The sequence below is a fragment of the Engystomops pustulosus genome, chromosome 8, assembly GCF_040894005.1.
Source record: "Engystomops pustulosus chromosome 8, aEngPut4.maternal, whole genome shotgun sequence".
Lineage (NCBI taxonomy): Eukaryota > Metazoa > Chordata > Amphibia > Anura > Leptodactylidae > Engystomops > Engystomops pustulosus.
In genome coordinates this window covers 6,308,039-6,380,127 of record NC_092418.1, presented here as the reverse complement: position 1 = coordinate 6,380,127, position 72,089 = coordinate 6,308,039, and the positions used below count along the sequence as shown (strand labels likewise).

The following is a 72,089-nucleotide window of genomic DNA, read 5'->3' as shown; positions in this document are numbered from 1 at the left end:
ATGATCTGTACTCAGAGATATCACTGTGTTATCTGTGCTGTTACATAGGACTGCAGGTCACATCTACTACATGATCTGTACTCAGAGATATCACTGTGTTATCTGTGGTGTTACATAGGACTGCAGGACACATCTACTACATGATCTGTACTCAGAGATATCACTGTGTTATCTGTGGTGTTACATAGGACTGCAGGACACATCTACTACATGATCTGTACTCAGAGATATCACTGTGTTATCTGTGGTGTTACATAGGACTGCAGGACACATCTACTACATGATCTGTACTCAGAGATATCACTGTATTATCTGTGGTGTTACATAGGACTGCAGGGCACATCTACTACATGATCTGTACTCAGAGATATCACTGTGTTATCTGTGGTGTTACATAGGACTGCAGGTCACATCTACTACATGCTATGTACTCAGAGATATCACTGTGTTATCTGTGTGTTACATAGGACTGCAGGACACGTCTACTACATGATCTGTACTCAGAGATATCACTGTGTTATCTGTGGTGTTACATAGGACTGCAGGACACATCTACTACATGATCTGTACTCAGAGATATCACTGCGTTATCTGTGGTGTTACATAGGACTGCAGGACACATCTACATGATCTGTACTCAGAGATATCACTGTGTTATCTGTGGTGTTACATAGGACTGCAGGACACATCTACTACATGATCTGTACTCAGAGATATCACTGTGTTATCTGTGGTATTACATAGGACTGCAGGATACATCTACTACATGATCTGTACTCAGAGATATCACTGTGTTATCTGTGGTGTTACATAGGACTGCAGGACACATCTACTACATGATCTGTACTCAGAGATATCACTGTGTTATCTGTGGTGTTACATAGGACTGCAGGACACATCTACTACATGATCTGTACTCAGAGATATCACTGTGTTATCTGTGGTGTTACATAGGACTGCATGACACATCTACTACATGATCTGTACTCAGAGATATCACTGTGTTATCTGTGGTGTTACATGGGACTGCAGGACACATCTACTACATGATCTGTACTCAGAGATATCACTGTGTTATCTGTGGTGTTACATAGGACTGCAGGACACATCTACTACATGATCTGTACTCAGAGATATCACTGTGTTATCTGTGGTGTTACATGGGACTGCAGGTCACATCTACTACATGATCTGTACTCAGAGATATCACTGTGTTATCTGTGGTGTTACATAGGACTGCAGGACACTCCTACTACATGATCTGTACTCAGAGATATCACTGTGTTATCTGTGGTGTTACATAGGACTGCAGGACACATCTACTACATGATCTGTACTCAGAGAGATATCACTGTGTTATCTGTGGTGTTACATAGGACTGCAGGACACATCTACTACATGATCTGTACTCAGAGATATCACTGTGTTATCTGTGGTGTTACATGGGACTGCAGGACACATCTACTACATGATCTGTACTCGGAGATATCACTGTGTTATCTGTGGTGTTACATAGAACTGCAGGACACATCTACTACATGATCTGTACTCAGAGATATCACTGTGTTATCTGTGGTGTTACATAGGACTGCAGGACACATCTACTACATGATCTGTACTCAGAGAGATATCACTGTGTTATCTGTGGTGTTACATAGGACTGCAGGACACATCTACTACATGATCTGTACTCAGAGATATCACTGTGTTATCTGTGGTGTTACATAGGACTGCGGGACACATCTACTACATGCCCTGTACTCAGAGATATCACTGTGTTATCTGTGGTGTTACATAGGACTGCAGGACACATCTACTACATGATCTGTACTCAGAGATATCACTGTGTTATCTGTGGTGTTACATAGGACTGCAGGACACATCTACTACATGATCTGTACTCAGAGATATCACTGTGTTATCTGTGGTGTTACATAGGACTGCAGGACACATCTACTACATGATCTGTACTCAGAGATATCACTGTGTTATCTGTGGTGTTACATAGGACTGCAGGTCACATCTACTACATGATCTGTACTCAGAGATATCACTGTGTTATCTGTGGTGTTACATGGGACTGCAGGACACATCTACTACATGATCTGTACTCAGAGATATCTCTGTGTTATCTGTGGTGTTACATAGGACTGCAGGACACATCTACTACATGATCTGTACTCAGATATATCACTGTGTTATCTGTGGTGTTACATGGGACTGCAGGTCACATCTACTACATGATCTGTACTCAGAGATATCACTGTGTTATCTGTGGTGTTACATAGGACTGCAGGACACATCTACTACATGATCTGTACTCAGAGATATCACTGTGTTATCTGTGGTGTTACATAGGACTGCAGGACACATCTACTACATGATCTGTACTCAGAGATATCACTGTGTTATCTGTGGTGTTACATAGGACTGCAGGACACATCTACTACATGATCTGTACTCAGAGATATCACTGTGTTATCTGTGGTGTTACATGGGACTGCAGGACACATCTACTACATGATCTGTACTCAGAGATATCACTGTGTTATCTGTGCTGTTACATAGGACTGCAGGACACATCTACTACACGATCTGTACTCAGAGATATCACTGTGTTATCTGTGGTGTTACATAGGACTGCAGGACACATCTACTACATGATCTGTACTCAGAGATATCACTGTGTTATCTGTGGTGTTACATAGGACTGCAGGACACATCTACTACATGATCTGTACTCCGAGATATCACTGTGTTATCTGTGGTGTTACATGGGACTGCAGGTCACATCTACTACATGATCTGTACTCAGATATATCACTGTGTTATCTGTGGTGTTACATGGGACTGCAGGTCACATCTACTACATGATCTGTACTCAGAGATATCACTGTGTTATCTGTGGTGTTACATAGGACTGCAGGACACATCTACTACATGATCTGTACTCAGAGATATCACTGTGTTATCTGTGGTGTTACATAGGACTGCAGGACACATCTACTACATGATCTGTACTCAGAGATATCACTGTGTTATCTGTGGTGTTACATAGGACTGCAGGACACATCTACTACATGATCTGTACTCAGAGATATCACTGTGTTATCTGTGGTGTTACATGGGACTGCAGGACACATCTACTACATGATCTGTACTCAGAGATATCACTGTGTTATCTGTGCTGTTACATAGGACTGCAGGACACATCTACTACACGATCTGTACTCAGAGATATCACTGTGTTATCTGTGGTGTTACATAGGACTGCAGGACACATCTACTACATGATCTGTACTCAGAGATATCACTGTGTTATCTGTGGTGTTACATAGGACTGCAGGACACATCTACTACATGATCTGTACTCCGAGATATCACTGTGTTATCTGTGGTGTTACATAGGACTGCAGGACACATCTACTACATGATCTGTACTCAGAGATATCACTGTGTTATCTGTGGTGTTACATAGGACTGCAGGTCACATCTACTACATGATCTGTACTCAGAGATATCACTGTGTTATCTGTGCTGTTACATAGGACTGCAGGACACATCTACTACATGATCTGTACTCAGAGATATCACTGTGTTATCTGTGGTGTTACATAGGACTGCAGGAGACATCTACTACATGATCTGTACTCAGAGATATCACTGTGTTATCTGTGGTGTTACATAGGACTGCAGGACACATCCACTACATGATCTGTACTCAGAGATATCACTGTGTTATCTGTGGTGTTACATAGGACTGCAGGATACATCTACTACATGATCTGTACTCAGAGATATCACTGTGTTATCTGTGGTGTTACATAGGACTGCAGGAGACATCTACTACATGATCTGTACTCAGAGATATCACTGTGTTATCTGTGGTGTTACATAGGACTGCAGGACACATCCACTACATGATCTGTACTCAGAGATATCACTGTGTTATCTGTGGTGTTACATGGGACTGCAGGACACATCCACTACATGATCTGTACTCAGAGATATCACTGTGTTATCTGTGGTGTTACATAGGACTGCAGGATACATCTACTACATGATCTGTACTCAGAGATATCACTGTGTTATCTGTGGTGTTACATGGGACTGCAGGACACATCTACTACATGATCTGTACTCAGAGATATCACTGTGTTATCTGTGGTGTTACATGGGACTGCAGGTGACATCTACTACATGATCTGTACTCAGAGATATCACTGTGTTATCTGTGGTGTTGCATAGGACTGCAGGACACATCTACTACATGATCTGTACTCAGAGATATCACTGTGTTATCTGTGGTGTTACATGGGACTGCAGGTCACATCTACTACATGATCTGTACTCAGAGATATCACTGTGTTATCTGTGGTGTTACATGGGACTGCAGGACACATCTACTACATGATCTGTACTCAGAGATATCACTGTGTTATCTGTGGTGTTACATAGAACTGCAGGTCACATCTACTACATGATCTGTACTCAGAGATATCACTGTGTTATCTGTGGTGTTACATGGGACTGCAGGACACATCTACTACATGATCTGTACTCAGAGATATCACTGTGTTATCTGTGGTGTTACATAGGACTGCAGGACACATCTACTACATGATCTGTACTCAGAGATATCACTGTGTTATCTGTGGTGTTACATAGGACTGCAGGACACATCTACTACATGATCTGTACTCAGAGATATCACTGTGTTATCTGTGGTGTTACATAGGACTGCAGGACACATCTACTACATGATCTGTACTCAGAGATATCACTGTGTTATCTGTGGTGTTACATAGGACTGCAGGACACATCTACTACATGATCTGTACTCAGAGATATCACTGTGTTATCTGTGGTGTTACATAGGACTGCAGGTCACATCTACTACATGATCTGTACTCAGAGATATCACTGTGTTATCTGTGGTGTTACATAGGACTGCAGGACACATCTACTACATGATCTGTACTCAGAGAGATATCACTGTGTTATCTGTGGTGTTACATAGGACTGCAGGTCACATCTACTACATGATCTGTACTCAGAGATATCACTGTGTTATCTGTGGTGTTACATGGGACTGCAGGACACATCTACTACATGATCTGTACTCAGAGATATCACTGTGTTATCTGTGGTGTTACATAGGACTGCAGGACACATCTACTACATGATCTGTACTCAGAGATATCACTGTGTTATCTGTGGTGTTACATGGGACTGCAGGGCACATCTACTACATGATCTGTACTCAGAGATATCACTGTGTTATCTGTGCTGTTACATAGGACTGCAGGACACATCTACTACATGATCTGTACTCAGATATATCACTGTGTTACCTGTGGTGTTACATAGGACTGCAGGACACATCTACTACATGATCTGTACTCAGAGATATCACTGTGTTATCTGTGGTGTTACATAGGACTGCAGGTCACATCTACTACATGATCTGTACTCAGAGATATCACTGTGTTATCTGTGGTGTTACATAGGACTGCAGGACACATCTACTACATGATCTGTACTCAGAGATATCACTGTGTTATCTGTGGTGTTACATAGGACTGCAGGAGACATCTACTACATGATCTGTACTCAGAGATATCACTGTGTTATCTGTGGTGTTACATAGGACTGCAGGACACATCTACTACATGATCTGTACTCAGAGATATCACTGTGTTATCTGTGGTGTTACATAGGACTGCAGGACACATGTACTACATGATCTGTACTCAGAGATATCACTGTGTTATCTGTGGTGTTACATAGGACTGCAGGACACATCTACTACATGATCTGTACTCAGAGATATCACTGTGTTATCTGTGGTGTTACATAGGACTGCAGGACACATCTACTACATGATCTGTACTCAGAGATATCACTGTGTTATCTGTGGTGTTACATAGGACTGCAGGACACATCTACTACATGATCTGTACTCAGAGATATCACTGTGTTATCTGTGGTGTTACATAGGACTGCAGGTCACATCTACTACATGATCTGTACTCAGAGATATCACTGTGTTATCTGTGGTGTTACATGGGACTGCAGGACACATCTACTACATGATCTGTACTCAAAGATATCACTGTGTTATCTGTGGTGTTACATAGGACTGCAGGACACATCTACTACATGATCTGTACTCAGAGATATCACTGTGTTATCTGTGGTGTTACATAGGACTGCAGGACACATCTACTACATGATCTGTACTCAGAGAGATATCACTGTGTTATCTGTGGTGTTACATAGGACTGCAGGACACATCTACTACATGATCTGTACTCAGAGATATCACTGTGTTATCTGTGGTGTTACATAGGACTGCAGGACACATCTACTACATGATCTGTACTCAGAGATATCACTGTGTTATCTGTGCTGTTACATAGGACTGCAGGGCATATCTACTACATGATCTGTACTCAGAGATATCACTGTGTTATCTGTGGTGTTACATAGGACTGCAGGACACATCTACTACATGATCTGTACTCAGAGATATCACTGTGTTATCTGTGGTGTTACATAGGACTGCAGGTCACATCTACTACATGATCTGTACTCAGAGATATCACTGTGTTATCTGTGGTGTTACATAGGACTGCAGGACACATCTACTACATGATCTGTACTCAGAGATATCACTGTGTTATCTGTGGTGTTACATAGGACTGCAGGACACATCTACTACATGATCTGTACTCCGAGATATCACTGTGTTATCTGTGCTGTTACATGGGACTGCAGGACACATCCACTACATGATCTGTACTCAGAGATATCACTGTGTTATCTGTGGTGTTACATAGGACTGCAGGATACATCTACTACATGATCTGTACTCAGAGATATCACTGTGTTATCTGTGGTGTTACATGGGACTGCAGGACACATCTACTACATGATCTGTACTCAGAGATATCACTGTGTTATCTGTGGTGTTACATGGGACTGCAGGTGACATCTACTACATGATCTGTACTCAGAGATATCACTGTGTTATCTGTGGTGTTGCATAGGACTGCAGGACACATCTACTACATGATCTGTACTCAGAGATATCACTGTGTTATCTGTGGTGTTACATGGGACTGCAGGTCACATCTACTACATGATCTGTACTCAGAGATATCACTGTGTTATCTGTGGTGTTACATGGGACTGCAGGACACATCTACTACATGATCTGTACTCAGAGATATCACTGTGTTATCTGTGGTGTTACATAGAACTGCAGGTCACATCTACTACATGATCTGTACTCAGAGATATCACTGTGTTATCTGTGGTGTTACATGGGACTGCAGGACACATCTACTACATGATCTGTACTCAGAGATATCACTGTGTTATCTGTGGTGTTACATAGGACTGCAGGACACATCTACTACATGATCTGTACTCAGAGATATCACTGTGTTATCTGTGGTGTTACATAGGACTGCAGGTCACATCTACTACATGATCTGTACTCAGAGATATCACTGTGTTATCTGTGGTGTTACATAGGACTGCAGGACACATCTACTACATGATCTGTACTCAGAGATATCACTGTGTTATCTGTGGTGTTACATAGGACTGCAGGACACATCTACTACATGATCTGTACTCAGAGATATCACTGTGTTATCTGTGGTGTTACATAGGACTGCAGGACACATCTACTACATGATCTGTACTCAGAGATATCACTGTGTTATCTGTGGTGTTACATAGGACTGCAGGACACATCTACTACATGATCTGTACTCAGAGATATCACTGTGTTATCTGTGGTGTTACATAGGACTGCAGGTCACATCTACTACATGATCTGTACTCAGAGATATCACTGTGTTATCTGTGGTGTTACATAGGACTGCAGGACACATCTACTACATGATCTGTACTCAGAGAGATATCACTGTGTTATCTGTGGTGTTACATAGGACTGCAGGACACATCTACTACATGATCTGTACTCAGAGATATCACTGTGTTATCTGTGGTGTTACATAGGACTGCAGGTCACATCTACTACATGATCTGTACTCAGAGATATCACTGTGTTATCTGTGGTGTTACATAGGACTGCAGGACACATCTACTACATGATCTGTACTCAGAGAGATATCACTGTGTTATCTGTGGTGTTACATAGGACTGCAGGACACATCTACTACATGATCTGTACTCAGAGATATCACTGTGTTATCTGTGGTGTTACATAGGACTGCAGGTCACATCTACTACATGATCTGTACTCAGAGATATCACTGTGTTATCTGTGGTGTTACATGGGACTGCAGGACACATCTACTACATGATCTGTACTCAGAGATATCACTGTGTTATCTGTGGTGTTACATAGGACTGCAGGACACATCTACTACATGATCTGTACTCAGAGATATCACTGTGTTATCTGTGGTGTTACATAGGACTGCAGGACACATCTACTACATGATCTGTACTCAGAGATATCACTGTGTTATCTGTGGTGTTACATAGGACTGCAGGACACATCTACTACATGATCTGTACTCAGAGATATCACTGTGTTATCTGTGGTGTTACATAGGACTGCAGGTCACATCTACTACATGATCTGTACTCAGAGATATCACTGTGTTATCTGTGGTGTTACATGGGACTGCAGGACACATCTACTACATGATCTGTACTCAAAGATATCACTGTGTTATCTGTGGTGTTACATAGGACTGCAGGACACATCTACTACATGATCTGTACTCAGAGATATCACTGTGTTATCTGTGCTGTTACATAGGACTGCAGGGCATATCTACTACATGATCTGTACTCAGAGATATCACTGTTTTATCTGTGGTGTTACATAGGACTGCAGGACACATCTACTACATGATCTGTACTCAGAGATATCACTGTGTTATCTGTGGTGTTACATAGGACTGCAGGACACATCTACTACATGATCTGTACTCAGAGATATCACTGTGTTATCTGTGGTGTTACATGGGACTGCAGGTCACATCTACTACATGATCTGTACTCAGAGATATCACTGTGTTATCTGTGGTGTTACATAGGACTGCAGGACACATCTACTACATGATCTGTACTCAGAGATATCACTGTGTTATCTGTGGTGTTACATAGGACTGCAGGACACATCTACTACATGATCTGTACTCAGAGATATCACTGTGTTATCTGTGGTGTTACATGGGACTGCAGGACACATCTACTACATGATCTGCACTCGGAGATATCACTGTGTTATCTGTGGTGTTACATAGGACTGCAGGACACATCTACTACATGATCTGTACTCAGAGATATCACTGTGTTATCTGTGGTGTTACATAGGACTGCAGGACACATCTACTACATGATCTGTACTCAGAGATATCACTGTGTTATCTGTGGTGTTACATAGGACTGCAGGACACATCTACTACATGATCTGTACTCAGAGATATCACTGTGTTATCTGTGGTGTTACATAGGACTGCAGGTCACATCTACTACATGATCTGTACTCAGAGATATCACTGTGTTATCTGTGGTGTTGCATAGGACTGCAGGACACATCTACTACATGATCTGTACTCAGAGATATCACTGTGTTATCTGTGGTGTTACATGGGACTGCAGGTCACATCTACTACATGATCTGTACTCAGAGATATCACTGTGTTATCTGTGGTGTTACATGGGACTGCAGGACACATCTACTACATGATCTGTACTCAGAGATATCACTGTGTTATCTGTGGTGTTACATAGAACTGCAGGTCACATCTACTACATGATCTGTACTCAGAGATATCACTGTGTTATCTGTGGTGTTACATGGGACTGCAGGACACATCTACTACATGATCTGTACTCAGAGATATCACTGTGTTATCTGTGGTGTTACATAGGACTGCAGGACACATCTACTACATGATCTGTACTCAGAGATATCACTGTGTTATCTGTGGTGTTACATAGGACTGCAGGACACATCTACTACATGATCTGTACTCAGAGATATCACTGTGTTATCTGTGGTGTTACATAGGACTGCAGGACACATCTACTACATGATCTGTACTCAGAGATATCACTGTGTTATCTGTGGTGTTACATAGGACTGCAGGACACATCTACTACATGATCTGTACTCAGAGATATCACTGTGTTATCTGTGGTGTTACATAGGACTGCAGGTCACATCTACTACATGATCTGTACTCAGAGATATCACTGTGTTATCTGTGGTGTTACATAGGACTGCAGGACACATCTACTACATGATCTGTACTCAGAGAGATATCACTGTGTTATCTGTGGTGTTACATAGGACTGCAGGTCACATCTACTACATGATCTGTACTCAGAGATATCACTGTGTTATCTGTGGTGTTACATGGGACTGCAGGACACATCTACTACATGATCTGTACTCAGAGATATCACTGTGTTATCTGTGGTGTTACATAGGACTGCAGGACACATCTACTACATGATCTGTACTCAGAGATATCACTGTGTTATCTGTGGTGTTACATAGGACTGCAGGACACATCTACTACATGATCTGTACTCAGAGATATCACTGTGTTATCTGTGGTGTTACATAGGACTGCAGGACACATCTACTACATGATCTGTACTCAGAGATATCACTGTGTTATCTGTGGTGTTACATAGGACTGCAGGTCACATCTACTACATGATCTGTACTCAGAGATATCACTGTGTTATCTGTGGTGTTACATGGGACTGCAGGACACATCTACTACATGATCTGTACTCAAAGATATCACTGTGTTATCTGTGGTGTTACATAGGACTGCAGGACACATCTACTACATGATCTGTACTCAGAGATATCACTGTGTTATCTGTGCTGTTACATAGGACTGCAGGGCATATCTACTACATGATCTGTACTCAGAGATATCACTGTGTTATCTGTGGTGTTACATAGGACTGCAGGACACATCTACTACATGATCTGTACTCAGAGATATCACTGTGTTATCTGTGGTGTTACATAGGACTGCAGGACACATCTACTACATGATCTGTACTCAGAGATATCACTGTGTTATCTGTGGTGTTACATGGGACTGCAGGTCACATCTACTACATGATCTGTACTCAGAGATATCACTGTGTTATCTGTGGTGTTACATAGGACTGCAGGACACATCTACTACATGATCTGTACTCAGAGATATCACTGTGTTATCTGTGGTGTTACATAGGACTGCAGGACACATCTACTACATGATCTGTACTCAGAGATATCACTGTGTTATCTGTGGTGTTACATGGGACTGCAGGACACATCTACTACATGATCTGCACTCGGAGATATCACTGTGTTATCTGTGGTGTTACATAGGACTGCAGGACACATCTACTACATGATCTGTACTCAGAGATATCACTGTGTTATCTGTGGTGTTACATAGGACTGCAGGACACATCTACTACATGATCTGTACTCAGAGATATCACTGTGTTATCTGTGGTGTTACATAGGACTGCAGGACACATCTACTACATGATCTGTACTCAGAGATATCACTGTGTTATCTGTGGTGTTACATAGGACTGCAGGGCATATCTACTACATGATCTGTACTCAGAGATATCACTGTGTTATCTGTGCTGTTACATAGGACTGCAGGACACATCTACTACATGATATATACTTCCCATGTCTTTTCTCTGCTGCTCCTCCTCGGGGTCCCGTTCCCTACTTCTCCTCTTCTGGGTTTGGTTTCCTGCTTCTCCTCTTCTGGGTCCGGCTCCCTGCTGCTCTTCTTCTGGGTCAGGCTCCCTGTTGCTCCTATTCTGGGTCTGGCTGTCTGCTGTTCCTCTTCTCGGTCCGGCTCCCTGCTGCTCCTCTTCTGGGTCTGGCTCCCTGTTGCTCCTCTTCTGGGTCTGGCTCCCTGTTGCTCCTCTTCTGGGTCCGGCTCCCTGCTGCTCCTCTCCTGGGTCTGGCTCCCTGTTGCTCCTCTTCTGGGTCCGGCTCCCTGTTGCTCCTATTCTGGGTCCGGTTCCCTGCTGCTCCTCTTCTGGGTCTGGCTCCCTGCTTCTCCTCTTCTGGGTCTGGCTCCCTGTTGCTCCTCTTCTGGGTCTGGATCCCTGCTGCTCCTCTTCTGGGTCCGGCTTCCTGCTTCTCCTCTTCTGGGTCTGGCTCCCTGTTGCTCCTCTTCTGGGTCTGGCTCCCTGCTGCTCCTCTTCTGGGTCTGGCTCCCTGTTGCTCCTATTCTGGGTCCGGCTCCCTGCTGCTTCTCTTCTGGGTCTGGCTCCCTGTTGCTCCTCTTCTGGGTCTGGCTCCCTGTTGCTCCTCCTCGGGGGCCCGCTCCCTACTTCTCCTCTTCTGGGTCCGGCTTCCTGCTTCTCCTCTTCTGGGTCCGGCTTCCTGCTTCTCCTCTTCTGGGTCCGGCTCCCTGCTGCTCCTCTTCTGGGTCTGGCTTCCTGCTTCTCCTCTTCTGGGTCTGGACTCCTGCTGCTCCATCCTGGGCCCCACTCCCTACTGGTCCTCTTCTGGGTCTGGCTCCCTGCTGCACCTCTTATGGGTCCTGCTTCCTGCCACTCCTCTTCTGGGTCTGGCCTCCTGCTGCTCCATCCTGGGCCCCGCTCCCTACTGGTCCTCTTCTGGGTCTGGCTCCCTGTTGCTCCTCTTCTGGATCCGGCTTCGTTCCACTCCTCTTCTGGGTCTGGCTCCCTGCTGCTCCTCTTCTAGATCCGGCTTCCTTCCACTCCACTACTGGGTCTGGCCTCCTGCTGCTCCATCCTGGGCCCTGCTCCCTACTGGTCTTCTTCTGGGTCCGGCTCCCTGCTGCTCCTCTTCTGGGTCCAGCTCCCTGCTGCTCCTTCCCTGGGTCTGGCTCCTTGCTTCTTCTCTTCGGGGGGCCTGAACCCCTGCTCCTCCTCTTCTGGGCCAAGATCCTTGCTCCTCCTCCTCTGGGCCTGGATCCTTGCCCCTCCTCCTCCGGGCCTGGATTCTTGTTCCTCCTCTGGGGCTGGATCCTTGCTCCTCCTCCTCTGGGCCTGTTTCCTTGCTCCTCCTCCTCTGGGCCTGGATCCTTGCTCCTCCTACTCTGGGCGTGGATCCTTGCTGCTTCTCCTCTGGGTCTGGATCCTTGCTCCTCCTCTGGGACTGGATCCTTGCTCCTCCTCCTCTGGGCCCGCATCCTTGCTCCTCTTCCTCCGTTTGGATACTTGCTCCTCCTCTTCTGGGCATGGATCCTTGCTCCTCCTCCTATGGGCCTGGATCCTTGCCCCTCCTCCTCCGGGATCGGATTCTTCCTCCTCTTCTGGGCCTGGATCCTTGCTCCTCCTCTGGGCGTGGATCCTTGCTCCTCCTTCTCTGGGCCTGGATCCTTGCACCTCCTCCTCTGGGTCTGGATCCTTGCTCCTCCTCCTCTGGGTCTGGATCCTTGCTCCTCCACTGGGCCTGGATCCTTGCTCCTCCTCCTTTGGGCCTGCATCCTTGCTCCTCTTCCTCCGGCTGGATACTTGCTCCTCCACTTCTGGGCATGGATCCTTGCTCCTCCTCCCCTGGGCCTGGATCCTTGCCCCTCCTCCTCCGGGCCCGAATTCTTGCTCCTCCTTTGGGCCTGGATCCATGCTCCTCCTCCTCTGGACCTGGTTCCTTGCTCCTCCTCCTTTGGGCGTGGATCCTTGCTCCTCCTTCTCTGGGCCTGGTTCTTGCTCCTCCCCCTTTTAGCCTGGATCCTTGCTCCTCCTCTGGGCATGGATCCTTGCTCCTCCTTCTCTTGGCCTAGATCCTTGCTCCTCCTCTGGGCCTGGATCTTGCTCCACCTCTGGGCATGGATCCTTGCTCTTCCTCCTCTGGCCCCGGATCCTTGCTCCTCCTCCTCTGGGCCTGGATCCTTGCTCCTTCTCTGGGCCTGGATCCTTGCTCCTCCTCCTTTGGGACTGGATCCTTGCTCCTCCTCTGGGCGTGGATCCTTGCTCCTCCTCCTCTGGCTCGGATCCTTGACCCTCCTCTTCCGGGCCTGGATCCTTGCTCCTCTGCTGGGCCTGGATCCTTGCTCCTCTTCTGGGCCTGGATCCTTGCTACTCCTCCTCTGGGCCCGGATCCTCTTCTTGCTCCTCCTCTGGGCCTGGTTCCTTGCTCCTCCTCCTCTGGGCGTGGATCCTTGATCCTTCTTCTCTGGGCCTGGATCCTTGCACCTCCTCCACTGGGCCTGGATCCTTGCTCCTCTGCTGGGCCTGGATCCTTGCTTCTCCTCTGGGCCTGGATCCTTGCTACTCCTCCTCTGGGCCCGGATCCTTTCTCCTCCTCCTCTGGGCCGGGATTCCTGCTCCTCCTCCTTTCAGCCTGGATCCTTGCTCCTCCTCTGGGCCTGGATCGTTGCTCCACCTTTGGGCATGGATCCTTGATCCACTTTCTCTGGGCCTGGATCCTTGCTCCTCTTCCTCTGGGACTGGATCCTTGCTCCTCTTCTGGGCCTGGATCCTTGCTACTCCTTCTCTGGGCCTGGATCCTTGCTCCTCCTTCTCTGGGCCTGGATCCTTGCTCCTCCTCTGTGCCTGGATCCTTGCTCCTACTCCTCTGGGTCCGGATCCTTGCTCCTCCTCTGGGCCTGGATGCTTGCTCCTCCTCCTCTGGGTCCGGATCCTTGCTCCTCCTCCTCTCGGCCTGGATCCTTGCTCCTCCTCTGGGCCTGGATCCTTGTTCCTCCTGCTCTGGGAATGGATCCTTGTTCCTCCTCCTCTGGGCGTGGACCCTTGCTCCTCCTCCTCAGGGCCTGGATCCCTGCTCCTCCTCTTTTCAGCCTGGATCCTTGCTCCACCTCTGGGTACGTTTCCTTGCTCCTCCGCCTCTGGGCCTGGATCCTTGCTCCTTCTCTGGGCCTGGATCCTTGCTCCTCCTCCTCTGGGACTGGATCCTTGCTCCTTCTCTGGGCCTGGATCCTTGCTCCTCCTCCTCTGGGACTGGATCCTTGCTCCTCCTCTGGGCGTGGATCCTTAATCCTCCACCTCTGGCTCGGATCCTTGCTCCTCCACTGGCCCTGGATCCTTGCTCCTTCTCTGAGCCTGGATCCTTACTCCTCCTCCTCTGGGACTGGATCCTTGCTCCTCCCACTTTCTGCCTGGATCCTTGCTCCTCCTCTGGGCCTGGATCCTTGCTCCCCAACTGGCCCCGGATCCTTGCTCCTTCTCTGAGCCTGGATCCTTACTCCTCCTCCTCTGGGACTGGATCCTTGCTCCTCCCACTTTCTTCCTGGATCCTTGCTCCTTCTCTGGGCCTGGATCCTTGCTCCTCCTCTGGCCCCGGATCCTTGCTCCTTCTCTGAGCCTGGATCCTTACTCCTCCTCCTCTGGGGCTGGATCCTTGCTCCTCCCACTTTCTGCCTGGATCCTTGCTCCTTCTCTGGGCCTGGATCCTTGCTTCTCCTCTGGGCCTGGATCCTTGCTCCTCCTCTGGCCCCGGATCCTTGCTCCTTCTCTGAGCCTGGATCCTTACTTCTCCTCCTCTGGGACTGGATCCTTGCTCCTCCCACTTTCTGCCTGGATCCTTGCTCCTTCTCTGGCCCCGGATCCTTGCTTCTTCTCTGAGCCTGGATCCTTACTTCTCCTCCTCTGGGACTGGATCCTTGCTCCTCCCACTTTCTGCCTGGATCCTTGCTCCTCCTCTGGGCCTGGATCCTTGCTCCCCCTCCTCTGGGCTTGGACCTTGATACTCCTCCTCTCGGCCTGGATCCTTGCTTCTCCTCTCGGCCTGGATCATTGCTCCTCCTTATATCTCACCTCTGATATCTTGCCTCGTACTTGTTTTCTCTCTTGGTTGCTCCTTGGAGACACGGTGGAGCAGCAGCTGCTCAGTAATCATAGCTCATGGCAGTGCGCCCAGGGACACCCAGAAAGCCTCAGCAGTGAAGGAGTTAAAGTGACTGTACAGCGACGAGCTCCCCGGGTCTGTAGTCAGGGGTTCAGGTTCTGCTCTGATTAAAGGGAGTCCTTTGCATTTCTGTAAAGAATCCCACAACCTTTGTGTGTATTTCTGGTTTTTCATCCTAATCTCTGCTTGCTGTCAGTGGATGACAACTTTCTAACTATGTAACCCTGTACATAGTGGGGCACATTTATTAAGAACAGTGCGGTGTGTACTATGTGCAGGGTGTACTATGTGCAGGGTGTACTATGTGCAGGGTGTACTATGTGCACTGTGTACTATGTGCAGTGTGTACTATGTGCAGGGGGTGTACTATGTGCAGGGTGTACTATGTGCAGTGTGTACTATGTGCAGGGTGGGTGTACTATGTGCAGGTGTGTTCTATGTGCAGGGGGTGTACTATGTGCAGGGTGTACTATGTGCAGTGTGTACTATGTATAGTGTGTACTATGTGCAGTGTGTACTGTGTATAGTGTGTGTACTATGTGCAGGGCCTGTGTACTATGTGCAGGGTGTACTATGTGCAGGGAGTGTTCTATGTGCAGGGTGTGTACTATGTAAAGTGTGTACGATGCACAGAGTGTGTATTATGTGCAGGGTGTACTATGTGCAGGGTGTACTATGTGCAGGGTGTGTACTATGTGCAGGGTGTGTACTATGTGCAGGGTGTGTACTATGTGCAGTGTGTACTATGTGCAGGGTGTACTATGTGCAGGTGTGTTCTATGTGCAGGGTGTGTACTGTGTGCAGGATGTGTACTGTGTGCAGGGTGTGTACTGTGTGCAGGGTGTACTATGTGCAGGGTGTGTACTATGTGCAGTGTGTGCAGGGGGTGTACTATGTGCAGGGTGTGTACTATGAGCAGCTTCCTCTGTACTATTTGCAGTGTGTGTACTGTGTGCAGGGTGTGTACTATGTGCAGTGTGTACTATGTGCAGCGTCCTGTGTAATATGTGCAGTGTGTACTATGTGCAGGGTGTGTACTACGTGCAGGGTGTGTACTATGTGCAGTGTGTACTGTTTACAGGGTGTTTACTATGACAGTGTGTACTATGTGCAGGGGGTGTACTATGTGCAGGGGGTGTACTATGTGCAGGGGGTGTACTACGTGCAGGGGGTGTACTACGTGCAGGGGGGTGTACTATGTGCAGAGTGTGTACTGTGTGCAGGGTGTACTATGTGCAGTGTGTGTACTGTGTGCAGGGTGTGTACTATGAGCAGCGTCCTGTGTACTATTTGCAGTGTGTGTACTGTGTGCAGGGTGTACTGTGTGCAGGGTGTACTGTGTGCAGGGTGTACTGTGTGCAGGGTGTACTATGTGCAGTGTGTGTACTGTGTGCAGGGTGTGTACTATGTGCAGTGTGTACTATGTGCAGCGTCCTGTGTACTATGTGCAGGGTGTACTATGTGCAGTGTGTGTACTGTGTGCAGGGTGTGTACTATGTGCAGGGTGTGTACTATGTGCAGGTTGTGTACTATGTGCAGTGTCCTGTGTACTATGTGCAGTGTGTGTACTGTGTGCAGGGTGTGTACTATGTGCTGTGTGTGTACTGTGTGCAGGGTGTGTACTCTGTGCAGTGTGTTCTATGTGCAGCGTCCTGTGTACTATGTGCAGTGTGTACTATGTGCAGGGGGTGTGTACTGTATGCAGGGGGTGTACTATGTGCAGGGTGTGTACTGTGTGCAGGGGGTGTACTATGTGCAGGGTGTGTACTGTGTGCAGGGTGTGTACTATGTTCAGGGTTTGTACTATGTGCAGTGTGTACTATGAGCAGCGCCCTGTGTACTATTTGCAGGGTGTGTACTATGTGCAGTGTGTACTATGTGCAGTGTGTACTATGTGCAGTGTGTACTATGTGCAGTGTGTACTATGTGCAGCGTCCTGTGTACTATGTGCAGTGTGTGTACTGTGTGCAGGGTGTGTACTATGTGCAGTGTGTGTACTGTGTGCAGGGTGTGTACTATGTGCAGTGTGTACTATGTGCAGTGTGTGTACTATGTGCAGTGTGTACTGTGTGCAGGGTGTGTACTATGTGCAGTGTGTACTATGTGCCGTGTGTACTATGTGCACTGGTGTACTACGTTTAGGGGGTGTACTATGTGCAGTGTGTGTACTGTGTGCAGGGTGTGTACTATGAGCAGCGTCCTGTGTACTATTTGCAGTGTGTTCTATGTGCAGCGTCCTGTGTACTATGTGCAGTGTGTACTATGTGCAGGGGGTGTGTACTGTGTGCAGGGGGTGTACTATGTGCAGGGTGTGTACTGTGTGCAGGGTGTGTACTATGTTCAGGGTTTGTACTATGTGCAGTGTGTACTATGAGCAGCGCCCTGTGTACTATTTGCAGTGTGTGTACTGTGTGCAGGGTGTACTGTGTGCAGGGTGTGTACTATGTGCAGTGTGTACTATGTGCAGTGTGTACTATGTGCAGCGTCCTGTGTACTATGTGCAGTGTGTGTACTGTGTGCAGGGTGTGTACTATGTGCAGTGTGTACTATGTGCAGCGTCCTGTGTACTATGTGCAGTATGTACTATGTGCAGTATGTACTATGTGCAGTGTGTACTGTGTGCAGGGTGTGTACTATGTGCAGTGTGTACTATGTGCAGTGTGTACTATGTGCAGTGTGTACTATGTGCAGTGTGTACTATGTGCACTGGTGTACTACGTGCAGGGGGTGTACTATGTGCAGGGTGTGTACTACGTGCAGGGGGTGTACTATGTGCAGGGTGTGTACTGTGTGCAGGGTGTACTATGTGCAGTGTGTGTACTGTGTGCAGGGTGTGTACTATGAGCAGCGTCCTGTGTACTATTTGCAGTGTGTGTACTGTGTGCAGGGTGTACTGTGTGCAGGGTGTACTATGTGCAGTGTGTGTACTATGTGCAGTGCAGGGTGTGTACTATGTTCAGGGTGTGTACTATGTGCAGTGTGTACTATGTGCAGCGTCCTGTGTACTATGTGCAGGGTGTACTATGTGCAGTGTGTGTACTGTGTGCAGGGTGTGTACTATGTGCAGGGTGTGTACTATGTGCAGTGTGTTTACTATGTGCAGGGTGTACTATGTGCAGTGTGTGTACTGTGTTCAGGGTGTGTACTATGTACAGGGTGTGTACTATGTGCAGGGTGTGTACTATGTGCAGGGTGTATACTATGTGAAGTGTGTACTATGTGCAGAGTGTGTACTATGTGCAGGTGTGTTCTATGTGCAGGGGGTGTACTATGTGCAGGGTGTACTATGTACAGTGTGTACTATGTGCAGGGTGTGTACTGTGTGCAGTTTGTACTATGTGCAGTGTGTGTACTGTGTGCAGGGTGTGTACTATGTGCAGGGTGTGCAGTGTGTACTATGTGCAGTGTCCTGTGTACTATGTGCAGTGTGTGTACTGTGTGCAGGGTGTGTACTATGTGCAGTGTGTACTATGTGCAGCGTGTGTACTGTGTGCAGGGTGTGTACTATGTGCAGTGTGTACTATGTGCAGCGTCCTGTGTACTATGTACAGTGTGTGTACTATGTGCAGGGGGTGTACTATGTGCAGGGGGTGTACTATGTGCAGGGGGTGTACTATGTGCAGTGTGTACTATGTTCAGGGGTGTACTATGTGCAGTGTGTGTACTGTGTGCAGTGTGTGTACTATGTGCAGTGTGTGTATTATGTGTAGTGTGTACTATGTATAGTGTGTACTATGTGCAGGGGGTGTACTATGTGCAGTGGGTGTACTATGTGCAGTGTGTACTATGTGCAGGGGGTGTACTATGTGCAGTGTGTGTACTATGTGCAGTGTGTACTATGTGCAGGGGGTGTAGTATGTGCAGTGTGTACTATGTGCAGGGGGTGTATTATGTGTAGTGTGTACTATGTATAGTGTGTACTATGTGCAGTGGGTGTACTATGTGCAGTGTGTACTATGTGCAGGGGGTGTACTATGTGCAGTGTGTGTACTGTGTGCAGGGTGTGTACTATGTGCAGTGTGTACTATGTGCAGGGGGTGTACATATTGTAGAAATATGAGAACAGGAAGTTTATGTACACAATTTGCAACTGCTGAATACAATTGTTTCCAGCCCAGATAATGTAGAACCCTGTGCATAGCTGGTCCTGCTCTCAGCTGAGGGTCTGTTACAGTGACATCCATGCTGGACAATGCTCTGGAGGGTGCCCCCAACTGTATAGGGAGGGTGCCCACGGACTGGGGGTGGCAAGGGGTTATCATTGGGTGTTAGTTATCTCTCTCCTTCCTTCCACTCCTCCCCTAGGGTAGCCATTATTAGGCTCGGCGCTGAGTGGGCACTTCGTCTTGCCCGCACTCTTTGAGCTGCCTGCAGCGTTTGGTGAGTGGTATTTGCCTTGTGCCCTGGTACCCCTTATTGAGGTGCTTTGCGCCCCCATACAGAGTGAAGCAGAGGGATGGCTCTCGCAGCTCCGCTTTAGTTCACAGCCTCCTGCTGCCCCCCTCCCTCGTCATTGCTGTCAGTGGAGGGTCGGCAGTCCTTCCGTGTGTCGCGGCCGCCGGCGCTTAAGCCCCTTTGCAGTGTCCCCAGTGGCTGTACACCTGGCATGTGTGCGCTCTGTGCGGGGGTCACGTGCCCGCACTGCGAGAAGAAGCAGAGGGATTGCTGCCGTGGGAGTGACACCCCCTCTCACTGCTCCCTCTCCCATCTGTCCTCGAGGACAGTCCCCTCTAAGCACTCTCACACTGCTCCCTTTCCTATCTGTTCTCGAGGACAGTCCCTTCTCAGCACCCTCACACTGCTCCCTTTCCTATCTGTTCTCGAGGACAGTCCCCTCTCAGCACTCTCACACTGCTCCCTTTCCTATCTGTTCTCGAGGACAGTCCCTTCTCAGCACCCTCACACTGCTCCCTTTCCTATCTGTTCTCGAGGACAGTCCCCTCTCAGCACTCTCACACTGCTCCCTTTCCTATCTGTTCTCGAGGACAGTCCCTTCTCAGCACCCTCACACTGCTCCCTTTCCTATCTGTTCTCGAGGACAGTCCCCTCTCAGCACTCACACTGCTCCCTTTCCTATCTGTTCTCGAGGACAGTCCCCTCTAAGCACTCTCACACTGCTCCCTTTCCTATCTGTTCTCGAGGACAGTCCCTTCTCAGCACCCTCACACTGCTCCCTTTCCTATCTGTTCTCGAGGACAGTCCCTTCTCAGCACCCTCACACTGCTCCCTTTCCTATCTGTTCTCGAGGACAGTCCCCTCTCAGCACTCTCACACTGCTCCCTTTCCTATCTGTTCTCGAGGACAGTCCCTTCTCAGCACCCTCACACTGCTCCCTTTCCTATCTGTTCTCGAGGACAGTCCCCTCTCAGCACTTTCACACTGCTCCCTTTCCTATCTGTTCTCGAGGACAGTCCCCTCTCAGCACTCTCACACTGCTCCCTTTCCTATCTGTTCTCGAGGACAGTCCCCTCTCAGCACTCTCACACTGCTCCCTTTCCTATCTGTTCTCGAGGACAGTCCCTTCTCAGCACCCTCACACTGCTCCCTTTCCTATCTGTTCTCAAGGACAGTCCCTTCTCAGCACTCTCACACTGCTCCCTTTCCTATCTGTTCTCGAGGACAGTCCCCTCTCAGCACTCTCACACTGCTCCCTTTCCTATCTGTTCTCGAGGACAGTCCCTTCTCAGCACCCTCACACTGCTCCCTTTCCTATCTGTTCTCAAGGACAGTCCCTTCTCAGCACTCTCACACTGCTCCCTTTCCTATCTGTTCTCGAGGACAGTCCCCTCTCAGCACTCTCACACTGCTCCCTTTCCTATCTGTTCTCGAGGACAGTCCCCTCTCAGCACTTTCACAGAGCTCCCTTTTCAATCAGACATGGAGGACAGTCTCCTCTCAGCACTCTGACATTGTTCCCTTTCCTATCTGCCCTCAGGGACAGTCTCCTCTCAGCACTCTCACATTGCTCCCTCTCCTATCTGCCCTCAGGGACAGTCTCCTCTCAGCACTCTTACATTGCTTCCTCTCCTATCTGTCCTCGAGGACAGTCCCCTCTCAGCACTCTCACATTGCTCCCTCTCATATCTGTCCTCCAGGACAGTCCCCTCTTAGTGCTTTTACACTGCTCCGCTCCCATCTGACATTGGGGACAGACTGCTCACCTCCCATTTGACACCGGGAACTGTCTCCTCTGGGCAAAGGATGAGGGGGGGCGGGGCAGTGTGAGTGTTGAGGAGAGACTGTCCCCATGGTTAGAAGGCAGGGGGAGCAGTGTGTGATTGCTTAGAGAATAGTCATGTTTTAACCTTAGATTGAACCTGTCACCAGGTATGTGAGTTTTTGCTGGTGACAGGTTCCAATAGCCCCGGCTTTGCCGATTATCAAAATGTCAGCATTCTGAATCATTTCAGTACTTTATAATAGTTTATTTTTACAGCAGTGAGTCCCGGGGGAGGGGCAGCTGCAGCCTGTGTGCGCCTGTGTCAGTCTCCTCTCCTCCACACTCATCCAGCTCCCTCCCCCCATGTGCACTGAACAGGCTGTAGGTTATCAGTATAAAGCTTTGGAGTAGTGGTGACCGCAGAACGGGACTAGACAGGGGCTCCAGACACAAAACGGTAGCACTTCATTTTTCTTTGTGCAGTCTGCTTGAAATTTTGCTTTATTTGTTTAATTTGATGCGTAAGAGACAGAAATTGTTACAAAATGTAACAATATTTTTTGCACTAATCTACACACGGCTTCAGAAGATAAGACTCCATAATCCTGAGGGGAATTAGTGGATTTAGGATCTTTTGTGGGGTTAGGGGTAATCTCACTTTATTTAAGGACCTCTGCCACCAGGACTGTAAACCCAGGACACTGACATACTGGTGTGCGCCCCCTCTGGCAGGATCCGCTCTTCTTTTCGATTCTTTAGATTGGTTTTTATAAAAAAAAGATTTCAGAATTATGAAAATGAGCCTGAGGGGTTCTAGGAGAGTCGGGAGATCCTCAGGATCATTTGCATCATTTTTATAGCCCTATTTTCTTCAAAACAAGGGCATAGAAAGCTTAAAAAAGAGCGGATCTTGCCAGAGGGGGTGCACACCAGTATGTCAGTGTGCTGGGTATCCTGGTGGTAGATGTCCTGTAATGCGAGTTCTTGTTGTCAGGACTCGCGGTCAGTGAACCCCCTGGACCACCAGGGGAGATGGTACTAGCCAACTCCTGGGACCGGAGTCTAAGTGGCACCTGGTCTTCACCAGAGCCCGCCACAAGGCGGGATGGACTTGCCACCAGGCCGTTCCACAGGTGCGACTAGCCCGCGGTGGCAGCCAAGGTCGCAGCACAGAATCGGAGTCCGGGCTCGTGGTCAGATACAGGCAGGTCGTCAGGACAGGCGGCAGAGATGCAGAACCAGGGTCAAGTCCGAGGTCACAACGGGAGAGCAGAACAGGAACGCAGGAGGGAAGCTTTCTCAATGGCATGAAGCTCAAAGATCCAGCGGGGACTGAAGGGAGCCGCGGGTCTTTATGGGAAACCCGGAAGTGCAGACGCCAATCCGTGGTGCGCTGACCCTTTAAATCTGTGAGTGCTGGCGCTTGTACGCCCTAGGGAGTGGGGACGCACGCTCGGCCTAGTCTGGACGGGGGCAGGAGAGTGGTGAGGCAAGTGTAGGCCGGGGGACGGGGTAGCGCCACCACGGAGAGGGGCACGGGTGTGCTTGTGATCCGCAGCATGGATGGCAGGGACACCTGTGACACTCGTGCTTCTTCAGGATTTATTGCTGCTCTTGAATTCTCTCCATTTTCGTATCGCTTTAGTCTTGACCGCTTTTCCTGCCAAGTCGATAATGGTGGGGGCAATGTAACTGACCACGCTCTTGAATTTGTCTACGATGGGCGCGTACCACTCAGGCTCCTGTGACTCCTCTTTCTCCTGACAGTCATCGATCTGCGCCTGGTACATCATGGCCTGTTTTTGCATCCCCTGTTTCAGGTAGGAATCTCGCTCCTGGGAAACAACAAGAAGCAGAAGGTGCACATCAAGGCAGGGACATAGAAGTCTACTATGGGGTGGATGGGGTCTTACGTCTGGTTCACATGGAGGAACAAGTGCAAAACCTCTCCCTTTCAGTTTCAGACAAGTTCCCACTGGAGCAGATTTGCCCCTTGACTTTAAAAGAAACCTCACAAATTTCGAGAGGAATCATGGACAGAAGGATCAACATCCATGATTGAAAAACTGATTTTGACATAGAATTGGGGTGGATTTTTCTTGTCAAATTGCTTGTCTGAAAGGAGTAGAAGTGGAAGACGCTCATAATCTGCTTCTGAAATCTTCTACAATCGTGATCCGGAAGCCTGAGGAGGCCTGTCCTTAATCCTCAGAGGGAACAGAGGAACAGGGTCTTTTAGAAATGTGGTATTAAGTCCTACAATGTGGAAGGAAGTCGTATAAGGAGCACCGGGGTCCGACTTCTAGAACCTCTTCGTGAGAAGGTTGGGCCTACAAGTTCTATCTCGTGTTTTCACTTCTATGGGGCGACCATGATCTGACCATGACCATGATCCGATGATCTGACATCTGCCGTCGGAGGACAGTGGAAGAGCCTCCTACATGAGACCATTATCAGCCTCGTCTTTATGGTTGCATCGACCATAAGTACCATGGCCACAAGGAAGGATGAACAGGGTACGTTTGTGGGTTTTTTGTCCCCAACCTGATCCCATCTCTCTAGGTATTTGGAAAGCAACTTTAAAGGAAGTAAGATAAGTGTTGGAGCACCGGGGTTGGACTTCTAGAACCTCTTCATGAGAAGGTTGGGCCTACAAGTTCTATCTCGTGTTTTCACTTCTATGGGGCGACCATGTGATTCTACTCCAGGCTTCACGCTCTGGTTGATGATGTGAAATTGTTGTAACGTAACAAGGCCAAACTATCGATGATCTGACATCTGCCATCGGAGGACAGTGAAAGAGATGAGACCATTATCAGCCTCGTCTTTATGGTTGCATTGACCATTAGTGTTCCTACACTGGTAGAGTCAAATGATAACATAGAAAGGATAAGTATCTATGATGAGCACTTCCTCCTCCAGATATTTTAGTAAAAGGACCTTACCCTCTCCTTCTCGGCAATCACCCGTCTCAGTTCACACTTCATGAGTTCTCGTTCTTCGGCTATCTTCTCCAGCACACCCATCATGTTCTTCTCTACAGATATCTGCTGGTCTTTAGATTTCTCAGTCTTCTTCAATTCTTCCAGTTCCTTCACTTTTTGCTCCATCTCTTGGACCTTCTTCCTCGTGTTCTCCTCTGCAGAGGAAAGAATTGTGGAAAAGCTGGTGTTACTGTGAGCAGGGCTACTTATTGTCTGACTCTTTTGTTCCTCCAATCGGGCAAAAACTTTGCACAAAAAACTTGTGTATTTTATGGAGCATCAAGTCCTTGTAGTGGAAACACTATGTAAAAACCAGGACAAGAAGATTCAAACTTGACCCTATTAGATATTGTCCCTGGAGAGATGTGTGAACCATACCTTTGTGTCCTCACACTGCTGTGCTCTGTGCTCTCTACCAACAGTGTTGGGTATTGCCCCTGGAAAGAGATGTGCAATCATATGGCTGTGTATGTTGTTAGTAGCAGCAGGACTGTGATATATGGATTATATTCCAGGATTGTACTGGGGCTTGTCCTCACACTGCTGTGCTCTTGTTGCCGCTCTCTGTACTGAACTGCTCTACAGCTTTTGCTTCTTCTATGAGGGACTGATAGTCTACAACCACAAGCCTGCTACATCTTGTACACACACTAGAGGAGAAATCTCTGGAGAAACTTGATGCACAGATCTAAGAGCACAGCAGTGTGAGAGTGGAAGTTGGTAGAGGTGGTTCTCTTTAAAGTGGTTGAAAGACATGGCTGCTTTTTTATTCCAAAACTTGCTCTTCTCCTGACCATGGAAAGTGCATGGTATTGCAACTCATCTCCATTCACCTCTATAGAACTGGGGTACAGTACCGGCACTTACCACGATCAGGTGTGGCGCTGTTTTTGGAAGAAAAGCAGCCATGTTTTTTAACCTCAGGACATCCCCTTTAAGACAGGGAGTGGAGGATAAATTACTGATAACCACCGGACCCAGGGCCTATAAATGTCAGTAGACGTGATCCCTCACCTTCCAGTTCTTTCTCTTTCTCAGTCAAGGCTTCGTCACTTTTCAGGATGGTGATTCCGATGGATTCCTTAGATGCCAGATATTCCTGGAGCACGGCTGCGGCCTACGCAGGTAAACAGGTATAGAAAATACATGATAAAGACTTGGCCTACAGAAATATGGACTTCATCTCCACCACTGAAGCTAAGTGCAGGACTCACACCTCCTCTGGTTCTCCACTTTACAAAATTACCGACATGTTTGTTGTGAAAGTCCAAGACACCTCCGGGGGTAGATTCTAGATATTCATGGACCTTTGATGATGTCATGACCACTTATGCAATGTCTGGCCTCATCCAGAACATGAGGTTGATCAGAAGGCTATGACATGATCAAAAATCCTTTAGCCTCCCAATATCTAACCAATGAGGGCGGGTCTCATGTGGCAGCCATTTTGTGACATCCAACTAAAGCACCGACCTGAACACCTTTCCCGGGTTCCATGTTATATTTCTCCTCTATTTCTTTTAAGTCTTTCTTGAATTTCTCATGGCCGCCTCGATTGGTGTACGCCCCTTGACGTAAAGCCGCCTCGTGCTCTCCGGAGAACTTCTTGATCAGAGCTTCACACACTTCCCGGGACTTTGCCTCGTTCACTTTACAGAACTCATGCTTCTTCTGCTCCATCAGTTCCTGCAGAGAGAAATGTACTACAAGATCTAGACCGAGCAGAGGGATCTCATTCTAGCCTCAGGTAAGGACATGTCGGGAATCTTAAAGGGATTTCTGAGATTTGCATATTTTAGACCAGCAGGGGGTCCTGTAAAACAATGAAGGAACTTATACTTCCATATATTGTTCCCTCACATCCGGGGCTATGGCTCTGGTCACTGCTGGTCTCTGTGGCCACAGTGGTGGCATCGTCTTGAAGACTATCACCTGACCAGTATCAAAGTGTTGTCTAATGAAGCCTCAAGATACTGAACCAAAACTGGATGATTACTGAAAGTCTCTTTAAGTTGGGTTTGTAACAATAACAATAATCTATCTGATACATCAGAGAATGGAGCCCAGTGAGGACCAAGGCTCAGGACATATCTCAGGACCACTGGAAATGACCATCAGTGGCTGGGGTGGTGACCTACCTCAACCATAAGCATCACCAAGAATCTTCTACGGCTCCTAAGAACATTTGTGTTGTGTTAATGTCCCCAGGCATTTCATATGTAGAAAGTATAAAATATTGTGACATGCTGGAAAAATAGTCAATCCCTTGAGTGGCCACATTTGGACATATGTTGGATCTTCCAAAATAATATATTTCCACCACGTTCCATGACGGCCCCCACCTGGCTAAATAATCTACTAATCGACAACCCAAGTATACCCATATTCCACGGTTTTCCAAAAACGCACAAAGATATTTTTCCGCCACCCCTCCGTCCCATCATCTCAGGCATTGGGTCTCTCAATGAGAGGCTCAGTGCCTGGGTTGATGTTCATCTCCAACCCTTAGTGTTACGTACACCAGGCTTTCTCAAAGATGGATCTGACATACTCAAAACATTTCACGATTTCGCTTGGCAGAATACTTTCAGATTTGCCACTTGTGATGTGGTCAACTTATATTCATGCATCCCCCACCATACTGCCATAGATGCCATCAAATATCACTTAACAAAATACAGTATGTACGAATCCAATCTTCAGATCTTCATCTTACTTGCAATCGAATTTCTGTTAAAACATAATTTTTTTATGTTCAACAAAGAATTCTTTTTACAAATCTGCGGAGCCCCAATGGGGTCAAAATTTTCACCATCGTTAGCCATATTATTCGTTGCATGGTGGGAAGAACAATTCATTTTTTCTGTCCACAATCCTTTTTCACACAATATAATTTACTATGGTCGTTATGTGGACGATATCATTTTAGTATGGCAAGGTGACTCCTTTACATTTTCAAATTTCATCAAATATATAAACAATAACAATGTCAATTTAAAATTCACCAATGAAAATCCATCTCTCAAAATTAATTTTCTTGATATCTCACTAACAGCATCTACATCATCCAAAACAGTAAAAACATCTATGTTTACAAAGCCCTTAGCAGGCAATTCCACATTATGTGCTACCAGTTGTCACCCCATTCACACCATACATGCCATCCCCTATGGAGAGCTTCTTCGTGCGAAAAGAATATGTTCAGACGATGTTAGTTTTCAGGATAATGCTATTAATATTGAAAATAAATTAATCAAAAGAGGATATTCCAGAAAACTTCTGTCCACTTCCCGAAACAGAGTCAATAAAATCAAAAGACAACAACTTTTATCAAGCAGTTCAACGAAAGTCAAAAATAACAGAACAGGAAAGACACAAAGTATCCCCACATTTAGCACACCGTATAGTCCACAATTTAACAAGATAAAGAATATTATACAAAAGTACATTCCAATACTAAATCAAGATACCACATTGAATGAAATCTTAAAACAGGGACACAGATGTGTCGCCAAACGGGGTCAAACATTAGCCAATATTTTATCTCCCAGTATGATTAACACCCAAACAGAACAGAACACATGGCTTTCAATAAAAGGCTTCTACAAATGTGGAGGGTCTCGCTGCAACGTATGCCCACTAGCCCTTAACAAAACATTAGAATTTACAATAGATTCACAGAAAACTCAGAAAATCACTTCATTCATAAATTGTGATTCTCATCACGTAGTATATCAAATATATTGTACAGAATGCACCAGTACTTATGTAGGTTGCACAGTACAAAAACTTAAATCAAGGATAAGTCAACATATCCTTAACATAAAGAATGGTGATGTCAACGCATCCGGAGCAGCGAGACACTTTGTAGAATGCCACAATAGAAGTACAGCTACCTTTCGTTTCTTTGGAGCTGAACGGGTTCATTGTCCAGCACGTGGAGGTGATTGGAGGAAAATACTCCTAAGACGCGAAGCATACTGGATATTAGCCTTGGGTACAAGGTTCCCTAGAGGCATGAACTCCAAAAACGATCTCTCATATATATACTAAGTGTATTTCCCCTTTTTTCTGTTACTCATCCTTAATCCTCCAGTCTTCCATTCAAACTAATATATACTCTTGTAATATCCTTCGTCCAACTGCTTAAGCCTAAAAGTAGATTGCTATTTACATGTAAGATTAACAAATTTCATTGTACTTCATATTATATCAAAGTTACAATTTCAAATGCATTTTTTTACTATTCGCATAAGAACTTACAAAAACTATGCCTATTATAATACCTATTCTATACTTAAGCCTCAATTTCATGCATTATGTCTTCTCCGAACTATTGCGGACATGACGTCAATCAGCCATCAGGTGCATGCAGGTAATTTAAATGACTTACATTCATTTGTTTTTAACCTTTCACCATGAGTAAGGCTTAGGTACAAGCCGAAACGCGTAGGTGGCTCGCCTACATGTTCACTGCACAGATTTTTTAATGTGAGAAGAATAAACGCTACCTTTTATTGGATGTGCCACGTCTACCTCGTTTCTTGGTTTCGTTTGGATATAAAGCCAGCAAGACGCCGAGCACTCCGACACAGCCTCCCACTGCCTCAAATCGGCCTCCACATGGGTATGTGAAACCAACTTTTTTACAGTTTTTTCTCTTTGTGGCTAAATAATGGGTGGGCCGTCATGGTCACTAGAGGAAACCGAATTACCGCTAAGACTAATTCCATATTTCCACCACGTTCCATGACGGCCCCCCCCATTATTTAGCCAGGTGGGGGCTGTCATGGAACGTGGTGGAAACCGAATTACCGCTAAGACTAATTCCATATTTCCACCACGTTCCATGACGGCCCCCCCCATTATTTAGCCAGGTGGGGGCTGTCATGGAACGTGGTGGAAACCGAATTACCGGTAAGACTAATTCCATATTTTTCAAAGATGGTCATCTTGTTCCTCACATTGGGATATGTGAAGCCAAGAGCAAAGGTGAGGAAGAAAAAATCAGTACCAGGGATTCGAGATCCTCCTGGTCCATTAAGGGATGGACTTCATTCTTTGAATGGATCCTTAGTAGGTTAGGCACATTTACTTACCCGGTCCATTCGTGTTCCAGCGGCGGCTTCTCTGACGAGCGTTCGGGTCTTCCGGCGATTCATGAAGGTCCTGCGCCCGATGTCCACCAGGTGGCGCTGCTGCGCCGAAGTCCGCCGAGGTGCCCCGGAGTTCATCGTTTTCAACGTGGTGCATGTGAGTATGGCCCGTGCGACCAATTATTTTTTTTTAAATGCGGCGGTTTTCCGAATCCGTCGGGTTACCGTTCGGCCACGCCCCCCGATTTCCGTTGCGTGCAAATCGGAAATATTCGGGTAACACGTCGGGAAAACGCGAATCGGGCCCTTAGTAAATGACCCCCAATGTCTCCTTAAAACCTATGATAGTGTCCTCCGAGTGCCCTCAGAAATAATTTGTTTGCTTCTACTTATGATTTCCACTTAGTATTGAGATAAAAGTTGTCTTGACTAGCAACTTGATCTCACCAAGATCACTCATGGTTTAGATGGAGGTCACTCATGGTTTAGACGTAGATTAGAAGGTGTAAGGAGGGGACATGTTTTCGGGCGTGAGACTCACCATATATTCCTTTAGGAATGTTTGTTCATGATCTCTAAAGGACCTTTTCAAAAATTTCTGGAGCGCTTCATTCTCACACCGTCTGCTGAACTCCAGGAACTGGTTCAAAGTGTTGGTGGGGAAGGTCACGCTTTCCTTCATCTTGTTCTCGTAATGTTGCACAGCTTCCTGCACAGCTGCTTGGTTCTCCATGTCAGACAATGTATGGGCCACGTCCTCCATGCAGGCTATTTTGGAGGTCATTATTGCTTCGGTGTAACTTTTTGCCAAATGACCAAGTTCTGACAACAAAAAAATGTAATGGATGGATCTACAAATTCTTACACTTAGATGGAGATCTGTCGGGACGTGATTTGAGTTGGGGAAGTAGAGATAGTAGTTCACACACAGGTGAGGGGGGGATAGTAGTTCACACACAGGTGAGGTGGGGATAGTAGTTCACACACAGGTGAGGTGGGGATAGTAGTTCACACACAGGTGAGGTGGGGATAGTAGTTCACACACAGGTGAGGTGGGGATAGTAGTTCACACACAGGTGAGGTGGGGATAGTAGTTCACACACAGGTGAGGTGGGGATAGTAGTTCACATACAGGTGAGGTGAGGATAGTAGTTCACACACAGGTGAGGTGGGGATAGTAGTTCACACACAGGTGAGGGGGGATAGTAGTTCACACACAGGTGAGGTGGGGATAGTAGTTCACACACAGGTGAGGTGGGGATAGTAGTTCACACACAGGTGAGGTGGGGATAGTAGTTCACACACAGGTGAGGTGGGGATAGTAGTTCACACACAGGTGAGGTGGGGATAGTAGTTCACACACAGGTGAGGTGGGGATAGTAGTTCACACACAGGTGAGGTGGGGATAGTAGTTCACACACAGGTGAGGTGGGGATAGTAGTTCACATACAGGTGAGGTGAGGATAGTAGTTCACACACAGGTGAGGTGGGGATAGTAGTTCACACACAGGTGAGGGGGGGATAGTAGTTCACACACAGGTGAGGTGGGGATAGTAGTTCACACACAGGTGAGGTGGGGATAGTAGTTCACACACAGGTGAGGTGGGGATAGTAGTTCACACACAGGTGAGGGGGGATAGTAGTTCACACACAGGTGAGGTGGGGATAGTAGTTCACACACAGGTGAGGTGGGGATAGTAGTTCACACACAGGTGAGGTGGGGATAGTAGTTCACACACAGGTGAGGGGGGGATAGTAGTTCACACACAGGTGAGGTGGGGATAGTAGTTCACACACAGGTGAGGTGGGGATAGTAGTTCACACACAGGTGAGGTGAGGATAGTAGTTCACACACAGGTGAGGTGGGGATAGTAGTTCACACACAGGTGAGGGGGGGATAGTAGTTCACACACAGGTGAGGTGGGGATAGTAGTTCACACACAGGTGAGGTGGGGATAGTAGTTCACACACAGGTGAGGTGGGGATAGTAGTTCACACACAGGTGAGGGGGGGATAGTAGTTCACACACAGGTGAGGTGGGGATAGTAGTTCACACACAGGTGAGGTGGGGATAGTAGTTCACACACAGGTGAGGTGGGGATAGTAGTTCACACACAGGTGAGGGGGGGATAGTAGTTCACACACAGGTGAGGTGGGGATAGTAGTTCACACACAGGTGAGGTGGGGATAGTAGTTCACACACAGGTGAGGTGGGGATAGTAGTTCACACACAGGTGAGGTGGGGATAGTAGTTCACACACAGGTGAGGTGGGGATAGTAGTTCACATACAGGTGAGGTGGGGATAGTAGTTCACACACAGGTGAGGGGGGGATAGTAGTTCCTCTCACAGGTGAGGTGGGGATAGTAGTTCACACACAGGTGAGGTGGGGATAGTAGTTCACATACAGGTGAGGTGGGGATAGTAGTTCACACACAGGTGAGGTGGGGATAGTAGTTCACATACAGGTGAGGGGGGGATAGTAGTTCACATACAGGTGAGGTGGGGATAGTAGTTCACATACAGGTGAGGTGGGGATAGTAGTTCACACACAGGTGAGGTGGGGATAGTAGTTCACACACAGGTGAGGGGGGGATAGTAGTTCACACACAGGTGAGGGGGGGATAGTAGTTCCACTCACAGGTGAGGTGGGGATAGTAGTTCACACACAGGTGAGGTGGGGATAGTAGTTCACATACAGGTGAGGTGGGGATAGTAGTTCACACACAGGTGAGGTGGGGATAGTAGTTCACACACAGGTGAGGTGGGGATAGTAGTTCACACACAGGTGAGGGGGGGATAGTAGTTCACACACAGGTGAGGGAGGGATAGTAGTTCACACACAGGTGAGGTGGGGATAGTAGTTCACACACAGGTGAGGTGGGGATAGTAGTTCTCTCACAGGTGAGGTGGGGATAGTAGTTCACACACAGGTGAGGTGGGGATAGTAGTTCACACACAGGTGAGGTGGGGATAGTAGTTCACACACAGGTGAGGTGGGGATAGTAGTTCACACACAGGTGAGGTGGGGATAGTAGTTCACACACAGGTGAGGTGGGGATAGTAGTTCACACACAGGTGAGGTGGGGATAGTAGTTCACACACAGGTGAGGGGGGGATAGTAGTTCACACACAGGTGAGGTGGGGATAGTAGTTCACATACAGGTGAGGTGGGGATAGTAGTTCACACACAGGTGAGGGGGGGATAGTAGTTCCTCTCACAGGTGAGGTGGGGATAGTAGTTCACACACAGGTGAGGTGGGGATAGTAGTTCACATACAGGTGAGGTGGGGATAGTAGTTCACACACAGGTGAGGTGGGGATAGTAGTTCACATACAGGTGAGGGGGGGATAGTAGTTCACATACAGGTGAGGTGGGGATAGTAGTTCACATACAGGTGAGGTGGGGATAGTAGTTCACACACAGGTGAGGTGGGGATAGTAGTTCACACACAGGTGAGGGGGGGATAGTAGTTCACACACAGGTGAGGGGGGGATAGTAGTTCCTCTCACAGGTGAGGTGGGGATAGTAGTTCACACACAGGTGAGGTGGGGATAGTAGTTCACACACAGGTGAGGTGGGGATAGTAGTTCACACACAGGTGAGGGGGGGATAGTAGTTCACATACAGGTGAGGTGGGGATAGTAGTTCACATACAGGTGAGTTGGGGATAGTAGTTCACACACAGGTGAGGGGGGGATAGTAGTTCCTCTCACAGGTGAGGTGGGGATAGTAGTTCACACACAGGTGAGGGGGGGATAGTAGTTCACATACAGGTGAGGTGGGGATAGTAGTTCACACACAGGTGAGGTGGGGATAGTAGTTCACATACAGGTGAGGTGGGGATAGTAGTTCACACACAGGTGAGGTGGGGATAGTAGTTCACACACAGGTGAGGGGGGATAGTAGTTCACATACAGGTGAGGTGAGGATAGTAGTTCACACACAGGTGAGGTGAGGATAGTAGTTCACACACAGGTGAGGGGGGGATAGTAGTTCCTCTCACAGGTGAGGTGGGGATAGTAGTTCACACACAGGTGAGGTGGGGATAGTAGTTCACATACAGGTGAGGTGGGGATAGTAGTTCACACACAGGTGAGGTGGGGATAGTAGTTCACATACAGGTGAGGTGGGGATAGTAGTTCACACACAGGTGAGGGGGGGATAGTAGTTCACACACAGGTGAGGGAGGGATAGTAGTTCACACACAGGTGAGGTGGGGATAGTAGTTCACACACAGGTGAGGTGGGGATAGTAGTTCTTCTCACAGGTGAGGTGGGGATAGTAGTTCACACACAGGTGAGGTGGGGATAGTAGTTCACACACAGGTGAGGTGGGGATAGTAGTTCACACACAGGTGAGGTGGGGATAGTAGTTCACACACAGGTGAGGTGGGGATAGTAGTTCACACACAGGTGAGGTGGGGATAGTAGTTCACACACAGGTGAGGTGGGGATAGTAGTTCACACACAGGTGAGGGGGGGATAGTAGTTCACACACAGGTGAGGTGGGGATAGTAGTTCACACACAGGTGAGGTGGGGATAGTAGTTCTTCTCACAGGTGAGGTGGGGATAGTAGTTCACACACAGGTGAGGTGGGGATAGTAGTTCACACACAGGTGAGGTGGGGATAGTAGTTCACACACAGGTGAGGTGGGGATAGTAGTTCACACACAGGTGAGGTGGGGATAGTAGTTCACACACAGGTGAGGTGGGGATAGTAGTTCACACACAGGTGAGGTGGGGATAGTAGTTCACACACAGGTGAGGGGGGGATAGTAGTTCACACACAGGTGAGGTGGGGATAGTAGTTCACATACAGGTGAGGTGGGGATAGTAGTTCACACACAGGTGAGGGGGGGATAGTAGTTCCTCTCACAGGTGAGGTGGGGATAGTAGTTCACACACAGGTGAGGTGGGGATAGTAGTTCACATACAGGTGAGGTGGGGATAGTAGTTCACACACAGGTGAGGTGGGGATAGTAGTTCACATACAGGTGAGGGGGGGATAGTAGTTCACATACAGGTGAGGTGGGGATAGTAGTTCACATACAGGTGAGGTGGGGATAGTAGTTCACACACAGGTGAGGTGGGGATAGTAGTTCACACACAGGTGAGGGGGGGATAGTAGTTCACACACAGGTGAGGGGGGGATAGTAGTTCCTCTCACAGGTGAGGTGGGGATAGTAGTTCACACACAGGTGAGGTGGGGATAGTAGTTCACACACAGGTGAGGTGGGGATAGTAGTTCACACACAGGTGAGGGGGGGATAGTAGTTCACATACAGGTGAGGTGGGGATAGTAGTTCACATACAGGTGAGGTGGGGATAGTAGTTCACACACAGGTGAGGGGGGGATAGTAGTTCCTCTCACAGGTGAGGTGGGGATAGTAGTTCACACACAGGTGAGGGGGGGATAGTAGTTCACATACAGGTGAGGTGGGGATAGTAGTTCACACACAGGTGAGGTGGGGATAGTAGTTCACATACAGGTGAGGTGGGGATAGTAGTTCACACACAGGTGAGGGGGGGATAGTAGTTCACACACAGGTGAGGGGGGGATAGTAGTTCACACACAGGTGAGGTGGGGATAGTAGTTCACACACAGGTGAGGTGGGGATAGTAGTTCTTCTCACAGGTGAGGTGGGGATAGTAGTTCACACACAGGTGAGGTGGGGATAGTAGTTCACACACAGGTGAGGTGGGGATAGTAGTTCACACACAGGTGAGGTGGGGATAGTAGTTCCTCTCACAGGTGAGGTGGGGATAGTAGTTCACACACAGGTGAGGTGGGGATAGTAGTTCACACACAGGTGAGGTGGGGATAGTAGTTCACACACAGGTGAGGGGGGGATAGTAGTTCTTCTCACAGGTGAGGTGGGGATAGTAGTTCACACACAGGTGAGGTGGGGATAGTAGTTCACACACAGGTGAGGTGGGGATAGTAGTTCACACACAGGTGAGGTGGGGATAGTAGTTCACATACAGGTGAGGTGGGGATAGTAGTTCACACACAGGTGAGGTGGGGATAGTAGTTCACACACAGGTGAGGTGGGGATAGTAGTTCACACACAGGTGAGGTGGGGATAGTAGTTCACACACAGGTGAGGGGGGATAGTAGTTCACACACAGGTGAGGTGGGGATAGTAGTTCACATACAGGTGAGGGGGGGATAGTAGTTCACACACAGGTGAGGTGGGGATAGTAGTTCACACACAGGTGAGGTGGGGATAGTAGTTCTCATACAGGTGAGGGGGGGATAGTAGTTCACACACAGGTGAGGTGGGGATAGTAGTTCACACACAGGTGAGGTGGGGATAGTAGTTCTTCTCACAGGTGAGGTGGGGATAGTAGTTCACACACAGGTGAGGTGGGGATAGTAGTTCACACACAGGTGAGGTGGGGATAGTAGTTCACACACAGGTGAGGTGGGGATAGTAGTTCACACACAGGTGAGGTGGGGATAGTAGTTCACACACAGGTGAGGTGGGGATAGTAGTTCACACACAGGTGAGGTGGGGATAGTAGTTCACACACAGGTGAGGGGGGGATAGTAGTTCACACACAGGTGAGGTGGGGATAGTAGTTCACATACAGGTGAGGTGGGGATAGTAGTTCACACACAGGTGAGGGGGGATAGTAGTTCCTCTCACAGGTGAGGTGGGGATAGTAGTTCACACACAGGTGAGGTGGGGATAGTAGTTCACATACAGGTGAGGTGGGGATAGTAGTTCACACACAGGTGAGGTGGGGATAGTAGTTCACATACAGGTGAGGGGGGGATAGTAGTTCACATACAGGTGAGGTGGGGATAGTAGTTCACATACAGGTGAGGTGGGGATAGTAGTTTACACACAGGTGAGGTGGGGATAGTAGTTCACACACAGGTGAGGGGGGGATAGTAGTTCACACACAGGTGAGGGGGGGATAGTAGTTCACACACAGGTGAGGTGGGGATAGTAGTTCACACACAGGTGAGGGGGGGATAGTAGTTCACACACAGGTGAGGTGGGGATAGTAGTTCACACACAGGTGAGGTGGGGATAGTAGTTCACACACAGGTGAGGTGGGGATAGTAGTTCCTCTCACAGGTGAGGTGGGGATAGTAGTTCACACACAGGTGAGGTGGGGATAGTAGTTCCTCTCACAGGTGAGGTGGGGATAGTAGTTCACACACAGGTGAGGGGGGGATAGTAGTTCACACACAGGTGAGGTGGGGATAGTAGTTCACACACAGGTGAGGTGGGGATAGTAGTTCACACACAGGTGAGGGGGGGATAGTAGTTCACACACAGGTGAGGGGGGGATAGTAGTTCACACACAGGTGAGGTGGAGATAGTAGTTCACACACAGGTGAGGTGGGGATAGTAGTTCCTCTCACAGGTGAGGTGGGGATAGTAGTTCCTCTCACAGGTGAGGTGGGGATAGTAGTTCACACACAGGTGAGGGGGGGATAGTAGTTCACACACAGGTGAGGTGGGGATAGTAGTTCACACACAGGTGAGGTGGGGATAGTAGTTCACACACAGGTGAGGTGGGGATAGTAGTTCACACACAGGTGAGGTGGGGATAGTAGTTCACACACAGGTGAGGTGGGGATAGTAGTTCACACACAGGTGAGGTGGGGATAGTAGTTCACACACAGGTGAGGTGGGGATAGTAGTTCACACACAGGTGAGGTGGGGATAGTAGTTCACACACAGGTGAGGTGGGGATAGTAGTTCACACACAGGTGAGGTGGGGATAGTAGTTCCTCTCACAGGTGAGGTGGGGATAGTAGTTCACACACAGGTGAGGGGGGGATAGTAGTTCACACACAGGTGAGGTGGGGATAGTAGTTCACACACAGGTGAGGGGGGGATAGTAGTTCACACACAGGTGAGGTGGGGATAGTAGTTCCTCTCACAGGTGAGGGGGGGATAGTAGTTCACATACAGGTGAGGGGGGATAGTAGTTCACACACAGGTGAGGGGGGGATAGTAGTTCACACACAGGTGAGGTGGGGATAGTAGTTCCTCTCACAGGTGAGGGGGGGATAGTAGTTCCTCTCACAGGTGAGGGGGGGATAGTAGTTCACACACAGGTGAGGTGGGGATAGTAGTTCACACACAGGTGAGGTGGGGATAGTAGTTCCTCTCACAGGTGAGGTGGGGATAGTAGTTCACACACAGGTGAGGGGGGGATAGTAGTTCACACACAGGTGAGGTGGGGATAGTAGTTCACACACAGGTGAGGTGGGGATAGTAGTTCACACACAGGTGAGGTGGGGATAGTAGTTCACACACAGGTGAGGGGGGGATAGTAGTTCACACACAGGTGAGGTGGGGATAGTAGTTCACACACAGGTGAGGTGGGGATAGTAGTTCACACACAGGTGAGGTGGGGATAGTAGTTCTTCTCACAGGTGTGTACTGTCAGGTAGGTAGGGGAGTCGTCTATTATCAAGTTGGGTTAGTAGATTATACTAAGGAAGAGATGGTCTATCTCCAAGTAAGAACTGTAGCCTACGGTCAGATAACAATTTTATTTTAGGTGTAAACTTGTGTCTACAATGAGGTCAGGTCGAGATTGTAAACTCTTCTAAGTGGAAGATATTGGTCTACACTTGCGGACAGTTGTCCACTCTTATTCTTAATTTGTGCCAGTATTATACAATGTGGTCAGGACTGTTTTCCATTCCCACCCATGTCTAAAGATGGAATCCCTGGACGGTTCAGTAAACTCACGGTTTCCGGTAATTCCGATGCCACCAATCACTTTCTTGGCTTCGGCTTCTTGGAAGACATAGTCGCAGAACCTCTTTGTCTGCTCCAGAAATTCAGGTTTCAATTTACTCTCGGAAATATTTTCCATGTTCTGGAGATCTTCCTTCTCTGGAGACGGTTGATCAAAGACGTAGCACTTTCGGCTCCTGAAGTACATGCGGAGACGTTTCCGGGGTCTATTGAAATCCTCGTCCCGGGTCGTTCTTTCAGCTGTCAGTAAGACAAGACATATTAGTGAGTGAGTAGTCTCTACCTTCCCTCATCTCTGGCCCCAGGTCACTTCGGACTAGAGATCATTCTCATGCATCTTCATCTCTTTAGGATCTTGAGGTGTCTTCTTGTTACTTACGGTTTTTCAGCTTTAGCGCGTTCTCCAGATACTCATCCTCCGTCACTGATCTCCCATCTACATTAAGCCGCAGGTGGAAATCTCTCACCGCCCAGATGAAAATGGGAAAATGCATGGAAAATTCTGCCTCCTCGTCCTCATTGTCTGTAGATTTTACCTTAATAAGTTCTGCAATATCTCCCACAAATCTGTTCAGAGTCGATAAGGAATAGGAGTCCGATGGCTAAATTTACCCAAAAAGTGTAAGAAATCTTCATGGTTTGGCATTGAATTTTTATACTTGTTTAGAGTGTCCAGATTTGACCTCGTAAGGGTGGTGGCACACGAGGGGTTTTGAACCCGTTTTTAAGCAGTCCCTTAAAAAACGCATGCATTTCTGAAAAACGTCAGTTTTCCCCAATTATCTTAATTAAAACCGGTCAAAAACGGATGCGTTTTTTAAAGGACTGCTTAAAAACAGGCCAAAAACCGGGTTCAAAATGCCACGTGTGGGCAGGGATCACATGGAGACAAGGGAGGTCCACCATAAACCCAAAGTTCCTTCATTCCAGAACACGGCAACCTACAGGCCACAGTAACAAATCCACTGGTCCAGGCGTTGGTTGGATCTATCTGATCACAGGCTGGTATATAGGGAGCCTCAGGCTGCGGAGGTCATGGAGATGCTTCAGCACCAGGCTTAGGCTCTTGAAGGTCCTGCAGGCCTGGAATCTCTACAGGCCGAGTGTCTGGACAGCAGGTCTCAGACACATCTGCTTCTTACTCCATCTTAGGAAGAAAGACCTAAAGACCCAGAACTTTCCAGCCACAGAAAGGTTTCATAACCTTCCCTTGGGAGTGGTCAGTCCAGGGATCATCCATCCAGGACCTTTGTAACAGAAGTAATAAGGATTCATAAACATGACCTTCTATTGGTCACATTAATCACATTTCACACACACATCACGTTTTTTGAAAATGCATCCGTTTTTGACCGGTTTTCCCAATTATCCTAATTAAAACCAGTCAGAAACGCATGCGTTGTTCAACGCACTGCTTAAAAACGGGCGAAAAACAGGTTCAAAACATCACGTGTGCCACCACCCTAAGGCAATTTAGGACTGTGCTTCTGTGAGGAGTATTCCTGCCTCTGGAAATTAGCCCCATCCCATCATTTGGTTTCGCTGGAATTTTGTATATGTTGTAGGATCATAGTAACATGACACGAGGCCGGGTCATGTCATGATGTTCCCTTGGCAGTAGCTGCCTGACCATTTAATTGCTCTTGATTACTCCAATTGTACTCACTGGGGGATATTTATCATACGCTGGTGCTTGTGCCTCTTGATCTATCGGGCTGCCAGCAGTGCAGCGCTTAACCTACGGCAGGCAAGGCCTGGCGTAGAAAGAAACGCAGTCGGCAACTTTTCACGTATGAAAAGTCGCCTACAGCAGCGAGTAATGCCCCGCGCCGGCCCACTCCCGTCCGGCCGCGCCCCCCACTTGGCCGGCCTTGCCCCCCCTTCACGCCCCTTCACGCCCCACTGGCATGAAGGTGGCGGATTGGGGAAAATAATCGCAAAAGCTAGCATTTGCGATTATTTCAGGGCCTCTGCGCCAGTGGCGGTGCACAGAGGTCCTGATAAATATCCCCCACTCTCTTTCTATTTGGTGAGATGTCCCTATGGAATTATAAATAAATTTTGGACTTCTATTGTATTCACCTCAAACTATCAGATATATAAGTCAAAGTTGGCCAAATCCGCAGATCCCTTCAGTCTTAACCAACCATCTAGTGTGATGAGGCCACCTGATTCTTCTCCAATGTCCTCCAGAATTTAGCTGCCGATCCTTTTGTTTCAGAAGACGTGACACCTGTATTTTCGGCTACGCTGATCAAGAATGTGTATTAACCTCTAGGCGCACCAGGACGTTATAGTACGTCCCCGGGGCTAGATGCTTAGCGCACGGGGATGTTCTATAACGTCCTGCTTCTGGCACCGGCTCACGAACGGAGCCGGTACCAGAAGCAGCGGCTGTCAGCTGTCTAGTACAGCTGACAGCCTGCGCTAACACCCGCGATCGGAGCCGGCTCCGATCGCGGGTGTTAACCCCTTACACGCCGCGGTCAAGCATGACCGCGGCGTGTAAGGGTGTTTGCGCTGTGGATCGGATCCCCCGTGCCGCTTACTGGGGGATCCGATCCACTTCTGGGCAGCTCCGAGGACTGGCATGTGCCCTGGAGCTGCCCGGTCTCCATGGCAGCCAGACCCCTTCCGGGTCTGACTGTAAACTGTCTGAGCATGTGCAAGCTTGCTCAGACAGTTTACACTGCTCTACAATAAAATAGTATTGTAGAGCAGTGTATTGAACTTGAACCAGTGATCACAGAATCAGAGCATCACTGGTTCAAGTTCAAGTATGTATAATTAAAAAAAAGTCAAAAACACTAAAGTTAATACATTAGAATAAATAAAAAATAAATGCATTAAAATATAAGCCCCTAAAATGTAATTTTCCTATAAAAACACTTAATAAAGTATAAAAACCACAAAAACACAAAACCCCCCCGCATATTTGGTATTGCCGTGTCCGTAGCAATCTGTATAATAAAACAGAATCGTTACTGGACCCGCACGGTACACGCCGTAGAAAAAAAACGCAAAAACGTTCCGAAAAAAGATCATTTTTAATTAATACCCTATAAAAAAAATGCTCTAAAAAGTAATTTAAAAAATGTTATGCACCACTAAAAAGAACAACTCTTCTCACAAAAAATAAGCCCCTAACCAGATTTGTCAGCCGAAAAATAAAAAAGTTATGCATATGAAAAGATGGTGATGCTAAAATGAATAAGATTTTCTCCAAATTGGTTTTTATTCAGTACAATTGAATAAAATACACAAAACCCCCACATATTTGGTATCCCTGCGTCCGTAACAATCTGCATAATAAAACAGAATCGTTATTAGATCCGCAAAGTGAACCCCGTAAAAAACAAAACAAAAAAAAGCTCCAGAAAAAAGATCATTTTCAATTAATACCCTATAAAAATGCTCTAAAAAGGGATTTAAAAATGTTATGCACTCTAAAATAAGACCACTAAAAAGAACAATCCTTCTCGCAAAAAATAAGCCCTTAAACAGATTTGTGAGGCGAAAAATAAAAAAGTTATGCATATGAAAGACGGTGATGCTAAAATTAACAACATTTTTGCCAAATTACTTTTTATTCAGTAAAAATGGGAAAAAAATAAAAAATCTATATAAATGAAGTATTTTCATAATCGTGGCGACCCATAGAATAAAAATAATATACTATTTTTATGGTATGGTAAACAGCCAAAAAAAACCCCATAAAAATCTTCCTGAAAAGTGATGATTTTCATTTCCTCCACCAACAAAGAGTTAATTAAATCTCACCAATTAGCTGTAGATGCCCCAAAATTACGTACCAGAAAAGTGCATCTCATGTGGCAAAAGAAATAAGCCCCTATAGGTCCACATTAAAAAAAAGAAAAAAATTATAGCCTGTACAATGTGACATAGCAAATCTGCTGTGGATGGTGTCTCCTTCCCTTCTATGCCCGGCCGTGCGCCCATACAGCAGATAACCACCACATATGGGGGATCGGCTCTGGATGGCTCCTCCCATTCTATGCTCCTCCTTCCCTTCTATGCCCGGCCGTGCGCCCATACAGCAGATAACCACCACATATGGGGGATCGGCTCTGGATGGCTCCTCCCATTCTATGCTCCTCCTTCCCTTCTATGCCCGGCCGTGCGCCCATACAGCAGTTACCACCACATATGGGGGATCGGCTCTGGATGGCTCCTCCCATTCTATGCCCCTCCTTCCCTTCTATGCCCGGCCGTGCGCCCATACAGCAGTCACCACCACATATGGGGGATCGGCTCTGGATGGCTCCTCCCATTCTATGCTCCTCCTTCCTTTCTATGCCCGGCCATGCGCCCGTACAGCAGTCACCACCACATGTAGAGTATCCGTGTACTCGGGAGAGATTGGGTAACAAACTTTGTGGAGCCTTTATTCATTTAATCCATTGTAAATGTTTAATTTTCCACCCAAAATGAGTGTATTGTGAAAAAATATTACAATTTGCAGACCGCACCTCCATTTAGTTTTAACCCCTATAAAACACCTAAAGGGTTAATAAACTTCTTAAAAGTGGTTTTTCATACGTTGAGGGGTGTAGTTTCCACAATGGGGTCATTTATGAGTCTCGCTATTATTTAGGCCTCTCAGTGTCAGTTAGAAGTTGAGCAGGTCCCTATAAATACGGGTTCTGGTGATTTTACAAAAAATGTGAAAAATGGCCCCAAATTCTGAGCCTCATAACATTCTAGTAAAATATGTGGAATCTTAAAAAACCTTCCAACATAAAGCAGACATTTGGGAAATGTAAGTTATGAATTTATTTGGGAGCTATCACTATCTGCATCAAAAGTAGAGAATTTAGAACGTTGAAAATAAAGAATTTTTCCAAATTTTTGCCAAATTTTGTTTTTTTTCATAACTAAACGCAAAAGATTTCATCCAAATTTTTAAACTAATTTGAAGTACAATGTGTCACGAGAAAACAATCTCAAAATCCCCGGATATCTCATAACGTTCCCACGCTATAACCACTTATAGAGACACAGGGCAGATCTGAAAAATGGGGCCGCGTCCTTTAGGCCAAAAGAGGCCGAGTCCTGTAGGGGTTAAAGGCTCAGGAAATATTGGAACAGGATAAACAAATGCCGACAGACCGTTGTCTTATGTGGCCGAGCAGGGTCACCTTTACCCCAGTCAGTAGTATGGACCGAAGTAGGGACTCTACATCTCCTAGAGGTCTATCAAGAAGAACCCAAGCATTCGAGCAAGAAAATCCGGGGAACTGAAGCGTCTGATGGAAACACGGTGGGAATGTGACCCTGAACCTTCATTTCTAGAAGCATTTAGATACAATGTAACTCTCGTTTGTGAAGGATACTTCAACTTCTCGATGGCATCTTGGTCGATTGTCCCCTTGCTGTTATACACCAGGGCGCTGCTCAGGAGGACGGCGAGGCAGAAGATCCACAAGTCGTTTTTCTTGTCCCCCTGTGAAATGAAAAGTGAATGTGATGATTGATATGAGGTGTTCTGCTGCCCTCAACCCTCTTCAGGTCACCCAATATCTCCCAATTAGTCTAATGGACATTAAGGGGGTCTCCCAGGCTGGGCCTATGGAGATTTTGGATACTGATGTGAATAGGAGCTGCAGTAGCTGACACTGTCACTATACAGAAGATGGGGCATCTGCTTCCCGTTAGGTCCTATGTAAAGCTTCTGGACCATCTGATCAGTGAAGGATCCAGGTGTCAAAGCCCCCGACCTTCTCATTTTCATGACCTATCCTATCATTACAATCCCTGAAAACTCATCTACTGCATCATTTCCCTTCAAGGTCACTTTTTTCCAAGAACTGTTTCCCTTTGACTTTGGATTTTCCCACCTCAGGTTAAAAACTTCGGGCAATTTTCCAGTAATAACCAACGTTACAAAAGATCTTAGTTAATCAGACACCAGATGGATGTGGATGGCCAAGACTGATAACAGCAGTCAATGGGGGGTCATTTACTAAGGGCCCGATTCGCGTTTTCCCGACGTGTTACCCGAATATTTCCAATTTGCGCCGATTTCCCCTGAATTGCCCCGGGGTTTTGGCGCACGCAATCGGATTTTGGCGCATCGGCGCAGGCATGCATGTGACGGAAATCGGGGGGCGGGGCCGAACGAAAACCCGACGGATTGGGAAAAACCGCCGCATTTAAAAAAACAAAAGTGTCGCGGAGCTTGCACTTACCTTCACTAGGAATTGGCCGGTGTAATCCAGTGCGTTCCGATGATCTTCAGCGCAGCAGCGCCACCTGGTGGACGTCGGAGGAACTACCTTAGTGAATCCCGGCCAGACCCGAATCCAGCGCAGAGAACGCGCTGCTGGATCGCGAACGGACCGGGTAAGTAAATCTGCCCCAATATATCTGAGCCCTACCAATCTGATGGACCTTTCATGGAAGCCTCGTGTATCTGACCTACCTTCTCCACATCTCCCAGACCTTCAGTGTCCAGAAGAACCAGGGTGTGGTTTGGCTTGGTTGGATGAGGGACGCACCACATCCAGATCCCTTTGGTCTCGGCTTGGACGTTGTAACCCAAGTTAAAACCTGCAAACATTCAATTTTTTAAAATCTTTATTAAAACTAAGGCAAAAATTTGGAAATGTTTAATTTGTTCCTTAAAAAATATTGTTGTTAACCTTTACAGAATATTATTAGGAATGAAAACTAAGGCCCCTTCTCCACTGGCGTTTTTCACGCGCGAGTTCTGCGCGTGCATTTGACGCTCAGAACTCGCATTGCACTCTGTCCCATTGTATTCAATGGGTCTTTCTCCATTAGCGTTGTTTTTGACGCGCGTGCTTGCGTTCGTTTGCACGCGCGTCAAAATCGCAGCATGCTCTATTTTTGCGTGTCACGCGCAATTTTCACGCCCCATTCAAGTCTATGGAGATGCATCAAGACCGCATTGCACTCGCAATCATTGCAAGTGCAATGCGAGTGCAATGCGTTTTAAACGTAAGGGTTGCTAGGTGACCAGAATAACATTATTTCCCCTGCTCGCGATCGAGCATTTAATTAAAAAAACACAATGAAGAACAGTGAAGAATAGAATAAAAACATTGAACACAGTGACCACAGTGACCACAGGATCATTTAAGAGAAAAACACAGTGCAGAATAGATTACAGATGTTCGGCACATCTGCTTACTTGTCGGGAGATACGCGCGGAACGGCGCGAACAAAATAGCATGTGAAGAACAATATATATATGTGTGTGAAGAACACATTGCAGATGTTTAAATACGTTTACGTTTAAAACGCATTGCACTCGCATTGCACTTGCAATGATTGCGAGTGCAATGCGTTCTTGATGCATCTCCATAGACTTGAATGGGGCGTGAAAATTGCGCGTGACTCGCAAAAATAGAGCATGCTGCGATTTTGACGCGCGTGCAAACGAACGCAAGCACGCGCGTCAAAAACAACGCTAATGGAGAAAGACCCATTGAATACAATGGGACAGAGTGCAATGCGAGTTCTGAGCGTCAAATGCACGCGCAGAACTCGCGCGTGAAAAACGCCAGTGGAGAAGGGGCCTAACTCAGCAACTTCACCTTTCTTTGCTCCGGCCAGCTTGTTCATCAGGTAGGACTTTCCTGTCCGATACAAGCCGACTATTGACACGACCACCACCGGCTGGCTGATTCCCGACAGGATGCTGATGGCTTTGGGATTCACAGCGAGTTTTCCTTCCTTGGTGTTCTCAATAAGACATATAGGACAATCCATCATGGCTTCTAGTAACCTGAAGGGATGATTAAAACAAAGAGTACAAGGAAACCTGTCAGCAGGAGTAACCATACAGACTACTGCCAATGTTATGTATTGTCCCTGGAGAGATGTGTAATCAGACCTCACACTGCTGTGCTCTGTACTCTCTGCAGCCAGTGTTATGTATTGTCCCTGGAGAGATGTGTAATCAGACCTCATGCTGCTGTGCTCTGTGCTCTCTGCAGCCAGTGTTATGTATTATCCCTGGAGAGATGTGTAATCAGACCTCACACTGCTGTGCTCTGTGCTCTCTGCAGCCAGTGTTATGTATTGTCCCTGGAGAGATGTGTAATCAGACCTCATGCTGCTGTGCTCTGTGCTCTCTGCAGCCAGTGTTATGTATTGTCCCTGGAGAGATGTGTAATCAGACCTCACACTGCTGTGCTCTGTGCTCTCTGCAGCCAGTGTTATGTATTGTCCCTGGAGAGATGTGTAATCAGACCTCACACTGCTGTGCACTGTGCTCTCTGCAGCCAGTGTTATGTATTGTCCCTGTAGAGATGTGTAATCAGACCTCACACTGCTGTGCTCTGTGCTCTCTGCTGCCAGTGTTATGTATTGTCCCTGGAGAGATGTGTAATCAGACCTCACACTGCTGTGCTCTGTGCTCTCTGCAGCCAGTGTTATGTATTGTCCCTGGAGAGATGTGTAATCAGACCTCACACTGCTGTGCCCTGTGCTCTCTGCAGCCAGTGTTATGTACTGTCCCTGGAGAGATGTGTAATCAGACCTCACACTGCTGTGCTCTGTGCAGCCAGTGTTATGTATTGTCCCTGGAGAGATGTGTAATCAGACCTCGCACTGCTGTGCTCTGTGCTCTCTGCAGCCAATGTTATGTATTGTCCCTGGAGAGATGTGTAATCAGACCTCACACTGCTGTGCTCTGTGCAGCCAGTGTTATGTATTGTCCCTGGAGAGATGTGTAATCAGACCTCACACTGCTGTGCTCTGTGCTCTCTGCAGCCAGTGTTATGTATTGTCCAAGGAGAGATGTGTAATCAGACCTCACACTGCTGTGCTCTGTGCTCTCTGCAGCCAGTGTTATGTATTGTCCCTGGAGAGATGTGTAATCAGACCTCACACTGCTGTGCTCTGTGCTCTCTGCAGCCAGTGTTATGTATTGTCCCTGGAGAGATGTGTAATCAGACCTCACACTGCTGTGCTCTGTGCTCTCTGCTGCCAGTGTTATGTATTGTCCCTGGAGAGATGTGTAATCAGACCTCACACTGCTGTGCTCTGTGCTCTCTGCAGCCAGTGTTATGTATTGTCCCTGGAGAGATGTGTAATCAGACCTCACACTGCTGTGCTCTGTGCTCTCTGCAGCCAGTGTTATGTATTGTCCCTGGAGAGATGTGTAATCAGACCTCACACTGCTGTGCTCTGTGCTCTCTGCAGCCAGTGTTATGTATTGTCCCTGGAGAGATGTGTAATCAGACCTCACACTGCTGTGCTCTGTGCTCTCTGCAGCCAGTGTTATGTATTGTCCCTGGAGAGATGTGTAATCAGACCTCACACTGCTGTGCTCTGTGCTCTCTGCAGCCAGTGTTATGTACTGTCTCTGGAGAGATGTGTAATCAGACCTCACACTGCTGTGCTCTGTGCACTCTGCAGCCAGTGCTATATATTGTCCCTGGAGAGATGTGTAATCAGACCTCACACTGCTGTGCTCTGTGCTCTCTGCAGCCAGTGTTATGTATTGTCCCTGGAGAGATGTGTAATCAGACCTCACACTGCTGTGCTCTGTGCTCTCTGCAGCCAGTGTTATGTATTGTCCCTGGAGAGATGTGTAATCAGACCTCACACTGCTGTGCTCTGTGCTCTCTGCAGCCAGTGTTATGTATTATCCCTGGAGAGATGTGTAATCAGACCTCATACTGCTGTGCTCTGTGCTCTCTGCAGCCAGTGTTATGTATTGTCCCTGGAGAGATGTGTAATCAGACCTCACACTGCTGTGCTCTGTGCTCTCTGCAGCCAGTGTTATGTATTGTCCCTGGAGAGATGTGTAATGATACCTCACACTGCTGTGCTCTGTGCTCTCTGCAGCCAGTGTTATGTATTATCCCTGGAGAGATCTGTAATCAGACCTCACACTGCTGTGTTCTGTGCTCTCTGCAGCAAGTGTTATGTATTGTCCCTGGAGAGATGTGTAATCATACCTCACACTGCTGTGCTCTGTGCTCTCTGCAGCCAGTGTTATGTATTGTCCCTGGAGAGATGTGCAATCAGACCTCACACTGCTGTGCCCTGTGCTCTCTGCAGCCAGTGTTATGTATTGTCCCTGGAGAGATGTGTAATCAGATCTCACACTGCTGTGCTCTGTGCTCTCTGCAGCCAGTGTTATGTATTGTCCCTGGAGAGATGTGTAATCAGACCTCACACTGCTGTGCTCTGTGCTCTCTGCAGCCAGTGTTATGTGTTGTCCCTGGAGAGATGTGTAATCAGACCTCACACTGCTGTGCTCTGTGCTCTCTGCAGCCAGTGTTATGTATTATCCCTGGAGAGATGTGTAATCAGACCTCACACTGCTGTACTCTCTGCAGCCAGTGTTATGTATTGTCCCTGGAAAGATCTGTAATCAGACCTCACACTGCTGTGCTCTGTGCTCTCTGCAGCCAGTGTTATGTATTGTCCCTGGAGAGATCTGTAATCATCCCTCACACTGCTGTGCTCTGTGCTCCCTGCAGCCAGTTATGTATTGTCCCTGGAGAGATGTGTAATCATACCTCACACTGCTGTGCTCTGTGCTCTCTGCAGCCAGTGTTATGTATTGTCCCTGGAGAGATCTGTAATCAGACCTCACACTGCTGTGCTCTGTGCTCTCTGTAGCCAGTGTTATGTATTGTCCCTGGAGAGATCTGTAATCATCCCTCACACTGCTGTGCTCTGTGCTCCCTGCAGCCAGTTATGTATTGTCCCTGGAGAGATGTGTAATCATACCTCACACTGCTGTGCTCTGTGCTCTCTGCAGCCAGTGTTATGTATTGTCCCTGGAGAGATGTGTAATCAGACCTCACACTGCTGTGCTCTGTGCTCTCTGCAGCCAGTGTTATGTATTGTCCCTGGAGAGATGTGTAATCATACCTCACACTGCTGTGCTCTGTGCTTTCTGCAGCCAGTGTTATGTATTGTCCCTGGAGAGATGTGTAATCATACCTCACACTGCAGTGCTCTGTGCTTTCTGCAGCCAGTGTTATGTATTGTCCCTGGAGAGATGTGTAATCAGACCTCACACTGCTGTGCTCTGTGCTCTCTGCAGCCAGTGTTATGTATTGTCCCTGGAGAGATGTGTAATCAGACCTGATACTGCTGTGCTCTGTGCTCTCTGCAGCCAGTGTTATGTAGTGTCCCTGGAGAGATGTGTAATCAGACCTCACACTGCTGTGCTCTGTGCTCTCTGCAGCCAGTGTTATGTATTGTCCCTGGAGAGATCTGTAATTAGGCCTCACACTGCTGTGCCCTGTGCTCTCTGCAGCCAGTGTTATGTATTGTCCCTGGAGAGATGTGTAATCAGACCTCACACTGCTGTGCTCTGTGCTCTCTGCAGCCAGTGTTATGTATTGTCTCTGCAGAGATGTGTAATCAGACCTTACACTGCTGTGCTCTGTGCTCTCTGCAGCCAGTGTTATGTATTGTCCTAGGAGAGATGTGTAATCAGACCTCACACTGCTGTGCTCTGTGCTCTCTGCAGCCAGTGTTATGTATTTTCCCTGGAGAGATGTGTAATCAGACCTCACACTGCTGTGCTCTGTGCTCTCTGCAGCCAGTGTTATGTATTGTCCCTGGAGAGATGTGTAATCAGACCTCACACTGCTGTGCTCTGTGCTCTGTGCAGCCAGTGTTATGTATTGTCCCTGGAGAGATGTGTAATCAGACCTCACACTGCTGTGCTCTGTGCTCTGTGCAGCCAGTGTTATGTATTGTCCCTGGAGAGATGTGTAATCAGACCTCACACTGCTGTGCTCTGTGCTCCCTGCAGCCAGTGTTATGTATTGTCCCTGGAGAGATGTGTAATCATACCTCACACTGCTGTGCTCTGTGCGCTCTGCAGCCAGTGTTATGTACTGTCCCTGGAGAGATGTGTAATCAGACCTCACACTGCTGTGCTCTGTGCTCTCTGCTGCCAGTGTTATGTATTGTCCCTGGATAGATGTGTAATCAGACCTCACACTGCTGTGCTCTGTGCTCTCTGCAGCCAGTGTTATGTATTGTCCCTGGAGAGATGTGTAATCAGACCTCACACTGCTGTGCTCTGTGCTCTGTGCAGCCAGTGTTATGTATTGTCCCTGGAGAGATGTGTAATCAGACCTCACACTGCTGTGCTCTGTGCTCTCTGCAGCCAGTGTTATGTACTGTCTCTGGAGACATGTGTAATCAGACCTCACACTGCTGTGCTCTGTGCTCTCTGCAGCCAGTGTTATGTATTGTTCCTGGAGAGATGTGTAATCAGACCTCACACTGCTGTGCTCTCTGCAGCCAGTGTTATGTATTGTCCCTGGAGAGATGTGTAATCAGACCTCACACTGCTGTGCTCTGTGCTCTCTGCAGCCAGTGTTATGTATTGTCCCTGGAGAGATGTGTAATTAGGCCTCACACTGCTGTGCCCTGTGCTCTCTGCAGCCAGTGTTATGTATTGTCCCTGGAGAGATGTGTAATCAGACCTCACACTGCTGTGCTCTGTGCTCTGTGCAGCCAGTGTTATGTATTGTCCCTGGAGAGATGTGTAATCAGACCTCACACTGCTGTGCCCTGTGCTCTCTGCAGCCAGTGTTATGTATTGTCCCTGGAGAGATGTGTAATTAGACCTCACACTGCTGTGCTCTGTGCTCTCTGCAGCCAGTGTTATGTATTGTCCCCGGAGAGATGTGTAATTAGGCCTCACACTGCTGTGCCCTGTGCTCTCTGCAGCCAGTGTTATGTATTGTCCCTGGAGAGATGTGTAATCAGAACTCACACTGCTGTGCGCTGTGCTCTCTGCAGCCAGTGTTATGTATTGTCCCTGGAGAGATGTGTAATTAGGCCTCACACTGCTGTGCCCTGTGCTCTCTGCAGCCAGTGTTATGTATTGTCCCTGGAGAGATGTGTAATCAGACCTCACACTGCTGTGCTCTGTGCTCTCTGCAGCCAGTGTTATGTATTGTCCCTGGAGAGATGTGTAATCAGACCTCACACTGCTGTGCTCTGTGCTCTCTGCAGCCAGTGTTATGTATTGTCCCTGGAGAGATGTGTAATCAGACCTCACACTGCTGTGCTCTGTGCTCTCTGCAGCCAGTGCTATGTATTGTCCCTGGAGAGATGTGTAATCACACCTCACACTGCTGTGCTCTGTGCTCTCTGCAGCCAGTGTTATGCATTGTCCCTGGAGAGATGTGTAATTAGACCTCACACTGCTGTGCTCTGTGCTCTCTGCAGCCAGTGTTATGTATTGTCCCTGGAGAGATGTGTAATCAGACCTCACACTGCTGTGCTCTGTGCTCTCTGCAGCCAGTGTTATGTATTGTCCAAGGAGAGATGTGTAATCAGACCTCACACTGCTGTGCTCTGTGCTCTCTGCAGCCAGTGTTATGTATTGTCCAAGGAGAGATGTGTCCTCAGACCGTTGTATATGTTGTTAGTAGCAGCAGAAAATTGAAATATGGATTTATATTCCAGGATTGTAGCTTCTCCAAGTGCACTAGGGGCGTGTCCTCACACTGCTGTGTCCTGTTCTCTCTGCATTAAACAGCTCTATAGCCCAATGTCTCTGCTTTGTATTCAACCTGAAGTCTGGTCACTGAGAGCTTTTACTGAGAACAGCAGTGTGAGGACATCACCTTTCATGGAGACATAGGATCAAAGGTCACAGTGGCTAGAAATGAAGAGGAGGGGTCTGTGAAGTTAGGGGGAGGTCTCTACTGGGTTAGTTCGGAGGTCAGGATGTCGCATGTGTAATGTCCCTGCCGACGCAGTGTCCATCACCAAGATTGCTCCCATTAGATGTGTCCCATAGAGCCTGATCACCTCCGTGCGCCATCTACTGTCTATACCTGGTATTGCAGCCGCTCAACTTCTGCCTGGGCAGGAAATGTGATTAATGTGACCAATAGAAGGTCATGTTTATGAATCCTTATTACTTCTGTTACAAAGGTCCTGGTTGGATAATCCCTGGACTGACCACTCCCAAGGGAAGGTTATGAAACCTTTCTGTGGCTGGAAAGTTCTGGGTCTTTAGATCTTTCTTCCTAAGATGGAGTAAGAAGCCGATGTGTCTGAGACCTGCTGTAGGACCTTCACGAGCCTACCTAAGCCTGGTAGGACCTCCGCAGCCTGAGACTCCCTATATACCAGGCTGATAGATCCAACCAGCGCCCTGGGCCGTGGATCTGTTACTGTGGCCTGTAGTTCACCGGGTTCTGGAATGAAGGATTTTTGGGTTTCTGGTGGACCTCCCTTGTCTCCACGTGATACCTGCCCTAAACCTGCATAACAAGGGTCCTGTCCACCATCTACCAGGGAATCAAGCTGCCCCCAACCCAAAAAGGTCCGGCCCCGGTGGGGGGTGCAGCTTGTGTTCAGGATATTTGGCTCTTTTCAGGGGCATCAGGACATCACAGGGGGAGGAGAGGGGTGCATTCATTTTTAGGTCTAATCATTAACGGCTCTGAGGCCGGTTCGAACCTGTTTTTGGGCCGCTTTTATGCAGTTCGTTAAAAAAAAAATACGTTTTTTCAGTTTTTTCCGTTTTTTCCCAATTAGGATAATTATGGTAATTGGGAAGAACAGACAAAAAACGGAAAAAAAAGAAGCTATTTTTTTTAAAAAAACGCATGCGTTTTTTAACGGACTACTTAAAAACGGCCCAAAAATGGGTTCAAAACGCCCCAAACGTGTCCCGCCGGCCTGAGCTTGGCATGGGAAGAGTTAAGGGCGCGGTCACACGGTACGTTTTGTTTGCGTTTTCATTGCGTTTTGAAACACATTACGACAGTTGCGGAGAGGTGATTTGCCTAATGACATTACTGTTAACATTTGCGTTAACAATGTGCTTATGTGTACATTTTGTTAACATGCGTTAATCTTCACGTTCACACTGTGCTTTGTAAACTTATATGTTAACAGTAATGTAATTACTAATCCCCTCATCTCAGCTGTTGTAATGCGTTTCACCGTGTGACCGTGCCCCTAATGAACTCTGATCCCTGTGTGTCAGGGCGCGGCTGAAGTGAAAGAAACAAGAGACCTGTCACAGATGGACTACTACTCCCAGCAACCCACAGCCACCAGTGAAGCAGAGCTACAGCCAGAAGACAAACTCAGCTCTGCTACATCATCCACCACAGCAGACAAGGACACAGGACATGAGACAACAGATAACACAAGTGGTGATTACCGGAGACCCTGCAGCGGACAGAAGGTGAGAACCGAGCGCAGCGTCAGGAGAAGAGAAAGCGAAAGCAAGAAACAGTCTCCGAGAAGAAGAAACCACAGAGAGATCCGGAGATTATAGTCATATAAACACCAGAGATAATCAGCTCAACAGCGGAGACAACACACCTTATTCTTAGTAAGAACGAAACTGAAAGATGAGAAAACTGCAAACACAGAGACAGAGACCTCCGGAGACCCTGAGGGCGCGGTCATAAAGCAACGCTAGCGGAACGTGTGAACGCGCCCTGAGGTTAGGTCCATCCTGTAGGGGGCAGGCGGCTCTGTGCCTCCAGGGACCCTGTGTTTAGGTCCATCCTGTAGGGGGCAGGCGGCTCTGTGCCTCCAGGGACCCTGTGTTTAGGTCCATCCTGTAGCGGGCAGGCGGCTCTGTGCCTCCATAGACCCTGAGGTGAAGTCTATCCTGTAGGGGGCAGGCGGCTCTGTGCCCCCAGAGACCCTGAGGATAGGTCCATCCTGTAGGGGCAGGTGGCTCTGTGCCTCCAGAGACCCAGAGGTGAGGTCCATCCTGTAGGGGGCAGGAGGCTCTATGCCTCCAGAGACCCTGAGGTGAGGTCCATCCTGTAGGGGGCAGGCGGCTCTGTGCCTCCAGAGACCCAGAGGTGAGGTCCATCCTGTAGGGGGCAGGCGGCTCTGTGCCTCCAGAGACCCTGAGGTGAGGTCCATCCTGTAGGGGGCAGGCGGCTCTGTGCCTCCAGAGACCCAGAGGTGAGGTCCATCCTGTAGGGGGCAGGAGGCTCTATGCCTCCAGAGACCCTGAGGTTAGGTCCATCCTGTAGGGGGCAGGCGGCTCTGTGCCTCCAGAGACCCTAAGGGGGCAGGCGGCTCTGTGCCTCCATAGACCCTGAGGTGAGGTCCATCCTGTAGGGGGCAGGCGGCTCTGTGCCTCCATAGACCCTGAGGTGAGGTCCATCCTGTAGGGGCAGGCGGCTCTGTGCCTCCATAGACCCTGAGGTGAGGTCCATCCTGTAGGGGGCAGGCGGCTCTGTGCCTCCATAGACCCTGAGGTGAGGTCCATCCTGTAGGGGGCAGGCGGCTCTGTGCTTCCATAGACGCTGAGGTTAGGTCCATCCTGTAGGGGGCAGACGGCTCTGTGCCTCCATAGACCCTGTGGTTAGGTCCATCCTGTAGGGGGCAGGCGGCTCTGTGCCTCCATAGACCCTGTGGTTAGGTCCATCCTGTAGGGGGCAGGCGGCTCTGTGCCTCCATAGACCCTGAGGTGAGGTCCATCCTGTAGGGGCAGGCGGCTCTGTGCCACCAAGGACCCTGAGGTGAGGTCCATCCTGTAGGGGCACGTGGCTCTGTGCCCCCAGAGACCCTGAGGTTAGGTCCATCCTGGAAGGGGCAGGCGGCTCTGTGCCTCCAGAGACCCTGAGGTGAGGACCATCCTGTAGGGGGCAGGCGGCTCTGTCCCTCCAGAGATCCTGAGGTGAGGTCCATCCTGTAGGGGGCAGGAGGCTCTGTGCCTCCAGAGACCCCTGAGGTGAGGTCCATCCTGTAGGGGGCAGGCGGCTCTGTGACTCCATAGACCCTGAGGTGAGGTCCATCCTGTAGGGGCAGGCGGCTCTGTGCCACCAAGGACCCTGAGGTGAGGTCCATCCTGTAGTGGTAGGCGGCTCTGTGCCTCCATAGACCCTGAGGGTAGGTCCATCCTGTAGGGGGCAGGTGGCTCTGTGCCCCCAGAGACCCTGAGGTTAGGTCCATCCTGTAAGGGGCAGGCGGCTCTGTAACTCCAGACCCTGAGTTGAGGTCCATCCTGTAGCGGGCAGGCGGCTCTGTGCCTCCAGAGACCCTGAGGTGAGGTCCATCCTGTTGGGGGCAGGCGGCTCTGTGCCTCCAGAGACCCTGAGGTGAGGTCCATCCTGTAGGGGGCAGGCGGCTCTGTGCCTCCAGAGCCCCTGAGGCGAGGTCCATCCTGTAGGGGCAGGTGGCTCTGTGCCTCCAGAGACCCTGAGGTGAGGTCCATCGTGTAGGGGGCAGGCGTCTCTGTGCCTCCAGAGATCCTGAGGTGAGGTCCATCCTGTAGGGGGCAGGCGGCTCTGTGCCTTCGGGGACCCTGAGGTGAGGTCCATCCTGTAGTGGCAGGCGGCTCTGTGCCTCCAGAGACCCTGAGGATAGGTCCATCCTGTAGGGGGCAGGAGGCTCTGTGCCTCCAGAGACCCTGAGTTTAGGTTCATCCTGTAGGGGGCAGGCAGCTCTGTGCCCCCAGAGACCCTGAGGTGAGGTCCATCCTGTAGGGGCAGGTGGCTCTGTGCCTCCAGAGACCCTGAGGTTATGTCCATCCTGTAGGGGGCAGGCAGCTCTGTGACTCCAGAGACCCTGAGGTTAGGTCCATCCTGTAGGGGGCAGGCGGCTCTGTGCCTCCAGAGACCCTGAGGTTAGGTCCATCCTGTAGGGGCAGGCGGCTCTGTGCCTCCAGGGACCCTGAGGTGAGGTCCATCCTGTAGGGGGCAGGTGGTTCTGTGCCTCCAGAGACCCTGAGGTTAGGTCCATCCTGTAGTGGGCAGGTGGTTCTGTGCCTCCATAGACCCTGAGGTGAGGTCCATCCTGTAGGGGGCAGGCGGCTCTGTGCCTCCAGAGACCCTGAGGTGAGGTCCATCCTGTAGGGGGCAGGCGGCTCTGTGACTCCAGAGACCCTGAGGTTAGGTCCATCCTGTAGGGGCAGGCGGCTCTGTGCCTCCAGGGACCCTGAGGTGAGGTCCATCCTGTAGGGGGCAGGCGGCTCTGTGCCTCCAGGGACCCTGTGGTTAGGTCCATCCTGTAGGGGCACGTGGCTCTGTGGCCCCAGAGACCCTGAGGTTAGGTCCATCCTGTAAGGGGCAGGCGGCTCTGTGCCCCCAGAGACCCTGAGGTTAGGTCCATCCTGTAGGGGGCAGGCGGCTCTGTGCCTCCAGAGACCCTGAGGTGAAGTCTATCCTGTAGGGGGCAGGCAGCTCTGTGCCCCCAGAGACCCTGAGGATAGGTCCATCCTGTAGGGGCAGGTGGCTCTGTGCCTCCAGAGACCCAGAGGTGAGGTCCATCCTGTAGGGGGCAGGAGGCTCTATGCCTCCAGAGACCCTGAGGTCAGGTCCATCCTGTAGGGGGCAGGCGGCTCTGTGCCTCCAGAGACCCTAAGGGGGCAGGCGGCTCTGTGCCTCCATAGACCCTGAGATGAGGTCCATCCTGTAGGGGGCAGGCGGCTCTGTGCCTCCATAGACCCTGAGGTGAGGTCCATCCTGTAGGGGGCAGGCGGCTCTGTGCTTCCATAGACGCTGAGGTTAGGTCCATCCTGTAGGGGGCAGACGGCTCTGTGCCTCCATAGACCCTGTGGTTTGGTCCATCCTGTAGGGGGCAGGCGGCTCTGTGCCTCCATAGACCCTGTGGTTAGGTCCATCCTGTAGGGGGCAGGCGGCTCTGTGCCCCCAGAGACCCTGAGGTTAGGTCCATCCTGGAAGGGGCAGGCGGCTCTGTGCCTCCAGAGACCCTGAGGTGAGGACCATCCTGTAGGGGGCAGGCGGCTCTGTCCCTCCAGAGATCCTGAGGTAAGGTCCATCCTGTAGGGGGCAGGCGGCTCTGTCCCTCCAGAGACCCCTGAGGTTAGGTCCATCCTGTAGGGGGCAGGCAGCTCTGTGCCTCCATAGACCCTGAGGATAGGTCCATCCTGTAGGGGGCAGGCGGCGCTGTGCCACCAAGGACCCTGAGGTGAGGTCCATCCTGTAGTGGTAGGCGGCTCTGTGCCTCCATAGACCCTGAGGGTAGGTCCATCCTGTAGGGGGCAGGTGGCTTTGTGCCCCCAGAGACCCTGAGGTTAGGTCCATCCTGTAAGGGGCAGGCGGCTCTGTAACTCCAGACCCTGAGTTGAGGTCCATCCTGTAGCGGGCAGGCGGCTCTGTGCCTCCAGAGACCCTGAGGTGAGGTCCATCCTGTTGGGGGCAGGCGGCTCTGTGCCTCCAGAGACCCTGAGGTGAGGTCCATCCTGTAGGGGGCAGGCGGCTCTGTGCCTCCAGAGCCCCTGAGGCGAGGTCCATCCTGTAGGGGCAGGTGGCTCTGTGCCTCCAGAGACCCTGAGGTGAGGTCCATCGTGTAGGGGGCAGGCGTCTCTGTGCCTCCAGAGATCCTGAGGTGAGGTCCATCCTGTAGGGGGCAGGCGGCTCTGTGCCTTCGGGGACCCTGAGGTGAGGTCCATCCTGTAGTGGCAGGCGGCTCTGTGCCTCCAGAGACCCTGAGGATAGGTCCATCCTGTAGGGGGCAGGAGGCTCTGTGCCTCCAGAGACCCTGAGTTTAGGTTCATCCTGTAGGGGGCAGGCAGCTCTGTGCCCCCAGAGACCCTGAGGTGAGGTCCATCCTGTAGGGGCAGGTGGCTCTGTGCCTCCAGAGACCCTGAGGTTATGTCCATCCTGTAGGGGGCAGGCAGCTCTGTGACTCCAGAGACCCTGAGGTTAGGTCCATCCTGTAGGGGGCAGGCGGCTCTGTGCCTCCAGAGACCCTGAGGTTAGGTCCATCCTGTAGGGGCAGGCGGCTCTGTGCCTCCAGGGACCCTGAGGTGAGGTCCATCCTGTAGGGAGCAGGTGGTTCTGTGCCTCCAGAGACCCTGAGGTTAGGTCCATCCTGTAGGGGGCAGGTGGTTCTGTGCCTCCAGAGACCCTGAGGTGAGGTCCATCCTGTAGGGGGCAGGCGGCTCTGTGACTCCAGAGACCCTGTGGTTAGGTCCATCCTGTAGGGGCACGTGGCTCTGTGGCCCCAGAGACCCTGAGGTTAGGTCCATCCTGTAAGGGGCAGGCCTGCTCTGTAGCTCCAGAGACCCTGAGGTTAGGTCCATCCTCTAGGGGGCAGGCGGCTCTGTGCCCCCAGAGACCCTGAGGTTAGGTCCATCCTGGAAGGGGCAGGCGGCTCTGTGCCTCCAGAGACCCTGAGGTGAGGACCATCCTGTAGGGGGCAGGCGGCTCTGTCCCTCCAGAGATCCTGAGGTGAGGTCCATCCTGTAGGGGGCAGGAGGCTCTGTGCCTCCAGAGACCCCTGAGGTGAGGTCCATCCTGTAGGGGGCAGGCGGCTCTGTGACTCCATAGACCCTGAGGTGAGGTCCATCCTGTAGGGGCAGGCGGCTCTGTGCCACCAAGGACCCTGAGGTGAGGTCCATCCTGTAGTGGTAGGCGGCTCTGTGCCTCCATAGACCCTGAGGGTAGGTCCATCCTGTAGGGGGCAGGTGGCTCTGTGCCCCCAGAGACCCTGAGGTTAGGTCCATCCTGTAAGGGGCAGGCGGCTCTGTAACTCCAGACCCTGAGTTGAGGTCCATCCTGTAGCGGGCAGGCGGCTCTGTGCCTCCAGAGACCCTGAGGTGAGGTCCATCCTGTTGGGGGCAGGCGGCTCTGTGCCTCCAGAGACCCTGAGGTGAGGTCCATCCTGTAGGGGGCAGGCGGCTCTGTGCCTCCAGAGCCCCTGAGGCGAGGTCCATCCTGTAGGGGCAGGTGGCTCTGTGCCTCCAGAGACCCTGAGGTGAGGTCCATCGTGTAGGGGGCAGGCGTCTCTGTGCCTCCAGAGATCCTGAGGTGAGGTCCATCCTGTAGGGGGCAGGCGGCTCTGTGCCTTCGGGGACCCTGAGGTGAGGTCCATCCTGTAGTGGCAGGCGGCTCTGTGCCTCCAGAGACCCTGAGGATAGGTCCATCCTGTAGGGGGCAGGAGGCTCTGTGCCTCCAGAGACCCTGAGTTTAGGTTCATCCTGTAGGGGGCAGGCAGCTCTGTGCCCCCAGAGACCCTGAGGTTAGGTCCATCCTGTAGGGGGCAGGCGGCTCTGTGCCTCCAGAGACCCTGAGGTTATGTCCATCCTGTAGGGGGCAGGCAGCTCTGTGACTCCAGAGACCCTGAGGTTAGGTCCATCCTGTAGGGGGCAGGCAGCTCTGTGCCTCCAGAGACCCTGAGGTGAGGTCCATCCTGTAGGGGGCAGGCGGCTCTGTACCTCCAGAGACCCTGAGGTGAGGTCCATCCTGTAGGGGGCAGGCGGCTCTGTGCCTCCAGAGACCCTGAGGTTAGGTCCATCCTGTAGGGGCAGGCGGCTCTGTGCCTCCAGGGACCCTGAGGTGAGGTCCATCCTGTAGGGGGCAGGTGGTTCTGTGCCTCCAGAGACCCTGAGGTTAGGTCCATCCTGTAGTGGGCAGGTGGTTCTGTGCCTCCATAGACCCTGAGGTGAGGTCCATCCTGTAGGGGGCAGGCGGCTCTGTGCCTCCAGAGACCCTGAGGTGAGGTCCATCCTGTAGGGGGCAGGCGGCTCTGTGACTCCAGAGACCCTGAGGTTAGGTCCATCCTGTAGGGGCAGGCGGCTCTGTGCCTCCAGGGACCCTGAGGTGAGGTCCATCCTGTAGGGGGCAGGCGGCTCTGTGCCTCCAGGGACCCTGTGGTTAGGTCCATCCTGTAGGGGCACGTGGCTCTGTGGCCCCAGAGACCCTGAGGTTAGGTCCATCCTGTAAGGGGCAGGCGGCTCTGTGCCCCCAGAGACCCTGAGGTTAGGTCCATCCTGTAGGGGGCAGGCGGCTCTGTGCCTCCAGAGACCCTGAGGTGAAGTCTATCCTGTAGGGGGCAGGCAGCTCTGTGCCCCCAGAGACCCTGAGGATAGGTCCATCCTGTAGGGGCAGGTGGCTCTGTGCCTCCAGAGACCCAGAGGTGAGGTCCATCCTGTAGGGGGCAGGAGGCTCTATGCCTCCAGAGACCCTGAGGTCAGGTCCATCCTGTAGGGGGCAGGCGGCTCTGTGCCTCCAGAGACCCTAAGGGGGCAGGCGGCTCTGTGCCTCCATAGACCCTGAGATGAGGTCCATCCTGTAGGGGGCAGGCGGCTCTGTGCCTCCATAGACCCTGAGGTGAGGTCCATCCTGTAGGGGGCAGGCGGCTCTGTGCTTCCATAGACGCTGAGGTTAGGTCCATCCTGTAGGGGGCAGACGGCTCTGTGCCTCCATAGACCCTGTGGTTTGGTCCATCCTGTAGGGGGCAGGCGGCTCTGTGCCTCCATAGACCCTGTGGTTAGGTCCATCCTGTAGGGGGCAGGCGGCTCTGTGCCCCCAGAGACCCTGAGGTTAGGTCCATCCTGGAAGGGGCAGGCGGCTCTGTGCCTCCAGAGACCCTGAGGTGAGGACCATCCTGTAGGGGGCAGGCGGCTCTGTCCCTCCAGAGATCCTGAGGTGAGGTCCATCCTGTAGGGGGCAGGAGGCTCTGTGCCTCCAGAGACCCTGTGGTTAGGTCCATCCTGTAGGGGGCAGGCGGCGCTGTGCCACCAAGGACCCTGAGGTGAGGTCCATCCTGTAGTGGTAGGCGGCTCTGTGCCTCCATAGACCCTGAGGGTAGGTCCATCCTGTAGGGGGCAGGTGGCTTTGTGCCCCCAGAGACCCTGAGGTTAGGTCCATCCTGTAAGGGGCAGGCGGCTCTGTAACTCCAGACCCTGAGTTGAGGTCCATCCTGTAGCGGGCAGGCGGCTCTGTGCCTCCAGAGACCCTGAGGTGAGGTCCATCCTGTTGGGGGCAGGCGGCTCTGTGCCTCCAGAGACCCTGAGGTGAGGTCCATCCTGTAGGGGGCAGGCGGCTCTGTGCCTCCAGAGCCCCTGAGGCGAGGTCCATCCTGTAGGGGCAGGTGGCTCTGTGCCTCCAGAGACCCTGAGGTGAGGTCCATCGTGTAGGGGGCAGGCGTCTCTGTGCCTCCAGAGATCCTGAGGTGAGGTCCATCCTGTAGGGGGCAGGCGGCTCTGTGCCTTCGGGGACCCTGAGGTGAGGTCCATCCTGTAGTGGCAGGCGGCTCTGTGCCTCCAGAGACCCTGAGGATAGGTCCATCCTGTAGGGGGCAGGAGGCTCTGTGCCTCCAGAGACCCTGAGTTTAGGTTCATCCTGTAGGGGGCAGGCAGCTCTGTGCCCCCAGAGACCCTGAGGTGAGGTCCATCCTGTAGGGGCAGGTGGCTCTGTGCCTCCAGAGACCCTGAGGTTATGTCCATCCTGTAGGGGGCAGGCAGCTCTGTGACTCCAGAGACCCTGAGGTTAGGTCCATCCTGTAGGGGGCAGGCGGCTCTGTGCCTCCAGAGACCCTGAGGTTAGGTCCATCCTGTAGGGGCAGGCGGCTCTGTGCCTCCAGGGACCCTGAGGTGAGGTCCATCCTGTAGGGGGCAGGTGGTTCTGTGCCTCCAGAGACCCTGAGGTTAGGTCCATCCTGTAGGGGGCAGGTGGTTCTGTGCCTCCAGAGACCCTGAGGTGAGGTCCATCCTGTAGGGGGCAGGCGGCTCTGTGACTCCAGAGACCCTGAGGTTAGGTCCATCCTGTAGGGGCAGGCGGCTCTGTGCCTCCAGGGACCCTGAGGTGAGGTCCATCCTGTAGGGGGCAGGCGGCTCTGTGCCTCCAGGGACCCTGTGGTTAGGTCCATCCTGTAGGGGCACGTGGCTCTGTGGCCCCAGAGACCCTGAGGTTAGGTCCATCCTGTAAGGGGCAGGCCTGCTCTGTAGCTCCAGAGACCCTGAGGTTAGGTCCATCCTCTAGGGGGCAGGCGGCTCTGTGCCCCCAGAGACCCTGAGGTTAGGTCCATCCTGTAGGGGGCAGGCGGCTCTGTGCCTCCAGAGACAATGAGGTTAGGTCCATCCTGTAGGGGGCAGGCGGCTCTGTGCCTCCAGAGACCCTGAGGTGAGGACCATCCTGTAGGGGGCAAGCGGCTCTGTCCCTTTAGAGATCCTGAGGTGAGGTCCATCCTGTAGGGGGCAGGAGGCTCTGTGCCTCCTGAGACCCTGTGGTTAGGTCCATCCTGTTGGGGGCATGCGGCTCTGTGCCTTCGGAGACCCTGAGGTGAGGTCCATCCTGTAGGGGGCAGGCGGCTCTGTGCCTCCAGAGGCCCTGAGTTTAGGTCCATCCTGTAGGGAGCAGGCAGCTCTGTGCCCCCAGATACCCTGAGGTGAGGTCCATCCTGTAGGGGCAGGCGGCTCTGTGCCTCCAGAGACCCTGAGGTAAGGTCCATCCTGTAGGGGCAGGTGGCTCTGTGCCTCCAGAGACCCTGAGGTTAGGTCCATCCTGTAGGGGGCAGGTGGCTCTGTGCCTCCAGAGACCCCTGAGGTGAGGTCCATCCTGTAGGGGGCAGGCGGCTCTGTGACTCCAGAGACCCTGAGGTGAGGTCCATCCTGTAGGGGCAGGCGGCTCTGTGCCTCCAGGGACCCTGAGGTTAGGTCCATCCTGTATTGGCAGGCGGCTCTGTGCCTCCAGAGACCCCTGAGGTGAGGTCCATCCTGTAGGGGGCAGGCGGCTCTGTGACTCCAGAGACCCTGAGGTGAGGTCCATCCTGTAGGGGCAGGCGGCTCTGTGCCTCCAGGGACCCTGAGGTTAGGTCCATCCTGTATTGGCAGGCGGCTCTGTGCCTCCAGAGACCCTGAGGTGAGGTCCATCCTGTAGGGGGCAGGCGGCTCTGTGACTCCAGAGACCCTGAGGTTAGGTCCATCATGTAGGGGCAGGCGGCTCTGTGCCTCCAGGGACCCTGAGGTGAGGTCCATCCTGTAGGGGGCAGGCGGCTCTGTGCCTCCATAGACCCTGAGGTGAGGTCCATCCTGTAGGGGGCAGGCGGCTCTGTGCCCCCAGAGACCCTGAGGATAGGTCCATCCTGTAGGGAGCAGGCAGCTCTGTGCCCCCAGATACCCTGAGGTGAGGTCCATCCTGTAAGGGGCAGGCGGCTCTGTGCCCCCAGAGACCCTGAGTTTAGGTCCATCCTGTAGGGAGCAGGCAGCTCTGTGTCCCCAGATACCCTGAGGTGAGGTCCATCCTGTAGGGGCAGGTGGCTCTGTGCCTCCAGAGACCCTGAGGTGAGGTCCATCCTGCAGGGGGCAGGCGGCTCTGTGCCCCCAGAGACCCTGAGGTGAGGTCCATCCTGTAGGGGGCAGGCGGCTCTGTGCCTCCAGAGACCCTGAGGTGAGGTCCATCCTGTAGGGGGCAGGAGGCTCTGTACCTCCAGAGACCCCTGAGGTGAGGTCCATCCTGTAGGGGGCAGGCGGCTCTGTACCTCCATAGACCCTGAGGTGAGGTCCATCCTGTAGGGGGCAGGCGACTCTGTGCCTCCAGAGACCCTGAGGTGAGGTCCATCCTGTAGGGGGCAGGCGGCTCTGTGACTCCAGAGACCCTGAGGTTAGGTCCATCATGTAGGGGCAGGCGGCTCTGTGCCTCCAGGGACCCTGAGGTGAGGTCCATCCTGCAGGGGGCAGGCGGCTCTGTGCCTCCATAGACCCTGAGTTAAGGTCCATCCTGTAGTGGCAGGTGGCTCTGTGCCCCCAGACACCCTGAGGTAAGGTCCATCCTGTAAGGGGCAGTCGGATCTGTAGCCCCTGAGACCCTGAGGTGAGGTCCATCCTGTTGGGGCAGGCGGCTCTGTGCCCCCAGAGACCCTGAGGTTAGGTCCATCCTGTAGGGGGCAAGCAGCTCTGTGCCCCCAGAGACCCTGAAGTTAGGTCCATCCTGTAAGGGGCAGTCGGATCTGTAGCTCCAGAGACCCTGAGGTGAGGTCCATCCTGTTGGGGTAGGCGGCTCTGTGCCCCCAGAGACCCTGAGGTTAGGTCCATCCTGTAGGGGGCAGGCAGCTCTGTGCCCCCAGAGACCCTGAGGTTAGGTCCATCCTGTAGGGGGCAGGCAGCTCTGTGCCCCCAGAGACCCTGAAGTTAGGTCCATCCTGTAGGGGGCAGGCGGCTCTGTAGCTCCAGAGACCCTGAGGTGAGGTCCATCCTGTAGCGGCAGGTGGCTCTGTGCCCCCAGAGACCCTGAGGTTAGGTCCATCCTGTAAGGGGCAGGCAGCTTTGTGCCTCCAGAGACCCTGAGGTGAGGTCCATCCTGTAGGGGGCAGGCGGCTCTGTGCCTCCAGAGACCCTGAGGTGAGGTCCATCCTGTAGGGGGCAGGCGGCTCTGTGCCTCCAGAGACCCTGAGGTTAGGTCCATCCTGTAGGGGGCAGGCAGCTCTGTGCCCCCAGAGACCCTGAGGTTAGGTCCATCCTGCAGGGGGCAGGCAGCTCTGTGCCCCCAGAGACCCTGAGGTTAGGTCCATCCTGTAGGGGGCAGGCGAATCTGTAGTTTCAGAGACCCTGTGGTTAGGTCCATCCTGTAGGGGCAGGCGGCTCTGTGCCTCCAGAGAACCTGAGGTTAGGTCCATCCTGTAGGGGCAGGCGGCTCTGTGCCTCCAGAGACCCTGTGGTTAGGGCCATCCTTTTAGGGGGCAGGCGGCTCTGTGCCTCCAGAGAACCTGAGGTTAGGTCCATCCTGTAGGGGCAGACGGCTCTGTGCCTCCAGGGACCCTGTGTTTAGGTCCATCCTGTAGGGGGCAGGCGTCTCTGTGCCTCCAGAGACCCTGTGGTTAGGTCCATCCTGTAGGGGCAGGCAGCTTTGTGCCTCCAGAGACCCTGAGGTGAGGTCCATCCTGTAGGGGGCAGGCGACTCTGTGCCTCCAGAGACCCTGAGGGGAGGTCCATCCTGTAGGGGGCAGGCGACTCTGTGCCCCCAGAGACCCTGAGGTTAGGTCCATCCTGTAAGGGGCAGGCAGCTTTGTGCCTCCAGAGACCCTGAGGTGAGGTCCATCCTGTAGGGGGCAGGCGACTCTGTGCCTCCAGAGACCCTGAGGTGAGGTCCATCCTGTAGGGGGCAGGCGACTCTGTGCCTCCAGAGACCCCTGAGGTGAGGTCCATCCTGTAGGGGGCAGGCGGCTCTGTGTCTCCATAGACCCTGAGGTGAGGTCCATCCTGTAGGGGGCAGGCGGCTCTGTACCTCCAGAGACCCTGAGGTGAGGTCCATCCTGTAGGGGGCAGGCGGCTCTGTGCCTCCAGAGACCCTGTGGTTAGGTCCATCCTGTAGGGGGCAGGGGGCTCTGTGACTCCAGAGACCCTGAGGTGAGGTCCATCCTGTAGGGGGCAGGCGTCTCTGTGCCTCCAGAGACCCTGTGGTTAGGTCCACCCTGTAGGGGGCAGGCGGCTCTGTGCCTTCAGAGACCCCTGAGGTGAGGTCCATCCTGTAGGGGGCAGGCTGCTCTGTTCCTCCATAGACCATGATTATGTCCATCCTGTAGGGGGCAGGCGGCTCTGGGACTCCAGAGACCCTGAGGTGAGGTCCATCCTGTAGGGGGCAGACGGCTCTGTGCCTCCAGAGACCCCTGAGGTGAGGTCCATCCTGTAGGGGGCAGGCGGCTCTGTGCCTCCGGAGACCCTGTGGTTAGGGCCATCCTTTTAGGGGGCAGGGGCTCTGTGTCTCCTATAGGCCAGAAGCTGAACTCACAGCCGTGGCGACCTCTGCCTCTGCCCGTGTTGATGGCTCATATTTTGCGGCTATTTTGCGGCGGCTGTAAGGCCAGCGCACCTTCGCCTTATAATCCGGCACCTCCTACCTCGCCAGATCTTTGTGTGCCTACACCATTGTGAAAGCTGCGTTCCTGTGTGTTCCTGCTCCGTGTTCCTGTGTTACCAGAATTCCTCCGTGTTCCTGTGTCCCGTGTGCCTGTCCTGTTTCCATCTGCCTGGACCTCCCGTTGCTGACCCTGGATTGGACTTGACCCTGCACCTCTGCCGCCTGCCCTGACCTTCTTCCTGGACCTGACCACGAGACTGTCTCCTGCTAAGGTACCTCAACCTCGGCTGCCACCGCGGGCTAGTCACATCTGTGGAACGACCTGGTGGTCCATCCCGCTTTGCGGCGGGTTCCAGGTGTCAGCTAGTACCACCTCCCGCGGTGGTCCAGAGGGTCCACTGATCCTGAATCCAGACATCTATGATGTTAATGTGCAGCTTATATACAAGACTGGAACATAAATGGTCAATCCCAGTGCAAAATACCAGATAATCCACAACACATAGGGGGTCATTTCCTAAGGGCCCGAATCGCGTTTTTTTCCGACAGGTTATCCGAATATTTCCGATTTGCGCCGATTTTCCCTGAATTGCCCCGGGATTTTCGGATTGTGGCACATCGGCGCCGGCATGCACGCAACGGAAATCGGGGGCGTGGCCGTAAAAAAAACCCGACGGATTCGGAAAAACCGCTGCATTTAAAAAAAAAAAGTGTCGCGTGACACGCGCTTACCTGCACCCAGGGGAGGACGGTGAACTTCAGTGCAATCCGATGCTCTTCAGCGCAGCAGCGACACCGGGTGGACGTCGGAGGAACTACCTTAGTTAATCCCGGCCGGACCCGAATCCTCCGCAGAGAACGCGCCGCTGGATCGCGAATGGACCGGGTAAGTAAATCTGCCCCATTGTATCCATAGGAACAAATAATACCTAAAAGTCACAGGCCAAATATACACCTGTCCACCAAAAACTCATCTCGTAGGACACAGCAGACACAGAAGCTTCCGGTCACCCCCTGTGCAGGTGAGTCAACCTAATTGGACTTTGTCCTGTGATGCGTCTGACCCTGCCCAAGTGGACCTGATGTATTATCACTGTGCAGTGTGGGAAGGTGATGGGGGCTCTGTCACTAATGGGGGCATTACTGTGGGGGACACCTGACTGATTAAGGAAGGGTCCCCTAGACTGGGTGCTCTTGTGAAAGGGTCAAACATTCGGTTACTATTGCACTTTAATGGGGTTGGTGATCTGTGTCTCCCCCCTCCCCTGTTACCCCATGATGTCCTCCCCTCCTACAGGACGTGGGGGTTTATATGACTCAAGGATAACTCCCTCTTTGAGGCGACACTCAAGCTGCCCCTCCCCCCTCCCTATGTTATTGAGATGTTATTTGTGTTTTACCTTTGTATTTTATAGGTAATTTCCAGTCCCAGCAGGTGGAAAGATGGGGGGGATGTGAGATGGTGGTTGTTCGGTTGGCCGACTTGCCAGCTGGGAGTCCAGGCCTTCAGCTTCCAGAGCTCAAAAATGTGTCATTCTATCCTGCCTATTATGTGCCTGATTTTTGGATATTTTGGGTTAATATATAAAATAAATAAAGCTGTGACCTAATTTTCCTCCCAGCACGCAGTGTCTGTCATATTGTGAAAGTTCATTTATGTGGTTAGAGTTTACTGATATTTGTGTTATGTGTAATTTATTATAGTGGTTACATAATGCAACTAAACTGAACTAAGAGTCACGTGACTCCAGACAACGTTTCATCCATTGAATCTGTGAAAAGACCCTCCGGCTCCTGCATACATGTAGTGACGCCTCGTAGAACCGAAGACAATGACAAGTCACAGGGGCTGCTGGGAAACGATTAGCAACTTGCAAAAAGCTGAACAAGAGGTGACAAAAAGGAAGTGATAAACCCCACGCCCCAAAATAGCGCAAAATAACCCAATTGCACTGATGTGTAATTCCACAACGAAGCGGGGGCCGAGCTACATGTGCAGGAGGGGAGACTGCGTGTGTATATGTATATAAGTACTGTAACTGTGTGTATATGTATATATGTACTGCATGTATCTGTGTGTTTATGTATATATGTAACTGTGTGTATGTATATCTGTGTGTGCATGTACTGTAACTGCATATGTGTGCATGTACTGTATGTGTGTGCATGTACCATAACTGTATGTGTGTGCATGTACCATAACTGTATGTGTGTGCGCATGCATTGTAACCATATGTTTGTGTGCATGTACTGTAACTTTATGTGTATGTATGTACTGTAACTGTATGTGTGTGTGCGCATGTACTTGTGTACCTTTATAGTGAAGGAGACTTCCGGTTCCTACAGACCAGTTATTGGCTCCTAAGCTTATATGTCACCTGTATAACAGACTCCTGCTCACAGACATAATGGGGGGTGTTTATCACTATGGCCGGATACATCAATAGGCTCCTCCGGTCCTTTTGTGAAAAGTCTGCGGCTGCAGCAGGTGCATCAGCGTGGGGACAGGAACACCCTGCGCCGGTCACTCCCCCCTTCATGTCCCTCTGCTGTGGAGGGAAAATAATTCCAATACATGAAGATAAAAGGATCTTCTGATCCAAAAAGTCTTTATTCTCATGGCGACATCAGACAGAAACAAGGACGCGGGGTCCCGAGGTGACGGACTGTGAGCGTGTAGGGGGGTCCTCCTTATGAGTTATTGGGGAGGGAACAAAAGGGGAAGGAAAAGAAAAACAGAACGAGGCAAAGAAAAAGTTTAAGGTACGGAACAAAGAAACATCCACAAGGAGAACCCAACACTTCAGCTACATCAATGTGCAGCGAAGTATCAAAGTATAAATATAAAAAAAGACATAAAACATGCAAAAAAGACGTCCGATTCTAGTTCACAGAAAGACACTTTCCTATCATTAGGTCCGGCCGTTCCCTTGGCCCTAAGCTCCTCCGCGCTTCTTCTTGTGATGATTCTCTCTGCCGATCACCTCCTGCTGGTTTCTTCTTCATGTTCTACCCATATATGTTAGTGATGGGGCAATAGCTTCACGGCTTCCGCTCATGTGCAGAATAATCCTCGGGGATCCTTTACCTGACACTACTGAGGTGCAAAGCTCTCGGCATCTAGTGAATAAGGTGCGGCCGGTCTTCCCTACATTATACGTCTTACATGGTCAGAGAATCACGTAGACAACGAGGAGAGCGACAAATAATGGAACCTCGTCCTCTGTGCCGTGTCCCTCCATCCGAGGAAAGTCGCTAGTAACCAACAGAAATGACATCCAGAATCTCCACATGGGATGAGCCCGATACTTCTATGTGCGTGGAAGCGACAAGTCACAGGGGCTCATTTATTTACCCGGTCCAGTCGCGATCCTGTGATGCGTTGTACGACGATGATTCGGGTCTGCCGGGATTCACTAAGATCGTGAGCCCAGGTTCCTGCAGGTGTCGCTGCTGCGCCGAGGTCCGCCGGAGTTCACCATCTTCTTCCCGGTGAGTGCTGATCTTGCGACACAAATTCTTTTTTAAATTCTGCGGTTTTTCCAAATCCATCAGGTTGTCCGACGGCCACGCCCTAAAATTTCTGTCGCGTGAAAGCCGGCGCCGATGCACCAAAATCTGATCGCATGCGCCAAAATCCCGGGGCAATTCTGCACAAATCGGGAAACCCAACGAAAGTGCACAATTCGGACCCTTGGTAAATGAGCCCCACTAACTCACTTCTTAAGGTCTTACTTTTTCGAAAAGCAATTATGGGATTGTTATGTGTAACGGCGCATTGTTGTGAATCCCGTCTCATTATACCCCGATCTTTTTTTATATCTGAATTTCAGTTGTGTACGTTCTGTATTGGAAGGAGACAGTGAACCTCTTCTCATTTTTCTTACCGCTTTTTGCTAGTGTTTTTCTGAAATCATTTTTCCCGGGGTACATTTAACCCTTTCCTTCGTGCATCCTCCAAAACCGATAGGACCTCGTTCCCTTGACCTTGCTGACGATTCCTTTGCTTGATGTTATCGTTGCTAATCCTCCAGAATCTTAAAGATTGGCTAAATGTAAGGCCTTGTTATGTGTATTCTGGATGGAAACTCCGGCAATGAAGAAATATGTTGGATGCAGTAGATTTTCTAAAGCTTTGTGTCTTCATTTTCAAATTTCTTGTAAAAAAATATTATATTGATTGGTTGGATTTAAGGACTTTACAAAATCAAAGAAATCAAACTCTTTTCTGTTCCTCTCCACACAAGAAACTCGTCATCCATGTATCTAAAATACGTCCATTTACACTTAAGAAATGGGTTAGACAAAACACAAGTTCTTTTTCTAGAGCAGCCAAGAAGAGGTTGGCAGAAGCTTGTGCTCCTGGCGTGCCCATGGCGGTGCTGTTTATCTGTTCTTACCTTTGTCGTTGTGCGTTAACACAAACTTCAATGCTTCACGCACAAATGCCACATCCTTATCCGTGTTTACAAGGACATGATGGACAAGGGATACAATGATATCTGTGTGGGGTGGTGTCACGCTGTTGGGGACAAGGTGGGATTCAGGAGACAGTCCGTGCCGGGAATGACAGCGGGGGTACAACGCTTGCAGGAAACCCCGGAACCTCTCAGCAGGGACACAGAGCTGGCAGGAGCACAGGAGACACAGGGGAACACAGGTGACGCTGGATACAGGAATACGGAGGAACACTGGTAATGCTGGAGACAGGAACACGGAGGAACACTGGTAGCGCTGGAGATAGGAACACCAAGAGCGTATGGGAACGCAGGATGGCTTTCACTTCCCTCAGGAATGGCTTAGGGAAGTATAACACACGGACGCCCGCATAACACACGGACGCCCGCATAACACACGGACACCCGCATAACACACGGACACCCGCATAACACACGGACACCCGCATAACACACGGACACCCGCATAACACACGGACACGAGGTTCTCATTGTTGTCCTGAAATAAAGAGCTATGAGTTTGCTTCGTTGTCCTCCATCTTTATCCCTGGGTTTCGCTCTCTTCTATCTCGAGCTGTTGCCGGCCGGCCGTGCCCCAGTGTGTCCTCCCAGGTCCTTTTCTTACATCGTCTCTAAAGGACCCAAGGGGTGTCGGAGGATCACCCTCAGCTAGACCTGTCCCCAATCCTGGGCTCTACGTTTCCAATCCCTGTCAGGCACATTGTCCATGGTCTGGAATCACTTCATCCGGACTGCTCCATGTGAACCTGCCCCGTGTAAACGCCTCTTATTCAGAGCGGGGTCAGTAATGGCTTCCAGCGTATTACCTCAGTGATGCAGAGACTCTACCCCGACCCCATGTCCCAAAATAGTGAGAAATGTCACAGCTGAACCGATGTGTGAGGCCAGAGGCACCGAAGCCCTGCAGAGGTGCAAGAGCTGACGCTCCATGTATGTGCACAGTATCTGTGTATATACTATATATATATGTAGCTGGCACAGGGAGGATAGACGGCATCAGGCCCGAGCATTTTCTTGGGGCCTGGAGGCAGCCGGGGCTCAGAATACCGGAGTGGCTGGCGGTTGCGGCCTAGGTGCGCTGATGTCACGGTGCTTGGTATGAGGACCGGAGGGCTGTCCTACAGCCTGGCAGCTCTCCAGCAGTGTGGTGTGTGCAAGAAATATGGAGGGAGAGGCTGATGTACTGGTTCTCCCTGGGGCGACCCCTGAGTGTCTGTAATATATGTCCCTGGGTAATGGATGGG

At 50.3% G+C, this 72,089-nt stretch overlaps 1 protein-coding gene across 1 annotated transcript; it reads right to left on the bottom strand.

Moving 5' to 3' along the window:
* Positions 1-22,528: 22,528 nt before the first annotated feature.
* LOC140076298 (guanylate-binding protein 1-like) lies at positions 22,529-54,066 on the bottom strand. The gene is made up of 11 exons (XM_072122867.1): positions 54,019-54,066; positions 46,436-46,626; positions 45,298-45,425; positions 44,210-44,319; positions 39,235-39,422; positions 38,847-39,095; positions 30,662-30,942; positions 26,498-26,710; positions 26,039-26,141; positions 24,986-25,179; positions 22,529-23,875 (listed from the first exon to the last, which is right to left on the bottom strand). Exons 2-11 carry the CDS (start codon positions 46,611-46,613, stop codon positions 23,636-23,638), a joined length of 1,884 nt encoding a protein of 627 aa, XP_071978968.1. The 5' UTR covers positions 46,614-46,626; positions 54,019-54,066; the 3' UTR covers positions 22,529-23,635.
* Between the last annotated feature and the right edge of the window lie 18,023 nt (positions 54,067-72,089).

What these genes read in the sequence shown, in the direction of transcription:
- LOC140076298 (XM_072122867.1), bottom strand. Translation starts at nt 46,613, where the DNA reads ATGATGGATTGTCCTATATGTCTTATTGAGAACACCAAGGAAGGAAAA. An exon ending in GTCTGGGAGATGTGGAGAAG is followed by an intron (nt 44,320 to 45,297) that starts GTAGGTCAGATA and finishes TTCATTTCACAG; the next exon opens with GGGGACAAGAAAAACGACTT. An exon ending in CATTCCTAAAGGAATATATG is followed by an intron (nt 26,711 to 30,661) that starts GTGAGTCTCACG and finishes TTCTCTCTGCAG; the next exon opens with GAACTGATGGAGCAGAAGAA.